Source organism: Stegostoma tigrinum, chromosome 31 (assembly GCF_030684315.1).
Source record: "Stegostoma tigrinum isolate sSteTig4 chromosome 31, sSteTig4.hap1, whole genome shotgun sequence".
NCBI lineage: Eukaryota > Metazoa > Chordata > Chondrichthyes > Orectolobiformes > Stegostomatidae > Stegostoma > Stegostoma tigrinum.
The window spans coordinates 16,408,500-16,480,588 of NC_081384.1; the positions used below are offsets into that span (position 1 = coordinate 16,408,500).

At 39.1% G+C, this 72,089-nt stretch overlaps 1 protein-coding gene across 2 annotated transcripts; it reads left to right on the top strand.

The window, feature by feature from the left end:
- Positions 1–11,373: 11,373 nt before the first annotated feature.
- On the top strand, positions 11,374–54,456 carry dhx8 (DEAH (Asp-Glu-Ala-His) box polypeptide 8). Of its 2 annotated transcripts, XM_048560563.2 has the most exons (24): positions 11,374–11,617; positions 13,499–13,584; positions 14,819–14,894; positions 15,526–15,611; positions 17,253–17,356; positions 22,399–22,722; positions 23,860–23,877; positions 24,036–24,180; positions 25,712–25,915; positions 26,633–26,720; positions 27,733–27,830; positions 28,570–28,717; positions 29,429–29,610; positions 32,640–32,834; positions 34,074–34,259; positions 34,828–35,038; positions 35,752–35,933; positions 38,214–38,354; positions 39,702–39,857; positions 43,113–43,250; positions 44,131–44,259; positions 44,879–45,075; positions 47,346–47,525; positions 53,145–54,456. In XM_048560563.2, the coding sequence occupies exons 1-24, from the start codon at positions 11,509–11,511 to the stop codon at positions 53,362–53,364; spliced, it is 3,603 nt and encodes a 1,200-aa protein (XP_048416520.1). In that variant the 5' UTR covers positions 11,374–11,508; the 3' UTR covers positions 53,365–54,456. The 2 variants fall into 2 exon arrangements, with proteins under 2 accessions (XP_048416520.1, XP_048416521.1); XM_048560564.2 differs by lacking the exon at positions 23,860–23,877.
- Positions 54,457–72,089: the final 17,633 nt, after the last annotated feature.

Consider the following 72,089-nt stretch of genomic DNA (forward strand, 5'->3'; position numbering starts at 1 on the left):
AGAGGAAAGAAAGATTTAAAAATGATCTGGTTCATGTAATGATGCCATCAAAAAAACAACCATAATATTTTCAAATCCTCTCCATTGAGTTAGATATTGATTAACAATGAATTCTGTACAATGTGGGAATTTTAATTTTGTGAATCTCTGCTGATGGAGCTGGCTACAAGATTGGATAATGAGAGAGATATAGGTGTCATATATCTATGGGCTAATCTGAATGAACAAGAGACTGTGGTAAATTAGTTCCTTCAGAACACAGAGGGATAGTAGATTGACAATCCCTAAGGAGAAATGAACTGTAGAGATAAAGTAAACGGCACATTTCCGAAGTTGGGCAAAACATCTGGACGTGGAGAGACCTGAGCACATGCTGACATACTAGTGGAGGACTGAGGGATTTTGCATCTGACTGTTGCCAATGTATATGCATAGTCAGCATCATCACAATGAGGGACAGCTATCCTTTTCTTCATTCATTGTGGGATGTGAGCGTCGCTGGCTGGCCAGCATTTCTTACCCGTCCCTAGTTGCTCTTGAGAAGGTGGTATTGTGTTGCTTTCTTGAGCCGCAGCAGTCCACCAGCTGTATGTTGACCCACAATGCCATTAGGGAGGGAATTCCAGGATTTTGACCCAGCGGCAGTGAAGGAACAGCGATAATTTTCCAAGTCAGGATGGTGAGTAGCTTGGAGGGGAACTTGGAGGTGGTGGTGTTCCAGTATGCCTACTGCCCTTGTCCTTCTGGATGGAAGTAGTTGTATGTTTGGAAGGTGCTGTCCGAGGATCTTTGGTGAATTTCTGCAGTGCATCTTGTAGATAGTACACATTGCTGCTACTGAGCTTCGGTGGTGGAGGTAGTCGATGTTTGTGGAAGTGGTGCTAAGCAAGCAGGCTGCTTTGTCCTGGATGGGTGTCAAGCTTCTTGAGTGTTGTTGGGGCTCCTCCCATCCAGGCAAGTGGGGAGCATTCCATCACGCTCCTGACTTGTGCCCTGTAGATGGCTGACAGGCTTTGGGGAATCAGGACGTGAGTTCTCACCACAGTTTTCTGACCTGCTCTTATGGCCACTGTGTTTGTATGGTGAATCCAGTTGAATGATAGCCGCCGTGATGTTGATAGTGGGGGATTCGGTGATGGTAACACTGTAGAAATCCAAAGGATGGTGGTTAGATTGTCTCTTATTTGTGATAGTCTTGGCCTGGCATATGTGTGGTGTGAATGTCACTTGCCACTTGTCTGCCCAAGCCCAGATATTATCCAGATCTTGTTGCATTTGAACACGGACTGCTTCAGTGTCTGAGGAATCACAGATGGTGCTGACCATTGTGCAAATGGCAATAAACATCCCCATTTATGACCTTATGATGGAGGGAAGGTCATTGATGAAGCAGCTAAAGATGGTTGGGCCTAGGTCACTACCCCTAAGGAACTCCTGCAGAGATATCTTGGAGCTGAGATGATTGACTTCCAACAGCCATGATCATCTTTCTATGTGGCAGGTATGACTCCAACCACTGGAGAGTTTTCCCCCTGAAACTCATTGATTCCAGTTTTTGCTAGGGGTCCTTGATGCTACACTTGGTCTAATGCAGCCCTGATGTAAAGGTCTGTCATTTTCACCTCACCTCTGGTATTTAGCTCTTTTGTCCAGGTTTGAACCAAGGCTGTAATGTGATCAGAAGTTGAGTGGCCCTGGCAAACCCAAACTGGGCATCACTGAGCAGGTTATGGCTGAGCACGTGCTGCTTGATATCACTGTTGATGACACCTTCCATCACTTTACTGATGATTGAGAGTAGACTGATGGGGAAATCACTGGCTGGGTTGGATTTGTCCTGCTTTCTATATACAGGGCCTACTTGGGGAATTTTCCACGTTGCTGTGTAGATACCAGTGTTGTAACTGTACTGGAACAACTTGGCTAGTGGAGTGGCAAGTTCTGGAGCACAAGTCTTCAGTGCTGTTGTCGGAATGTTGTCAGGGCCCATAGTCTTTGCAGTATCCAGTATCTCCAACCATTTCTTGATATCACGTGCAGTGAATCAAAGTGGCTAAAGAGTGGTATCTGTAATTCTGTGGACCACTGGAGGAGGCCGAGATGGATCATCCACTGGCACTTCTGGCTGAAGATTGCTGCAAATGCTTCATCCATGTTCACTAATACTTTCAGGAGGCTTCCTTCCTTACAGAGGATCAGGTAAAGTGAAGATCCTGTGACAGCCAATCAGCAGACAATAGTGGGCAAGCTGCTTTTAAATGCCGAGATGAACACAAGCAGGAAGGAAAGGCTTATGAAAGGGAAATCATATATGACAGGCTTGCCAGAGTTTCTTGAGATTTTAGATGAGTGGGATTTTGTGGATTTGGGCTTTCAGAAAGCTTTTGATAAAGCCCCATATAAGATATTAAGTGTGCAAAATCAAAGCAGGTGACATTTGTGGCTATGTGCTAGCATAGACTGAGAATTGATTTGCTGTCAGGAAATAGAGAATAGTTTTTGTTTCAGATCTCCAGCATCCGCAGTTTTGTTTTGTTGTATAAAAGAAGGAAAGTTTTGCAAAGTCTATACAAGGCACTAATCAGTCCATAGCTGGAATACTGTGAACAATTTTGGACCTCTTGTCAATGGAAACATATATTAACATTGGAGGTGGTCCAGAGAAGACTCACTAGGATGATCCCAGGTATGGAGGGATTGTCTCATGAGGAGAGGTCCAGTTGATTAGATTGATACTTGCTTAAACTTAGAAGAATAAGAGATAACCTTACTGAAACATTAAAGATTCTTAGGGGCCTTGACAAGAAAGAAGGGGACGTTGTTTCTCCTAGTGGGAGAGTCTGAGACCAGATGGCATAATCTCAGAGTAGGAGCTCGCACATTTAAGGTAGATGTGAGGAAACAGACTTTCTGACCATTGTGGATTTGTGGAATTATTTACTGTAAAGGGCTGTTGAAATGGAATCATTGAATATTTTCAACCTATTTCCCTAATCAACCTGTTCAGAGATGTTACTACACACCTCTGGAGGACATCAGACTTGAATCCAAGTTTCTCTGCTCAGGAGTAGGGACACTACCTCTGCACTACAGGAGGGCCCATTAGGTATTTTTAAGGCTAAGGTAGGCAGGTTTCTAACTGTTAAGGAAATAAAGGGTTATAAAGAGAGGGCAGGAAAATAGAGTTGCGAATGATCAAATTAGCCACGATCTAAATGAATAATAAAGTGGCCTTCTTCTGTTTCTGCATCTTTATGATCATAACTCCTCTCAAACGCATAATACTTCCTCACTATAGTACAGCACTTAACCCCGTTCATGTATACAACTGTAATTGAACTCACTCTCCTAAAAGGCTATTACAACATCAGTCAAACCTGTGTAATATCTGACCTCACCTGCTCTCTAGCATAGCCTTGATTAACCTGACCCTCAGTTTCGAAGAGACTTTAAATGTAAAACTGCTATTTTATATAAAATGCAAAATTGCAGGCAAGCTGTCCTCGATTTTGTTCAAGATTAACCCTTAAGATTTAAAAGTCTCACCTCTCTTCTCACCAATTCTCAGTCTTTACCCTCTGCACCAAATCACCAAGGACAGTTCACTTAACCTCTCTTGTTTGTACCACTGGGATTTTGGTCAGTCTTCTAACAGGCAATTAGAAAAATAGAAGCCAGCCAAACATAGAACATAGAACAGTTCAGCACAGTACAGGTCCTTCGACCCACAATGTTGTGCTGAATTTTTACCCTAATCCTAAGGTCTATCTAACCTCCACCCCTACCTTATACTATAATACATAAGCCCATCTAATAGCTGCTTAAATGCCCCTAAAGAGACCGACTCCACTACCCTCTCTGGCAATGCATTCCATGCCCCAACTACTCTCTAAAGACCCTACCTATGATGTCTCCCCAATATCTACCGCCACTCACTTTAAAACTATGCCCTCTTGTAATTGCTACCTCCACCCTAGGAAAATGTCTCTGGCTGTCTACTTTATCTATACCTCTGATCATTTTGTACACCTCTATCAAGTCACCTCTCATCCTTCGTTGTTCTAAAGAATAAAGCCCTGGCTCTCTCAACGTTTCCTTGTAAGACCTTCCCTCTATCCAGGCAACATCCTGGTAAATCTCCTCTGCACCTTTTCCAACGCTTCTACATCTTTCCTGTGATGAGATGACCAGAACTGGACTCAATACTCTAGATGTGGCCGAACCAGGCTTTTGTACAGCTGGAGCATAACTTCATGGCTCTTGACCTCAATCCCTCTATTAATGAAAGCTAACACACCCCAGGCCTTCTTAACAACTCTATCCACCTGGGTGGCAGCTTTCAGGGAACTGTAAACATGAACCCCAAGATGCTTCTGCTCCTGTACACAGCCAAGAATCTTTTCGTAAATCCTGTATTCTGCTTTCAAGTTTTTCCTTTCAAAATGAGTCACCTCACACTTTTCAGGGTGAAGCACCATCTGCCACTTCTCAGCCCAGGTCTGCATCCTATCAATGTACTTTTGTAACCTTGAACAGTCCTCCGCACTATCTGCAATGTGACCCACCTTCAGATCGTCCGTGAAATTACTAATCCACTCCTTCAGCCAAATTATTTACAAAAGTCACAAATAGAAGAGGAAATAGAACAGATCCTTGTGGTACACCACTCGTGACTGAGCATCATGTTGAATATTTTCCATCCACTAGCACTCTTTGTCTTCTAAGGGTCAACCAATTCTGAGTCCAATCTGCCACATTTCCCCCTATCCCATGCCACCTGACTTTCTGCATGAGCCTACCATGGGGAACCTTATCAAATGTCTTACTCAAATCCACATTGTATACCACATCCACTGCTCTACCTTCATCCGCGTGTTTGGTTACATCTTCAAAGAATTCAGTAAGGTTTTTGAGGCATGATCTACCCCTCACAAATCCATGCTGACTATCACAAATCAAACTGTGCCTTTCCAAGTGATCATAAATGCTACCTCTTAGAGCCCATTCCAATAATTTGCCCACCAATGATGTAAGACTAGCTGGCCTGTAATTTCCAGGGTTAACCTTATTCCCTTTTATGAACAACGGAATGACGTTTGCCTCTTTCCAATCTTCCAGCATTATACCCATGGACAGTGAGGATGAAAAGATCATCGCCAAAGACCCTGTGATCTCTTCCCTCACTTCCCATAGAATCCTTGGATAAATCCCATCAGGCCCAGGGGGCTTATCTATCTTCAACTTCCTCAAAATTCCTAGCACATGTTCCTTACTAATAGCGACCTCCTCTAGCCTTCCAGCCTGTTTCACACTGTCAACCAGACAGAGTAACCATAGAAACAGAAGACAGGAGCAGGAGAAGGCCATTCAGCCCTTCGAGCCTGCTCCTCCAATCTTCATGATCATGGCTGATTGTCCAACTCAATAGTCTAATCCTGCTTTCTCCCCATAACCTTTGTTTACATTTACCCCAAGTGCTATATCTAACCACCTCTTGAATATATTCAATGTTTTGGCATCAACTGGTCACCAGTCCTGGGGTGAAGAAATGTCGACTCATCTCTGACCTAAATGGTCTACCCCAAATTCTCATACTGTGCCCCCTGGTTCTGGACACCAGAAACATCCACCCTGCATTACCCTGTCCAATCCTGTTAGAATTTTATAAGCCTCTATGAGATTCCCTCCTCATTTGTCTGAACTCCATGAAAACAATCCCAACCTAGTCAATCTCTCCTCATACATCAGTCCCGCTATCCCAGGAGTCAGCCTGGTAAACCTTTGCTGTATTCCCTCCAGAGCAGGAATATCTTCCCTCAGAAAAGGAGATCAAAACTGCACATAATATTCCAGGATAACCAAGTGTGAAGCTGGATGAACACAGCAGGCCAAGCAGCATCTCAGGAGCACAAAAGCTGACGTTTCGGGCCTAGACCCTTCATCAGACAGACTAGGCCTGAAACGTCAGCTTTTGTGCTCGTGAGATGCTGCTTGGCCTACTGTGTTCATCCAGCTTCACACTTGGTTATCTTGGATTCTCCAGCATTTGCAGTTCCCATTATCTCTGAACATAATATTCCAGGTATGGTCTCATCAAGGCCCTGTACAACTGCAACAACACTGCCCTGGTCCTGTACTTGAAACCTCGCGCAATGAAGGCCAACATACCATTTGCCTTTTTTAACACCTGCATGCTTACGTTCAGCAACTGGTGCACAAGGACACCCAGGCCCAGCTGCATACTCCCCTCTCCCAATTTACAGCCATTCAGGTAGTCATCTGCCTTCTCGTTTTTGCTTCCATAGTGAACAACCTCGCATTTATCCAAATTATACTGCATCTACCATTAATTTACTCACTCACCCAACCTGTCCAGATCATGCTGAAAGATCTCCGCATCCTTGTCACAGTTCACTCTCCCACCCAACTTGGTATCATTTGCAAACTTCGAGATGTTACATTTTGTTCTCTCATCCAAATCATTGTAGCTGTGGCTCCAGCACCAATCCTTGTGGTACCCCACTTATTACTGCCTGCCAGTTTGAAAAGGACCAATTAATTCCTACTCTTTCTTTCCTCTCTGCCAACCAGTTTTCCACCCATCTCAATACACTTTCCCAATCCCATGTGCTTTAATCTTGCACAGTAATGTCTTATGTGGGTATGCAAGCAGCTATTGTCACTGCAGTCCTGTACTGTAGGGACACCCAAACTATACATCAGTGACATATGAGAACGTTAGAGAAATTCTACTTGCAATGCCTTCGCTGCATTCTGCAGGTTCAATGACAGAAATACTCTCCTCCTTCTTACATCCACTGCCACAAGCATTCAGGCAAAACTCCTGCAAAATCACTGTGTCTGGCTGACTAAAAGATGCTGCCTTACTAACTTCTGCTTTCTCAACTCAAATGGCCAGTGTTCCAGAGCAGAAAACACCACCGAGACATTCTGAAATGCATTGGAATTGACAGAAAGGAGGGCATTCAAAACATAGATAACTTGTCCAATGAGTTGCATCACACTTTAACAAGGAGGTACAACAGTGGCAAGAGAAAGAAAGAAAAGGAAGCAAGCGCTGCACCCTAGTTCCCAGTTCATTGTGCAACTTCCTGCATCATACTTTTGAAGCCTGAGAGCTGAGAATCAAGCTGTTCATTCACATGAAGGCAGAAACTCATGGTTCCATGTTGACATCTTCCTCAAATTGAGGGACAGCTGACAATTAATTGCACTGTATCTATTGTTTTGTGTGTACATGTAATAATACTTTTTGATTAACTACCAAAATTCAGTTGCCACATTTTTTTGTATGCTCCAATGCATTTGTGTGCAACATCATGGAAAATCTGCCAGTATTTTTAAACAATGCCACTGAACCAACCTAACAATGTCTAGGGCTCAGCTGTTCTCTTTGGCTGGAGATTGGGTAGTGGGTGATAACCAGCTGAGCTTCTCAGCTTTGCATTGGTTTAACTCAAAACCTCTTCAGCATCCAAGCAGCATCAACCACAGGCTGTTTGAGTATTAATGTGATTACGTTGGATGTGACTGTAAAATGTCTATCTCTACTTTCCAACTGAATTTTACTCCTCCTCATTATGTGCAGCCCTAGATGCTATTTTATATTTCAGTTCTCAGATTGATAAAGAGTCTCTGCCTAAGCTTTAACTTGGCTTTTCCACTTAACGACTGAAAAGTGCCAACACTTTTAATTCTGACCTAAGATTTCCAACCCTCAAATTTTTGGTCAGGTTGTTGAAAGAATACATTCATAGACATCTTCAAATAGTCTTTGTGTTGTTCTGTTGATAAAAGCTTTTCCTCTCAGATCACTTCAATCTACAAAGTTCTCCCCCCAAGTACATTTGGAATTTTTGACTATTATTCCTTCCAGAACTTCCAAACTAAATCCTAAATCCTTCAGAGAAAGGTTTCGACTTTTTTTCAGCTATGTGAATCTGTGAATGGTTTATCCATTGAACTCATGGAAGAATCAGTTGGAAGTGATACCTTATGCTTCAAGACTTCAGGACTGGTTGTATGAAGGAGGGTAATCAAGAGCAAGAGGGCCTATTTAATGTGATGTAATGGGAAAACAACCCCCAATGGATTTGTCAAGGTGGACATTAAGAAAATGGTTTGGAGAGAGTCCCAAACGAGGAGCCTTTTATATTAACCAGTCACTAATAATTGCAACAGGGAATCCAGAAAGAATTTGTTTACCGAGAATGTTTGGAATTGGGCTCTCGCTATCACAAACAGCAGTTGAGGTGGATAGCAAAGATACACTTTAGGCGAAGTGAAAAGGTGCTCGAGGAAAGAAAAAGCAAAGATTACGTTCATAAGGCAAGATGTGGAGGGCGGAGAAGAAGCTTGTCTGGAGTAAGGACACTATCACAGGTCATTTGGGCCATAAGTATGTTTCTGAGCTGTAAATGCTATTGGCAGAAAATTGAGTCAGATTCATGAGTGCTGCAATCTGAGCATGAGTGCAAAACTGATGTGTGGCATTGACTCTGCTCTTGATCTTGAGAGCCTGTGGGTTTGTCGTTTAGTTTCTTTACAATTTTTGAGAATATATTTGAACGCTGTTAATAGTTAATCTGAAATTTAGACAGCACTGAAAATGCTGAGAAAACCCGAATCTGCTGGAAATCTGTGTCAGAATATGTAATTATCCTGACAGAAGATTCTCCAGCTGTAATTTGATACAGCCCAGAGGGAAAAGCTGGATGCACTGGACCAGAACATAACCCAAGTACTCAGTATTTGGAACTGATCCCAAGATCTCTGGTCATCGCACCGGAGATACTGACCCTAGCACCAGGTGCGCTGGTTATGGTGCAGTTACAGTTCATGGAAATAAGGAAAACAAGTTTGTCATGTATTTGTGAATAAATAACATCATCTTCCATGCAACAAAATAATAAATTTGAAACAATCTGAGAAAGGTACACTGCCACTGAAAAGAAAAACTTGTATTTATATTGCACTTTACTAGGACGCTATATATCTCAAAACCCTTCAATGAAATAGAGATAGTAGGAACTGCCGAAGCTGGAAAATCTGAGCTAACATGGTGTGAAGCTGGATCAACACAGCAGGCCAAACTGCACATTAGGAGCAGGAAAGTTTGATGTTTTGGGTTGAGACCCTTCATTTTCATGCCCCTCATGATTTTATAAACCTCTATCAGATCCACCTCAGTCTCCAACACTCCAAGTCTCTCCCTATAGCTTAAACCCTTCAACCCTGGCAACAACCTTGTAGATCTTTTCTGAACTCTTCCAAGTTTTACACATTATCCCTGTAGCAGGGTGACCAGAACTGATTGCAGCCTAACCAGTATCCTGTACTGCCGCAGCATGACCTCCCAACTCCTATACTCAAAGCACTGACCAATAAAAGCAAGCATACCAAATGCTTTCTTCACTATCCTGTCTACCTTGCATTGCATTTCAAGGAACTGTGAACCTGCACTCCAAGGTCTATTTGTCCTGCAACACTCCCTATGACCCTACAATTAACTGTATAAAACCTGCCCTGATTTGCCTTTCCAAAATGCAGCGTCTCACATCTATCTAAATTAAACTCCATTTGACACTCCCTGGCCCATTGGCCCATCTGATCAAGGTCCCATTGTAATCTGTGGTAACTTTATTCACTGTCCACTACACTTCCAAATTTGGTGTCATCGCAAACTTACTAACCATACCTCCTATGTTACATCCAAATCATGTATATAAATGATGAAAATCAGTGATCCTTGTGGCACACCGCTGATCACAGGCCTCCAGTCTGAAAAGCAACCCTCCACCATTATCCTCTGTCTTCTAGCTTCAAGCCAGGTCTGTGTACTAACAGCAGCCAAAATGTGTCTGAAGAAGCAGCTGTTGACTTTGGTTACACATTTCATCCAAAAGATAATACCCCTGACAATGTAGCATTCCTCAGTACAACAGTGGAATGCCAGCCTTGATTTCTTTTGTACACAAATGGTGGATTGGGGCTCGACCTGGAACTTTGTGATTCACAGTAGGAGTGCTGTCCATTTGCTTGCCGATTATTATTGTTTAAAGTGCCAATGAACTTGCACATCAATCATGCTGAAGAAGTTGTATTTGACTTGAAGTATCACATACTTCACACTCCAAAGATGCATTTTGAGAGGACTAACAAGGCAAGGAAGTACACATGGAAAGTCAGGTGTGAGGAAATACAGAGGATCAGAGGGACCTTGGTTTGCATGTCAAAAGATCCTTCAAAGCAACAGGACATGTGGATCGGGCAGTTAAGAAATAAATTGAATAATTGGAATATTTAGTTAAATACAGTTGAGGACAGTTTTGATGAAGCTTTAAAAGACATTATTTAGGCCACAGTGGAGTACTGCATGGAGTTATGCTTTTTACACAATAGGAAGGATATGACTGTGGTACAAGGGATGCAAAGGAATTCATCAAGATGTTCCTGGGCTGAAGTGTTTCATCTTTGAAGAGAGACTAGGTATGCTGGGGTTAGTTTCCTCAGAGCAGTGTCGGCTGCAGGAGCACCTGACTGAGGTGTACAAAATATAGATAGGGTCATAGATAGGGTAGATAGACAGAAACTTTTTCCCTCAGTAGAAAGATCAATAACTGGGAGCATAGATTTAAGATAATAGGGCAGGATGTTTAAAGGAGGTTTAAGGAAGAATTTTTTTCATCCAGCAAGGGTGTACTTCTGGAGGATATCTGGAATTCACTACCTGAAAGAATGGTAGATGTGGAAAACATCACAATATTTAAGACGTATTTGGATACTCACTGAAGTGCCATATCGTACTGGGCAATGGGCCAAGTGCTAGAAAAGGGGACTAGAATAGATTAGGTGCGTGATTACCAGCATAGTCATGATGGACTGAATGGCCTCTTTTCGGTATTGTAAAACTCTCACTCTATGCTCCCAGACGTGCTGAATGTTTCTAACCTTTTAAAACATTTTATTTCAGATTCTCAATAATTTTGAAGAAGTTGTATTTGAATTGAAGCAACAGATATTAGTCTCACTCAAAAGACACATTTTAAGAGGACTAACAGGGCAAAGGATTACACGATCAATGCACCTTTTTTTTTGCATTGCATTTCAACAGGTCCCGACTTCTCTGTTTCAGATTTCTCTGCATTTGTGGTTTCGCACTGGCTGTCACGCTTTGGAAGCCCGGTTTGCAGGAACTTCACTGTTGTTCGGTTCCTAAACTGCCGAACTTGGTCTACGGACTTGTCTCAGGTTCTGGTCCAGAGCGGCCCCTGGTGGTCGGGTGGCGGACGTTCGCGCAGGGTTGTCTTCGTAAATTGTCGAGGAAGGTTCGGCGAGACGCGCTGACATCGACAATGGGGTGGGCTGTGTCAAAGGTCAAGTGGCGTGCGTGAAGATGGCGCCGATAGTGATGGTGTTGTAGTGGTTGTTTTGACAAGGGTTTCCTGAGAGTGTTGTGAGGGTCTTCTGATCATAACGATACCCGGGATGGCGGAGGTGGCGTTAGACGAGCTCAGTAAGCTCGAGTATCTATCCCTGGTGTCCAAGGTTTGTACTGAGCTGGACAACCATCTGGGCATCAACGACAAGGATCTAGGTAAGAAATCGGGCAGGCCAGGTCACTGCTTCTACTTCCTCAACGTTGTTTATTTCTAACCCAGTCAGTCGAAGAATAAAATAAACATCTATGTCCATGCCTTAAAGATCGCAACTGACTCCTTCACCCCAACCCTAAACACAATAGGTTCCGAGTGCACCAGGACCATAACCCCCTCGCCCCATTGTAACCACCGCCTAGAAGGACAAGGACAGCAGATCCATGCAAACATCGCCGCCTGCAAGTTCCCCTCCAATCTGTACACCATCGTGTCTGGGAACAGTGTCGATGAGTCATTATGGTGGAACTTCCTCCCTGATAGCACTGTGGGTGTTCTTCTCCCTTCTTTCAACTTTTCCCTACTCCCAATGGATTTCGGTGGTTGGAAATAGTGACTGTCCACCATGACCTTTTTGGTGTAGTTATGAAGAGGCAAAAGCAGTTGGCTTTGCCAGTGGTACTTGTCTACTTACAGACGAATACCTTAGGTGGTTGTTCTTTTGACAGAACAGTTTGTTACCTCTTGTTCTGTCCTGATCAAAAAGCTTGTACCTCTCCCTTTGCAGTTTTAGTTATGTAATTGGTACTTCTGTTCAGAGAAAAGCAGGAAAGAATGCAAATAACTCAACTGATTCCTGAATAGCTTCTGAGGATAAAGACATTTTAGAAGTGTCAAATGGAAAAGACTCTTGAAGATTTTCTGTTCCAACTTTGTGTTGATGGTGCTAGAGAGAAATGTAGTAAAAGCAATGACTTAGCATAGAAAAGAAACAGTTACTACCTGTGTTGTTGTTGTGAGCAGTGAATACTGAATGGTAAAGTGAAAGAACTAAAAGTAGATTGCTGTTTTGCCTGGAAAGTGTGTTTTAGGTCCCTGGTTGATGGAAATGGTGGGGGTAGGGATTGGTGGGGTGGAGGGATGAGAGAGTAAGTGTGAACATTTAATACCTAGTTCAGTCATTATTTATACATGTGTTGGATAGCTTCATTATTTGAATTATTTGTATTGACTTTTATAATTTGCCATAAATGACAAATAGTGAGAGTTCTGGAAATTTAGAAATTGCAATCAATCTTTAAACTAGTTAGGTAGCATGAAGGCTATAGGGAGTGCACCTATTTTGTAGAATATCGTTTAACTTCATAACAATTGAGCTCTATCAATTTTTGTTTGGAACTTTCCTTCAGGCTAGCATGACAGTGCTTGATGAATTAGTGCTATGCACAAATTTGATCCACAGATTTGAATATCAATAAGCTTCATTTCTTAAACAGCTCTTTGTGGAAGTATACTAGCCTTTGCGCCAAAACATTGTGGTTCAAGTTCCATCAACAGACTAAAGCATACAATTTTGACTGGCATTTCAATGTAGCACCAAGCAAGTGCTCCACTGTCATTTTTTGGGTGAGACATCAAATGAAAGACGTGTCTGTCTTCTCAGATGGATGTAAAAGAGCCTATTAAGCTGTTTTGAAGAGCAAGGTATGTCCTTGCCGACGCTTATTACTCTGATGGCATTGCTTAAAACAGATTAACCGGACATCATCTCATTTCTGGTTGTTGGACTTCATGTTAATTATTTGTGTCACATTTCCTACGTTACAGTAGTGACTACTCTTAAAGAAAGGGGCTTAATTGAATGCAGTGTGCTTTGGCGCATCAGAAAGCCCTGAAATTTGCTCACGAAATGTATATTTTCTTTTTCATTCTGGATGTCCTTTGATTGCATCATTACAAAACAAATATAAATGATTTTCAATTAATTTAGTTAGCGCTTTCTGACAAAATAATGTTTTTGATATTTTGCACTGAGCGATGTACAGAATTAAAATGCTGCCTTCCTTCCACCCGATGATGTACCACTGTTTTTCAATTTACAGCTGAATTTATCATTGATCTGGCTGAAAAGAATATTACTTTTGAGACTTTCAAAGGAGCATTGGTGAAAAATGGAGCTGAGTTTACGGTAAGGTCCCATAGAGGGACATTCCAAATCATCCAATAACAGAGTACTCAGTAAGTATTCGGATCGAGCAGCATCCATAGCGAGAAAAACAACATCCGTGTCTCGGGTTTGTATTCTTCCATCAGAATTATGCACTGTTTTTCACCAAAGTGATCAGAGGTATTGCTTAAAATTACCCTGAATAATTTTCCATTTGAAGAATTTGCTGGTTGTCCTGTAACAACATTATCCTTCCCTAATTAAACTGCTGAACATAAAAGCAGTATCGAAACAGAACACTTTTATAGAGTTGAATGGAAGATGTCTTTCTGAAATGGTTTCACTTTAGTCTTTATACGCTATTTTATCAAGTGCCATTTCTATTATTAAATGTCTTCACTGCTGTAGACGTTTTGATCCAAGTTGTTCTTTGTTCATGTGTGTAATTTCTGCTCTACCTTTCCAGGTGCTGGTTATCATGACTAGAAAGTGGACTGCTTGAGTATTTCACTACTTTGCTCAGATTATCACCTTCTAATATGCATTACAGGATAGATTTACAACATAGTACTGCTTTGCAGAGTTATGTGCAATGGAGGTAGATGCTTGGGGTGGAGAGCAGATTACAAGATTTGCAATGCTTGCCATTTTCCATTGGTGCTTGGCAAATCAGGGAAGTTTGAACTCTTGTCCAAATACCTGATGCACATTCTCATTGCACAAGGTTCTGCAGCAAGACTGCTGAAAGGTCATAGGCCTAGATGCTTGGCTGTGCAGCATCTTTTTTGGGCACTAAGTGATTTCCTAAACCTCTAATCTGATGGGCAGGCAGTGCATGCCAATTGTTCAGAAAATTGGTATACAGATCTTATGCCTGAAATGGGTGTTAATTTTTTTACATAGGCAAATCAATGGCTTACTGTCTACTTGAGCCCTTCCGTGTGAGAATTTGCAGTGTTTGCACATACCACTTGTCAATGTTTTTGTTAAAAAAAGTTGGTATTCAAATCAGAGTCATTTAATTCAATTTATTGAATTAATCACTTCCTGCTTTGAAAACAAATTCCATGTGATCAGAAGTGGACCATAACACACTTTTTCCCCATCTCCACAGCTTCACATACGCTTATAACATTGTTATGCACATTACAGGAGTAAATGTTGTAGATTTGTTGCCATGAATGATTCCTTTGAGTACTTTATTTTGTTCTCTACACTGTTTGCCCTGCTTTAAAATGTGTTTATCCACTTGTAGGATTCGCTCATCAGCAATTTGTTACGTCTTATACAGACTATGCGACCTCCAGCCAAGCCATCGTCTTCCAGCAAAGGTGAGAAATACAACTTTTTCTATTCACGGAAGTGATTGCAGTTTTATTGCATCGTAGAATTTCGGAGCATGTTAAGTGATCCAGTCCATCCAAGCTGCACCACCATTTTTACTAAAGCCTCACTGTTAAGAAAAACACCTTTCCAAAATTCAGCGCATTTGATAAAAACCAGGCAGTGGGCAGTCAGTTTCTCCATCTGGTTGCTGGTGGCCCCTCTCAGTGTTGAGCGTTTTAAGTTTTTAGAGGAATTGTACTGGTCTACAATAAAATGCCCATAGCAGTTACACCAATATGTGTTAAAAATGTCTCCAGCATAACCCAGTTAGTACTTTTGGAAGACAGAGTTGTATTAACAGTTTTAAAGATTCATTAATCAGTGAGGGACCTGTACCTCATTGTACAGTTTTATGCAGCTTAAAATGCTTTGTACAGTAACAGTTGACGTTTGGAAAGATGAAATCTGTAGCTGGGGTTAGGTATTGTTGCAGCTCATGTGGCTTTAGATGTTCAATGTTTGTTTACTGTTAAGTGAATGAGGTTTCTGAAAGAACTTCATGATATTGGTTCCATCTTCTTCTTATTTATGGACTGATATGAATTGTCATTGCTTTCTCTAAATATTTTTGTTCAGCTGAAACGGTCAAACCAAAATCAGAAAAGGAGAAAATGAAGGAGCTGTTCCCTGCTCTCTGCCTGCCTGATAACCTGCCTACAAAAGTATGTTCTGCATTTACTTCACTTTCAGTTTATTTAATACGAAATATGATTGTTCTTGTAGCTAACCTTTCCAGTTCTGTCGTTCTGTCATTTGACTCTCAGTTGAGGATAACTTTGCTCGCTTTCATTCTTACATTGATGGTAGAACAAAAAAATGGATGTAGACAAATCATAATCTGAAAGCAAAATGAACTTTTCAGGTGGGCCTTTTATTGGACCCCAAGTTAGATTTGGGGTATTCAGTATTCTTGCCTCTCCCCCTTTCATGGTCCTGATACCACCTTGCAGTAACCACTCAATGTGGATGCCTCTGTATCTTGTAGTTCATGTGTTGTAGGTGCCACTGTCTGGCACTGTACTTCTTGCCCATCCTAGTTGCCCTTGAGAAGGTGGTATTGAGCTGCACCTTGAACTGTTGCTGTCCATTTACTGTTGGTAAACCTATTAGGAGGGGGTTCCATGATTTTGACCCAGCAGTGCTGAAAGAACAGAAGTATATTTCAATGTCAGGATGGTGAGCAACTTGGAAAGAAACCTGCAGGTGATGGTGTTTCCATGTATCTGCTGCACTGGTCTTTCTCGATGGCAGTGGTCATGTTGTTTGGAAGGTGCTGTCTAAGGAGTCTCGCTGAGTTTCTGCAGTGCATTTTGTAGGCGCTACTGAGTGTCAGTGGTAGAGGGAGTGAGTGTTTTTAAATCTGGTGCCAACCCAGTAGTGTGCTTTGTCCTGGATGGTATCAAGCTTTTTGGGTACTGCTGGAGCTGCACTCAACTGGGGAAGTGAGGAGCATTATATCACACTTGATGGTGGACAGACTTTGAGGAGACAGGAGGCAAATTACTGACTGACGGATTCTGAGTCTTTGGCCTTTTCTTGTTGTCGCAATACTTTTATGGCTAGTCCAGTTGAGTTTCCAGTCAATTGTAATCTCCTGGACATTGAATATTAAGGGGTGATGATTAGATTTTCTCCTGGAAATAATCATTGTCTGGTACTTATATGGCATGAACGTTGCTTACCATTTGTTTGTCTAAACTCCAATATTGTCTAGATGTTGCTGCTTTTGGACATAGACTGGTTAAGTATCTGAGGAGTCGCAAATAGCAGTGAAATTTGTGCAATAATCAGCAAATATCCTTGCTTCTGGACTTTAAGGTGGAAGGAAGTCATTGCTGAAGTTGACTAGACTAATGACATTACCCTGAGAAACTCTTGCAGTGTTTTCTTGGTACTAACGCCCCTGAATGCCCTCTACAAATATCTCCAAAATATTTGTTACTTCTCCCTGTTTTTATTTTCAAACAAAATAAGTTTTCATTATCTTAAGCTAGACTCATTCAGTTTTTCTGGAGAGACAGTGGAACTGTCTTACTGGATGCATGAAGCTTTTGAGTACCATATGTCGCCTTTATGATAATCAGAGTTATCTATTATTTAACCTGTGACAGTGCACTAATAACATAGGGGCAGCAAACCATTCTGTCATCAATTTGAACAGACTTGATTCCATGTTGAAATCTATCATTTTGCATGAAATCATTTGAGTTATCTTGTGAATGCACTCTCATAGTGCCTGTTACTACTACTAGTAGTTTTTATTCTGTTGTTCTGATTGTCCCAACCTGCTGAATACTTTGCAGAATCTTTTGGATGAAGATGATATGAAAGTAGCTGCAGATGCATTGAAGGAGCTTGAAGCCTTGATGCCTTCAAAGGCGGATCACAAAAAGAGCAGCAAACGCAGGTATTCAATTGGCAGTTTTCTTTCTAGAATGTGTTAGTATCTCTCCTTTAGTACCTGAGTGGGAAAAATCCACCACCTGACTTGGTTATGAACTAAATCGTATGTGCTGTCTCACTATCTATAATCAATATGTGTTGTGTTGAAAGAGCTGGGACATTTTGTCTTCTGTAGTGTGTATTCACATTAAATAATGCAGCAAATTTTCATGTTAAAGTCATATCAGGTTAGTTCTTTAAGAGGAAGTTATTTATTCTTGCAAGCTTACCCTGAACTCAGTCATGTATGCACACATATACAAAGATAAGACGCAGTTAAAAATGTTACAGATTATGGTTAATTCAGTCTTTGATTTACAATTTGTATTTCCATGTGGCAGGCCTGTGGATTCTGGAATGGATTTGATGTTTGAAAGTTTGAGCGAGGGTCTTGTAAACAGAATGGGTGGCTACAGATATTGTTGTAGTCAAACATCAGGAGATTGGTGAACTTTAAAACTGGACCGGTTTCAATATTTTGGCCTCTTGATGACTTACAGCTATGGTGACTGATGGATTTTCTGGGTTCTGGGATAATCACGTGGCCACTGGGTTATCACTTCTGAGACCAAGTCAGTCCGCTTTGAATGGGGTTATCATCGGGAAGTTGACAATGGCATTTGAGTTTAAATCTTCCCGTCAGATGAAACATGTAGACAGGCCACCCAGAAACTACATAGCCTTTAATTGTTGGCCCATCTTGAAACAGTGAATTGTGACTTTCACAGATGGCTGTGAATTATTCTCACCTAGTTCATATTCTGTTAAATTGACTAATTGGGGAGGTAGAGGCTTTGAAGTACTGTCACTGGGCTAGTAATCCACAAGTCCAGGCTAATGTTCTGAGGATGGTTTAAAATTCAACCTAGACAAATGATTGAATTTAACTTCAGTGAATAAATCTGGAATATAAACTAGTTTCATTAATTATGACCATGGCAACCATGTTGTAAAAACTCACCTACTTCACTAAACACACTTCAGGTAAGGCATTCAGCCATCCTTGCCATGTCAGGCGTACAGGACTCCAGAGCAATGTGGTTGAGCCTTCTGCCCTTTGCAATGGCCTAGCACGCCACTTAGTTTAAGGACAATGGCGGATGAGCAACAAATGTTAGTATGGCCAGTGATGGGCACATCTCATGAAAGAATAGAGAAGGCATTTGCCAGAGGTGTGACATGCAATCTAACTGTCAAATATTGCATGATTGGTAGCCAATTTTTAGAAGTATTAACTGAAAATTCATAATGTGACATGCATCGTACATATACAGACCACAAAGTCCTAGGTTTGTTTCCTAGTGAGATGCCTGCTCTCACCTGGGCAGCATTATAACATTGATCTTTGAATCACCCAGGATTCCCACTTTCGATTCCTGTCAGTGACTACAACTGAAAAGTGTTCCTTAAGTGAAAGACAGACTGGTCCTTAATGTTAGAATAACAACAGAGCTACACCTCAATCAAGTCAACTGCATAATATCTATAAAGCTGAATGTCATCCAGTGAGAACAATGTAAGCGTAGGTTTAATTTGTGACTGGGAGTTATAATTGTATTGAATTTTATATTTTTATTTCAGCCGTAAGGTTGGAATTCAGATCTCAGGCAGCTTTTGATCCCCAGTAAGGTCAGGGAAAGCTGACTGGAAAGGATCCTGTTATCCAAGTGGGTCTCTTCTGCCAGTAAATGCTGTTTTTTTTCTGGCAATTCAGGAACTGCATCTTTAAAAAATCCTCTGACCCTTTCTTGTCTTCATCTTCCCAACAAGATTTATCTCTTTATTAACACAGTATTTTGTTGAGGGAGTTCTGAAATCTAAATACGAGAATAGCTTAAAAGATGTCACAAAATCTGGAACCCCGGTCTAAGCCAGTGAATATTTGCTATGTAAATGACGCAGGATAGAATTGGAGAGTTAAAAACGAACTTGCTGGAAAAGCTCAGTAGGACTGGCCGCATCTGTGAAGGAAAAAAAGAGTTAACATTTTGGGTCAGGTGACCCTTCCTCAGAACTTCCTCCGTTCTGAGAAGGGTCACCATACCTGAAATGCTAACTCCATTTTTATTTCTTCATAGATGCTGAGCTTTTCCAGCAACTTTGTTTTTGTTCCTGATTTACAGTATCCGCAGTTCTCTTGATTTTTATTTAGAATTGGAGCATATTCTTTGCAAGTAATATCTCAATCTCAACTTCAAACATGCTGTCTTAATGCAGCATAGTTTTATTTTAAATTTCAAACATTTGTTTAATATCTTGTAGAATTGGAAAATATCAGGCTTTTTTCAGAGTTGCTATTATAGTGGGATGATAACCTTTTATAAACTGTTACTAAATTGTGCAGTTAGAGTCATAATTTCACAAAGGATAACTGACTCAATTATTTGCAAAAGCTGCATAAACTCACAACTTAAATTATTCTTGTAGTTAGTTTGAAAACAAAAACTACCATGTAATGTTTTTGATATAATGTAAAAAATGGTGTCGTTAAAGGTTCTGGCTTTGAATAGAATTGGACTGTATCAGGTTTCTAACCATACTCGTTAATGGACAAAGTCTTGTATTGAACTGATTAACATTATACATTTTAAAGGAGGACTTTCTTTTGAATAAGTTTTTTTTATCTGCTGTTTTGAGGGGAGAGATTTTATAAGAGAAAAATGTTCTGCGAAGTTGTCGTGCCATGCTGTCATCCTCAAATGACCAGAAGAGGGCATATTTAAGAGATTGTTTTCATTTTCTTCTTCAAAAGCTTATGACAGATTCTGTATCTTTGAATTGATAATATGTGAGCCTGAATTATGTACCCACCTTTATCACAAGTTGTTGAAAATTCAGTAGTTCAAAAGGATTGTATCAGAAAGATTCCTGTGGTTTTGTCTTTTTACCAAATTTGTGAATGTATATCAAAGAACTCAATTGCCATCTTGATAAATGTTTTCTCGTGTGGGAACTGAAGCCAACTCTCAATTGGAGTAGGAGCATCATACAGGGAGTAACAGATTTAATGCTGATGTTACTTCACAACTAATAGTGTTTCATGAAAAATAGGTAAAGTTGGATGACTTTTTAATCTGATAGCAATTTCAGTGTTAACTGAAACTTATACTGTGTACTGTTATAGAGCCATAGAATAATACAGCATGGAAACAGACCCTTCAGTCCAACCAGTCTATGCCGGACATAATTCCAATTTAAACTAATCCCACCTGCCTGCTCCCTGTCCATTTCCCTCTAAATCTTTCCTATTCATGTACTTCTCCAAATGTCTTTTAAATGTTGTACTTGTACCTGTATCCACCACTTCCTCAGGAAGTTCATTCTACACATAAACCACCCTCTGTGTAAAAAAAATTTGCCTCATGTCTTTTTTCTAAATCTCCCTCCTCTCACTTTAAAAATATGCCCTTCATTGTTAGTGTTTTGATTACTGTCTTTCTCCTTTCTGCCCTTTGGAAGTAATAAGACCTTGCATATTAATGCAAATATTACCCTGCCTGGACTCTTTATGGTATAGAGAATATTGTATTAAAGGAAGAATTATGTTTATACAATGCAAACCAAGCCTCAAATAATCATTGCAAAGTGATATACATACAATTAATTACTTTGAATGTAGTCACTGTTTTTAGGTGAACCCAGGAACCATTCCTTACTTAATAACATCTTACTGAATTGGTTGTGCCTCATGAATGCCAAATTAAAATAAACCATCTGATCTTGTCAAAAAATATTCTTAATTAGACCCTGTGCCCTTAGTATTTGTCGAGATGAAAGCCCGTGTCTTGAATCTTTGTTTCCACTTTCCTGAAATTGAAATTGATACCTGAGTTATATTTGTTTAAATTATAAATAAATTGTTGCTTGTTTCCCACAAATGTCATTCTTCTGACCATACACTCTGGTCATACAACTTTAATGCAAGTAAAGCATTTTCGCCGGAAGGAGATTGGCTTGTGTCACCTTTTCTTTTCAAACATTCCATCAATTTCTTTGCTATTATCTGGAATTCCATATCTCTATACCTTTCCTAACAGAAGTTCATGAAAAGCTGCCTCTGGTCAGTCTCTTGCTTTAAAAAAGACTGGCATCTAAATTCGCTGCTTTATTTGGGCGTCTTCAACTTTAGCTGAGTCTTTGAATCTTGTGCTTGACAGGAAAATTATGTTGGATTGAAATTCTTGATATTGTGAAAATCTTACAGACTTATCAATTTCTCTCGTTTCCCTTCTGCATTCTTCCAAAGAGTAAACTTGTGAGTTAAACAGCCTAGTGTCATAACTCAGCTGTCAAAATTCAGAAGTTACTATTAATATCATATTCTTAACTCCATGGTTCTGGACTATGCCTTGCCTGTAATCTGAACACATCTTGATCAACTGAAGCAAAAGCGAATTTTCACATACTCAACACTTGGGGAGAGAAACCAAATTAATGTTTCAGGTTAATGATCTTTCACCAGTATTCTCCAAGTTATCTCACCAGGGTCAGATACCATTTTGATATTATTTTCTTCTACTTGTGCTTCATCTTTAGCTCTTTGGCCTCGTATTATTATTAATCGCCTGTGAATAAACCCAGGTCTCTTTGCTTTTCTGTTGGTCTCGAACCTGCTGTTATTTTAATCAGTTGTGCCTTTTGAAAGTCCATGTATGCCTTATCAATGCTCTGCTACATCATAAAAATCCTGCTGCAGATTAGTAATACTTGATTTACCCTTAACTGTTCCATGCTGGTTTTCTTAAATAACTCACGTTTTTCAAATTGTCAATTAATTTTGTCCTGCATTATCATTTTCAAAAGCTTTTATATCACAGAGATTAAGCTGACTGGTCTGAAGTTGCTGATAGTGGACACAAATAAGCTGCAATCTTTTAGGATGCTGGGAGAGTGTTCTTTATTTTTGAGATGTGTCATCTGTATCTCTTGTGACATTGTGCCATGTCAACATTATGATGTTTTATTTGTTCCATGGCATTTATAAGAGCAATTTTTTTTTTTGTAAAGCTCTAACGAAAAGGGGAAGAGAAAGAGAAGGAGTCGTAGTCGCAGCAGAGACGGAGACCGGAAACGGCATCGCAGGTCAAGGTCCAGATCACGCTCCAGAGATCGATACAAAAGTAAATCCAACAGGCGATCCAGAAGCAGGAGTCTGAGCCCCAGCAAGGACCATAAGGATCGAGGCAGAGCAAATGAGAAGAATTGTGAGAAGAGAAAAGATAGACACATAGACAGGCCCCCACCAGAAGAACCATCTGTGGGCGAGATCTACAACGGCAAGGTCACCAGCATCATGCAGTTTGGATGCTTTGTACAGCTGGAAGGTTTGAGGTACGTATAGTACAGCACAAAAGAAAAACTACACAATATAGGAAATGATGGGGGCACTATGAATAAATCCAACAGGTTGAGAAATATATTAACAAATAAACTCCCAAAAATAGCATTGTGTTACTAAATCAGTTCTCAGATGTGCTTTTTTTTTCATTGATTGCCTGCATTTGAGCAAAGTTTCCAAATCTTAAGTGCTTTTAGTCCTGATTTTTGTCTAAATAATTTGTACCAGTCACTTAGTATCTGATGGTGTGTTTTCCCTACCTTATGTAGTGTACAATCGATACATTCAAATATTCTGCTGAAGGTTTGGCGATATTGGATGTGCTGAAAACAAAAAGCTTAACCGGTTCAAAATTAAGGTGCCTTTAGCTGAAAATCCACTTGGGTTGTAAAGAATTTTTTAAAACCAGTGCAAAAACAGTTCAGATTAAATGGATGAATGTAAAATGCTAGGAATGATGCAGGTCTGAAACAACAATAAGCTGAAGAAACTCAGCAGGTCGGGAAGCACCTGTGAGGCGAGAAACAATATTAGTGTGTGAGTCCAATATGATTTCTTCTAAAGAGGTGTAAGAGAAACATTGGACTTGAAACCTAAACTCTGTTTCTCTCTCCACAGTTGGGTTTTGCAAACACTTCCAGTTCAGATTACATCGATATGATATAAAATGAATAAGACTATAGAAATTATCTCTGTAAAGCTAACTTTATTTCAAAAGTGTCTGATCACTTGAATTCTAAATCAACAGTTTTAGAATTGATGTCATTAGCTTGTGACTGGGCAGTTTTTTCAGATGTTTGAGTGATGATGATACTTTAGTGTTGGGATGAAATGGTCTGTAGCAGATGTTTGGCACAGGAAACCAGAAGTACAGCCCAGATTTGTGAAAATGCTATGCATCTTCCTTGTCTTTTTTTAAAATAGAGCTTGTAATCATTCCCTGGGAACAGTGCCCATGATTCTGACATGTTTTGAAGCTAGATTTTAGAATTTTACAGAACCTTTCAATAGAGCCAACTTAATATTTTGTCTTAAATATGAGTTATGTCTTATAAAAATATGTAACTGCAAAGCAAAAACCTATTTATTGATTTTTTTTATCTCTGTTGTGTTTTTCTTGGATGTTTCAGATATCAACCATTTCCCAGGTGTGTTTCCGAAAGCGTTTAAAAGTAACTGACTTAAAAAAGATTTAACATAGATTTTCCATTTCTATTTAAAAATGCTTCATTCGCTGTATAAATGGAATTGTATGTTTTCACTGTCCATTTGCCAATGCTTTTTCTTTTCATGCGTCTTTTTTTAGAAAACGATGGGAGGGCTTGGTACACATCTCTGAGCTCAGGCGAGAGGGACGTGTAGCCAATGTTGCTGATGTTGTTAGCAAAGGTCAAAGAGTTAAAATCAAGGTGTTGTCATTTACTGGATCCAAAACAAGCTTGAGTATGAAGGTAATTATACATTCTGTAAATTTGTATTAAATTTTGAATTACAATTGATACTAGAATGAGCACGTTTTCTTACGATTTGTTTTGGTTTATTACTGTTACGTATTGAGATACAGTGAAAAGTATTGTTTTGCGTGCTAATCAGATGAATCATACCTTAAATAAGTACGTAAGGGTAATAGGACAGAATGTAGAATATAGTGTGACAGAGAAGGCGCAGGGAAAGATCAACTCTAATATATGAGAGGTCTGTTCCAAAACCAGATAACTGGGAAGACGCTGTTCTTAAATCTGCTGGTACTTCTTTCAAACTTTTTTATCTGCTGCCTGGTGGAAGAGGTTGGAAGACAGTATAACCGGGTGGGAGAGGACTTTATGTTGGCTGCTTTCCTGAGACATTGGGAAATGTAGACAGTGTCAGTGGAAGGAGGGGTGGTTTTCTCGGAGGTCTGGGCTGCATTGACAGCTCTTTGTAATTTCATGTCTTGGACAGAGCAGTTGTCATGCCAAGCTATAATGCATCTGGATAGGATGCTTTCTATGGTGCATCTGTAGAAATTGGTAAGAGTCATTGTCGATATGCTGAATTTCCAGTTGCAGAAGGGGAAGCAGAGTCCTGGGTCTTGGAGTTTGGAGATGAGTTTGATTAGAATTATGGAGTTGAAGGTGGGACTGAAGTCAATAAATAGCACTGTAACATAGGTGTCCATGTTATTCACATGTTTCAGGGATGAGGGCAGGGCCAGGGAGTTGGTGTCTGCCGTGGAAGTATTGTGACAGTAAGTGAATTGTAGTGGACCAAGGCAATCTGGGAGGCTGGAGTTGATGCATCGCCATTACTAACCTCTCAAAGTACATAATGATGGATGCTAACACCAGCAGGCAGTAGTCATTAAGGTACGTTGCCTGATTTTAATTTGTCTCTGGGATGATAATGGTCATCTTGAAGCATGTGGGAACCTCACATGAAGTTAGGTTGGACAGCCTTGGCTTGATTCCACTGGAACTTAGTGTGAGGAGTGACTCGATGAAAGTGTGAAAGATCTTGAATGGTCTTGACAAGATGGGTGTAGAAACGATGTTTATTCTTCAGGGTAAGTCCAGAACTTGAGGGCAATGATTTTAAAATAGGGACTGCCCTTTCAGGACCAAGTTTGTTTTCTCTAACGGCTTTGAGACTTTGGAACTCTGTTCCTCAGAACATGGTGGAGGTAGTGTCATTTTTCAAGGTAACGTGAGTAGATTCTTGTTAGAGAAGGGATCAGAAGTTATGGGGTGAATAGGAATGTGGCTCAAGATACTGATTGGACTACTTCTGCTCCTAGTTTGTATCTTCCTACACAGTTGTTGAATGTGAAATTTAAACCTCATGACCTGAACTGGTAAAGACTTGGTCAAGGTCTCAGAGTAGGTAAAGGTCTCAGATTGAAAGAAATAGTATGGCCTTGTGTTTTAAGCTTGGAGTCAGTTTGATTAGTTTCCATGTGGTAAGGCCTGAGTTAAAACGGTTCCTCCTCTGATTCTTTCTCATTAGGACGTAGATCAAGACACTGGAGAGGATCTAAACCCAAACCGACGCCGCAATGTTGGTGGAGAAACTAATGAGGAAACTACCATGAGGAATCCTGACAGACCTAGTAATCTCTCATTGGTGAACACCCCTGAGGTTGAAGATGATGTGCTAGAACGCAAACGTCTTACAAAAATCTCCGATCCTGAGAAGTGGGAAATCAAGCAGGTGGGGGGGGTGCAGTTAATACAGACTAACCTACCAAAGTAAAAACTGAAAATGCTGAACAACACAAAATGCATCAGTTGCCGTCTGAGAAGAGACAGGTTGATGTTCCATATTGACCTGTTTCAGAAGCGCGGATCGCCTGTTATTACTGAGTTGCTAACTGGTCTGTGCATTAAAGATAACAAGGTGTAGAGCTGGATGAACCCAGCGGGCCAAGGAGCAGGAAGGCAGACGTTTCGGGCCTAGACCCTTCAGAAAAGAAGGTCCAGAAGGTCTTAACTCTTTTCGGTCTCGGCCCGAAACATCAGCCTCCCTGCTCCTCTGATGCTGCTTGGCCTGCTGTGTTTATCCAGCTCTACACCTTGTTATCTCAGATTCTCCAGCATCTGCAGTTCCCACTATCTTTGCTTTGTGCATTGTTTTGTATGCCTCCCTGATCTCCATAGTTCTCTATTCTGCCTCTCAGCTGCCAATGTTAAGCATGATATGAGCTAAAGATTCATTAATATAATTTTCCAAAACTTGTACTTGAGTGTTATTTCAAAGATTGTGTTACAGTAACAAAGAAGTGGTGAAATTCCTGTAGTAGTGATTTATTTATGCCACTTGGTGGCACTGATTCACCGCATGCATTAGAATCAGAGTTGGTTATGCTTTTGAGAACATTTGGAAAGTAAATACAGTTACCTCTCTATGTATGTATGATTAAAATTTCAGATGATTGCAGCTAATGTTATTTCAAAAGAAGAGTATCCTGACTTTGATGAAGAAACGGGCATCCTTCCTAAAGTTGATGATGAAGAAGGTATGGCTCATCTCTTGCATGTTGTGTTTCTACTGACTCCTTGCACAAAAACATTACGCTGACGTCTAAACCATGTTTGCTTGCTTCATGCTGAGGTTTACGGCGTTTCTGCACTGGCAGCTGTACATAGGGCTGCCAGCCTGTGTGCTCTGGAATTCCTGCTCTGATCCTTTCTGTTTCTTTATCTCTCTTCTATAAGATGTTTCAAATAAACCAAATCCTGTAGTCAACCTGTCTTGATGATTCCAGATGATCCATGTCAGATTTTGTTTGGTAACGTTTCTGTGAATGGTCTTGGGATGTTTCATTATGTTCTGGGTACTATATAAGTTCATGTTGATTATGTTAATAATTTTTCATTTGTATGAAAACTGCCAGTAATATTTGTGCTTTCCCTTAAGTTCTTGGAGAGAAAAAATCGTTTTTAAATCGTTCAATGCCATTGAACATTTCAATATACATAAAGCTGTCCATGTTGTATTACAATAAGCCTAAATAGATCCATTTGACTCTTATAAAATGGTTTATTGCATCTTCCCACATCTCAAATAACCTATGTGAAAGTGGATAATGAAACAAGTGAAGGGAGAAAGCAAATCACATGTTTGATTCCAATGGCAGTAAGATGCTGTATTGCCTTAGGAAAAAGGCTGTGATTTTTACTACACGTTCATGTACAGGTGCTTCTTATTGTAGGAGCAATTCAGTTAGCCCCTTGCTCCTGTGTTTACTCCATAGCTTACTTTTTTTTCCTCTTCAGACAATTACTAGTTCCTGTTTGGAAGCCACAATTGAACCATCCTGTCTGTCTGTGCAATTCAGAATCTAGGCATTTGCTGAATTACCGAAAAAATCTTTTTGCATTCTTGTGTATTTTTCTATATTGCACTATTGTGGATTGTTTCAGGATAGACAATTTATAAAGTTTAGCAGTAAAAAGTCAAATATGGAAAATTCAGTGATATTTTGCATAGATTTATAAGAGTTGATTGATTTGTCAACTATCCCACAGATGAGGACCTTGAGATAGAGCTAGTGGAAGAAGAGCCTCCGTTCCTCAGGGGACATACAAAGCAGAGCATGGACATGAGTCCTGTTAAAATAGTAAAGGTATGAGAATCAGTTAATGAATTTAGATGGCTTGCTGCTTTGGCATCTTTCTATGCTGAATTGGTGAGTTATACTTTATATTTGCATTCTATGTGGTGTGTTTGCTACTTGTTTTTAATAGGAATGTTAATTTACAAAATTAAAAATTAATCCTTAGTTTAACTTTGATATACATTACTCATTCTGACTATTTGCTAGGGGCAGTATCTTGTTTGCTTGTTGTGGAATGTGTAATGGAACCTGAAACTTTGAGCTGCTTTGAATTTTGAAGACGTGCATTACATCAAAATCTTGTGTATTGCTGACAGAAGGCATCTTGTTGAAACTTTTCATCTTGCACTTATCAGGACAGTTGCCATAATACCAGTTCAAAGAAAAAAGCCAACATTTTTACTGCATGAAAGGAGAGTGCTGATTGGTTGGGAAGTGGAATGTGATTTGTAGAGGTGTTGTTATGTAGATTGTACCCATTAATACTGGTTGACTGTTAACGGTCAGGCTTTATATAAATTTTAAACCAGGCAGATGGACTTTGTTTCGCCGACCAAATAACTATTTATCTCAAAATTTAGTGAGACAGTTAGAGAGTGAGACCATTCCTGCTTTCTGAGACTTACGTGCTGGATTAGTTGTTGTTCTAAATGAAGATCTTAAAAAGTCACAATATCTAGTTATTTGATGCTGTGCTTTCAAAAGGTTCTCTCAGACTTTTAATATATTGGTTTATGCTTAATTTTAGAACCCTGATGGCTCACTATCCCAGGCTGCCATGATGCAAAGCGCTTTGGCTAAAGAAAGGCGGGAGATGAAGCAAGCACAGCGAGAGGCAGAAATGGACTCAATCCCAATGGGACTCAATAAACACTGGGTTGATCCACTACCTGATGGTACGTTAATGGCATAAAGTATTTTCTTTGTGCTGAGGATGGAAAAGGAAAGGTATTGATTATAAATAGTTTGTTTCTGCTGATTGTGTTTTTCAGCAACTGGTAATGTAATATTTTAAAGCTTTTCTGATTTAAAGTTGGTAATGACCTGAATTGTTTAAAGTATTGTCTTCTTGTTTTCACTTTTTTTCTGTGAACTCGTTGCTTTTCAGTGTTATTGGCAAAGGATTACATGCTTTTTCTATTTTGGCATCCAGTCAACCCTAAGCATTCTAATCTGATATAACAGTGATAGACACACAGTAAAGCTCTAATGCTTGATCCTAATAATGTGCTTAAGGTCTGAACACTCCTTGCCATTACTTAAATGCCATGCTTTTCACACTTGCCACCAATTTCCAAACAAGGTGATCAGTTTTCTCAAAATAATGGCAGTTTTGTGCAGTGGCCCAAATAAAACTAGCTGAACTTTTTTCATATTACACCACCACAGCCTTCAAACTGAGACGAGTTCCAGCACATTAGCGTGGCTGGATCTAAATTCTGATCTTTAATGTGGAAGGAAGGGTTACAATCACCGTACCTTTTAGTTCACCCCTCCTAACCTAAAGTCAGGTATTACTGAGAGTAATGCATTTTCATATTTATTGCACCAATTGCAGAAAGCACCGAAAAGATGCAGTCCAAAACCCATGTGGCTTTCTTTTCTAGTTGACGGCCGACAGATTGCAGCAAACATGAGGGGCATAGGAATGATGCCCCAAGACATACCTGAGTGGAAGAAGCATGCTTTTGGTGGAAACAAGGCATCTTATGGCCGTAAAACCCAAATGTCTATTCTTGAGCAGAGAGAGAGCCTACCCATCTACCGACTTAAGGAGCAGCTGGTACAGGTATGAGAAACTGTATTAAATTAATACAACAGTGTGCTAACCTCTAAGGTTTTGGAGTAGATTTGTAGCTCAGGTTGTGGGTATTGAGGTTGTTGAGGTTAGTTGGCTCGCCGAGCTGGTTTCTTGTTTCGCAGACGTTTCATTACCATGCTGGGTAACATCCTCAGGCAGCCTCTGATGGCATCAGTGTGTTTTCCCAACTGTTTTTTAAATTGGGATCCATTGAGATGGATTGTCTCACTTCCGGTTTTCCTTCGTCGTGAAATGTATATGGGGTCGAGTTCAATGTGTTTGTTAATAGCATGCTTCGTGGAGTGCCATGCTTTTAGGAATTCTCATGCCTGTCTCGGCCTAGCCTGTCCCAGGATCTTGATGTTGTCCCAGTCAAAGTGGTGGTTCTCCTTGGTCATATGGATTGAGATGAGTGAGTATTAGTTGTGACCTTTTGTAGCCAGTTGGTGCTCATTATTCTTGTTGCTAATTTCCTTCCTGTTTGTCCGATGTAGTGTTTCTTGCAGTCTCTGCAGGGGACCTTGTAGATGACACTGGTCCTGTCCATGGCGGGGAGTGGGTCTGTCACAGCTGCTCACCCGAACTAAAGACCCATTCCCCGCCATGGACAGAACCAGTGTCATCTACAAGGTCCCCTGCAGAGACTGCAAGAAACACTACATCGGACAGACAGGAAGGAAACTAACAACAAGAATAATGAGCACCAACTGGCTACAAAAGGTCACAACTAATACTCACTCATCTCAATCCATATGGCCAAGGAGACCCGCCACTTTGACTGGGACAACACCAAGATCCTGGGACAGGGTAGGCCGAGACAGGCATGAGAATTCCTAAAAGCATGGCACTCCACGAAGCATGCTATTAATAAACACATTGAACTCAACCCTATATACATTCCACGAAGAAGGAAAACCGCAAGTGAGGCAATCCATCTCAATGGACCCCAATTTAAAAACCAGTTGGGAGAACACACTGATGCCATCAGAGTCTGCACTGAGAATGTTACCCAGTATGGTAATGAAACGTCTTCGAAACAAGAAACCAGCTCGGCGAGCTCAACAGCTTCAAATGTGCTAATCTTTTTGACCATATTCTGAAGATTTGTTTTTGCACAAGTTTCTCCTTCATTATATTTTCTAACATTTATAGTTGACCTCGGGGATTACCAAGGAAATTCTGCATGTGAGCCATTCCACAGTTGCCGTTATTACAGGCTATGATCATTATGTAATGGTATATCTCCTCTCTACCCTGTACTATGTAAAGCTTTGAGATGCAGTGAGCACCACTGTCTTAAATCCATTAAAATACGTATCATGTATTTTTTAAATCCTTAACCCATTTAAAGTATGACAGTTAGTGGACCATACTGTCAATATCTGAAAGAAGGTCGGAAATGTCAGTGCATCTGAGCTAGATCACTTTAATTTTGCCAATTCAATGTATTTTAACAATTGGTCTCTCTGTGTTTCTTTTTTATCTATCTCACTTCTTATTTTTGAAGTATTTAAATACGGTCTAGATACAATTGCTTGGCTGAGAAGACAGGAGACATTCTGTTGCTACTCAGCTACTTACTCTGCTGCTTGGCGCAACTGTGAGTGTAACTATCCTCTCCTGATGCTAGGGAGTGCCATGTGAATTATCCTGGTTGTGAACTTGTAATTGGTGTTCTCTTGCTGCACTGTCTTAATTATAGAATCATGCAGTATAGGTGTGGTCCTTCAGCCCACCGAGTCTGCACTGACAAAAAGTTATTTTAAATTATAGCAGTACGTTGTAGGGCCTGGCAGCCAAGAACATTTTATTCGCTATTTTGTGGCATATTGAGATCTGATCAATTATATCATTGATAACCTGTTATGCACAGATGAATATTAAGAAGTAGAAGAGCCTTAGTACATGATGAGGGCCAAGCAGCTCTGATACACAGTATATGCAGGCATCTACAGTCTGCAATAAACAAAAGTGCTATCTCTATGTGTGTGTAACAGTTATAGGCTTAAAGCACAAGATAAAGCAGCTTTAGTCTCTCAGTGCTTTTTGACTTGAGCAATAATAGATAGTGTTGCTATTGATAATGGCTTTTGACATACTTAGTACTTGATATTGATAATAAGTTGCAAATGTGCAGTTTGAGCACTAGTTAATGTTCCTTTGTTCAAATATGGTTCAGAATTTTGTGGATTTCATCAGAAATTTTTGAGTACAGCGATCAAATTTATTGTGGAACCTGACATTTGCATTCAGTAACACCTGCAAAAGTTCTCTTCTGAAAATGTTTCACTTGTGAAGTCGAACTCCTGAACTATTCAAGTTCTTGGTGCTTTATAAACTTGATACCTTGGAAACTAAGTTTAAAATTCTGTTGCCAACAATTGAAATCCAGGGAAACTTGATTGAAATATTTCAAAGAAATGTTTATCATTTAGACTATGTAATCAGTTTTGTTCTTCAGCTGTTGTAAGAATATGTCCGCATGAAGATGTATCAATCAGTTATATATTTAGTCTGACTTGGAGATAGAGGTGGCCCTGATCATACTAGTTCCTGATATGATTTTAAAACTATTGCATTTAATTCTTATGATAAAAACAGAAAACACTGAAAATGCCTAACAGTCCAGGCAGAAATCAACATAATCAGCATTTCAAGCCAATGACCTTTCATTGGAACTGGTTAAATCCTTGCAGGAGAAATACCACAGAATATTAGTGTTGTTGATTGTAATTTTCTCTTAGCAGTCAATATACTAGTTTTAAGTGGACACTGTCTATTTCAGACTTACATAGTAATTAGCAGGGATCCTATATCAAACGAATTCCCTACGGGTATATTATGCAACACGGTTTCTGGTAATGTTCCACATGTTTTTCTTAAATAGATTTATTTGTTTTGATTCTAGTGTACATTTTACAAAAGTGAAATTAAGTTACTAGAAATTGAACAAAACCTGAGTGTTCCTTCCATTTTGTAAGTTATTTTTCAGTAATGAAATGATTTCCTTTCTTTAGGCTGTTCATGACAACCAAGTCCTGATTGTCATCGGGGAAACTGGTTCTGGTAAAACTACGCAAATCACCCAGTACTTGGCAGAGGCAGGGTACACAACCCGGGGAAAAATTGGGTGCACACAACCAAGACGTGTAGCTGCAATGTCAGTTGCTAAGAGAGTGTCAGAAGAGTATGGATGCTGTTTAGGTCAAGAGGTAAGCTGAAATAGCTGCCTGCTTTGTACTGAATTTCCACTGTATATGTTTTTTGACAATTGACTCGTGAGGCTGGTTCAACAGTGAGTCGCTGAAATTGAATGATCATACTTCAGATTAAATAGTGGAGTAGTATTCGTGCACATTCTTTTGTTCATGGTAATGCTAGCGACACGTTTAAGAACCATTTTTAAAGTTTTCATATGGTTCTGTTCATGTTGACAGCTTTGTTTTGTGAGGTTAAGTAACAGCATATCATAATAAATTATTTTTAAGATCTAGTTTGATCTTTGAAGGGTCCTGACCAGAAACATTGACTCTCCTGCTCCACTGATGCTGCCTGACCTGCTGTGTTCCTCCACCTTCACCCTGTATTGACTCTGAAGTCTGAGGATCTGGCTCAAATGCAAGTGCCTCACTGACTGAGCCATAAGACCTTCTCTTACCCCTGAAGACCATGTATTGTCTATCTAGTCATGGACTTTATGGCTATCATTTTTTTTCTTGATATAAAATTCAAACTCACGTTTGAAATCCTTTCTCAATAATAGGATTGTGCTGTGGAAAACCCAGCCCACGATACCCAAATGAATCTTTTTGTTTCCCTTTATAGCTAGCCTCTCCAGGTTTGAACTTGGGTGGCCTGGAAATTAGGGATGACCCATTTCATTAGCATTGTTAGATGATTGGATGATGCATTGTAAATCTGACTGTTTTAGAATCTACAGCTTAAGATTCGTATAAATCTATGGGAAAGTATTAGATACACTAGCCCCTGCTGGCCAATGATGTGCACAGCTCACGAAGACTAAACCGTTCAAAAGCTTTCCGATGATAACGTCACAGAGTAATTATGTCCGTTACCATTTATCTACAATACATTGTAAAGTTATAGCAGAATAGGGAGGTTCAGTTGACAATAAAGTACCACTTACCAGTCATGTGTTTCCCCAAATGGTTGGCCAACTACCCAACACAATGCATTGTGACATTTTTGAGTTTATGAACAGTGTGCTGCATTAATGGTATAGATCAGATTGCTAAGAGACTTCTCCTTGCAATCGTTTTCAACCCAACATTTTTCTGTTTTGTTCTTCAGTTTATATGTGTTTGACTGTGGTGTGTTTTGTAACTTTATATATGACTTTAAACTCAGTGAAAGGACTAATTGGTGATAGCAGGTTTGAAACTAGAATTGTGCGAGAGTCATCTTTTTCACTTTTTTATTGCATAATGTAGGTTGGTTACACCATTCGATTTGAGGATTGCACAAGTCCAGAGACTGTGATAAAGTATATGACTGATGGTATGTTGCTGAGAGAGTGCCTCATAGATCCTGACCTGTCTCCGTATGCAATCATCATGTTGGATGAGGCCCATGAGAGGACCATTCACACTGATGTTCTGTTTGGACTTCTGAAAAAGGTAAGCTGTCTTTTGAGTATTTTCTCGGTTGCAATGACACTAAAATGTTGAGCATGGCATATTAAAAATCTCAGTTTGAACTGACCGCGTGTTGAATCAATTTACTAGCTTATGGTATTTTATTCTGAATACGGGACACGAAGGACGATATTTAGAATGTGACTTGTAGAACAATAACAAGCAGAAGTGACTTACTTGACTAATCTGATCAAGAGATTCAGGTGACATTATAAATTCTGAGAATGAAGTTTGATTTTATGATCCTCCTCTCAGCCTTGGTTAGATTACAATCTTGAATTCAGTCAGTTGTCAATTTCTAATGTAGAGGGATTTAATAGTTCAGCATTTTCTCAATTCAACTATGCATTACTAAAAAAATGCATTGGATCAGTATTACTTGTACTGTAAAAAGAAACATTTTAATGTTTTACCCAGTAGAAGCACTGCTTTTTATTGTTAGCAGAGTTGGCCCCTGTCTCTGCTATCTGTTAAATGTATTTACTTAGAGCAGTGCAGTGGAGAAAGACTTTCACCATGTTAACTCATTTGTTTACTTTTTTCTGCATAGACTGTTAAAAAACGTCCTGATATGAAATTGATTGTAACATCAGCCACACTGGATGCAGTTAAATTCTCTCAGTATTTCTATGAGGCACCTATCTTCACCATTCCTGGCCGAACATACCCTGTGGAAGTGCTTTATACCAAAGAACCTGAGACTGATTATCTGGATGCTAGTTTGATTACAGTGATGCAGATTCATTTAACAGAACCACCAGGTATTTCTCATTGAAGTACTCCAAAGACTATCATGCTTTAGACTTATCATTCTCATAAGAGAATTTTATTTTTTATACAGAAACAGTGTTTTTGATCTGTATTGTCATTAACCTTCCAGTAGTTTGAGTAAAGGTGTTGTGTTACAAATATCCTGATTAAATTTACTTATTTATAATCACAAGACAAAACTACTTGATACTTGTTCGCGTTTAATGGCAAAAATTAACAGTGATGGTTTTAGGCACTCAGTTTTTATATAGAGCAAATTAGACAGCAACTTACAGCAACATCTGTAATAAAGCAGTGAAGTCAGGAGTTTGCTACAGAAATGTTGTTACACCAGTATCTCACTGGGAGATGTGCCATTCAGAAACATGGAAGGGTGTGATGTTGGTTTATTTGACAGATAGATATCTATGAAACACACCAGGTAAACATAGGGCTTATTTTCAAGCGTGAGAAAATTATTAACAGTGAGTTGTCTGAATTATTTCCAAACAATATGCCCAACACCACAAGTAACTTTTACATGGGTAAAATTTTCATTCCTCACTTTTAAAATCTCATTTCTTCATTTATTTAATATTGAAGCTTTATACTTAATTCATTTATCCTGTGGTTTGTAAACATTTTTTTTCCTCCAAGACTTAGACTTGCTATGCCTATGAAAATTTCAATGTAGTTTTAAAACTTAAAATTATTTTCAATTTAGGTGACATCCTGGTTTTCCTAACTGGTCAGGAAGAAATTGACACTGCATGCGAGATTCTGTATGAACGAATGAAATCCATGGGACCAGATGTACCAGAATTGATTATTCTGCCTGTGTATTCTGCTTTGCCAAGTGAGATGCAAACCAGAATTTTTGATCCAGCCCCTCCTGGTAGCAGAAAGGTAAAACGACATGCTCACTACTGTTAGGCAGGAAATTTTGTTTCATTTAATGTCTTCTGGTAGCATTATGAATATATTTTAAACTATAACTAAAGCAAAGTGATCTGAATTTGGGTGGTCAATTCCTTCAGTAAAATGTGAGCTAAATCATTGGCCACTGTCTTGTCTTTGACACTTTTACATGTTCTCTAGTCAAAAAATTCAGTGTATGTGGAACTTCAGTTGATTTCTTGCTGCATGATATAAAGCTGTCATCACTCTTTCAAATAAAAATCCTTTCCTAACTTAACTCTATTGATAGCGAAATTTAAACATACTACTGAATATTTTTAATAATACACAAGGATCATGCAACTATATGCTAATCAGTGTTGCCTTTAACATTCATTAACATATTTAGGATTGAATATATAGTAAGCGTTTAACTTGTATAGCCTAATGCATTTTCGACTGTTTGTTTCATTTAACTTGAAGCTATTTGGGTGGGTTTAAGAATATATTTATACTAGAACTAAAAACAAAGTCTGAATCATTGTCTTTGTTGTTGTTTAGGGTGGGGGTGCAAGGGTTACAATTTCACAGGTATTAATTGCCCTTCGTTATTTTGTTCAAGTGGCTGTTTGTTATGTGACCTGAGACTGGGAGGGCATGGTGAGCTGTGGATTGGATGGGGTTTGAAATTCCCCTGCACTTTGAGATCGTGTTATGGGATCTTGTACACTCACGGAATAGCCAAATGGAACTTTGGTTTACCATTTCATTTGTGAAATAATATGCCCAGTGCAAACTTATTTAAATTGCCTCAGGGTTCTAGTCAGAGCTTATCTCTGAAGCAGCATAACATAAACAGAATATTTGATTTTTCACTACCTTGCTGGGCTTAAATTGACTGCTGCAATTGCTTATGCTACAACAGTGACATTAAGCATTTTGTACTACTAAGGATAGCAAGAGAAATACAAATGCATGTTTTTCTAAATAATTTCCTTCTTTACTGATTTACCAATGAATGTTCCAGTATTGGTAAACAAGTACAGTATTAATCACAACTTGTTACTGCATAAGTTACAAAATAACTGAAACCAATGCATCATAGAATTAAAACGTGTTTGTGGGAAGGTTATCTAGAACTATCCTTGCATGGGAGACAAGTAATGGCCAAGAAATATCTCCATGTTCTGGGATTTGCAGAATAGGAAGTAGTGTAAATCAGAGTTCCTGATCATTAACCAGTAACTTTAGCGAGTAACTTCAGCATGTTGGAATTTTTGGACATACAGGGTCAGGTGCCGGAGAGTTGAATTGTCAGCTATGATAAGAGTTGAAGTCTTGGATGTGGTGCAGGGATCCACAGCTTTCTGAGACAAGCATGCTGCCACTGTACTGGGGTTGTTTTCTATATCATTATCCTCTCTTCCCTCACTCCCACCAGCCAATTAAGTTTCCTCTAATTATTAATGTATTTATTTGTTAATTTTGCATTAGCAGAAGCAAGCAAATACATTTTCATTATGTCTATTGTTTGAATGAGTCTAAACAGTGAGCACTGACAGACTAGATCATTATAGCCAGATCCTTCCATCTCTTCAAATTTGCAATCGTCAGGCTTTCCAGTAGTGGGTGAATCGTAATCAGGATTACAAATCTAGCAATTTCTATTTTTTTCATGTCCAATCCATGTATTCCTTCGACCATCATTTTACAGAAGTAAAGCTAACTTTGCATAGGTGCAATGGGTTCTCCTCGTCTGCATTATTCAATAGTGCAATTACTCACAGAGGGAATATTTACTCTGTTAGCTATTGAGCAAAATTACTAGAACATCGGCCTATTTCTTCACCTCAAGACTTTGTCTCTGTCATGCAGTGCTTGCTTAGCATCTTTTTACCTGTTTCCTTTTACTTCGACATGTGTGCCTGATTCGATGTACAACTGCTACTCCCTTGACTCCCCCCTCCTCACCATTTCCCTTTCTGTTTTCACAGTTTTTCTTAAAAGCTTCTTGTCAATAATGCCATCAACAGTGACCGCCCCAACTCCCTTTCTATTGCTAATTCCACTCTGCTGCCCATTCAGTATCTGCGCTGTTTATCTTTTCAATGTAAAGTGCTTTGAGATGCTTTCTTGCCCTTTAGGAGCCCCTTATTACACGTGCATGGAGCAGGTTGAACTTGAACCTAGTCCTCTCAGTCTATTAACACTACCATTGAACCATTAGGACCATTTATTCAATGTGTTCGATTAAACTTTTTTCACCTACATTTTGTTTTAAATGTGTAGGTTGTAATTGCTACCAATATTGCTGAAACATCACTGACTATTGATGGCATCTACTATGTTGTGGATCCTGGGTTTGTTAAGCAGAAGGTCTATAACTCAAAGACTGGCATTGACCAACTAGTGGTGACTCCAATTTCACAGGTAATTTTTTTTATTGTTATGTTTTAAGAGTACAGGTAGAGTACTTCAAATCTGGCTGTTCAAAATCTGGATGCTTTTTGGTTCAGAGTTGAGTACAAGTTTAAGGGTACAATTCGTCCGAATAATTTGGCTTCTTGGGGTGGCTGCAGACTAGTTACTAGCCTTTCGTCCTTTGGACAACACTCTATCCTGCATGCCAGGTGCTTTTGTACCAAAAGACCCAGAAATGTTCAGAATCTGATATGGCATCCATTCCAAGTGTGCTGGATATGTGGTAGTGTATTTTCAATTTATTGTTAGTTGTTTTCATTCATTGCATGTTATAAATAAAGCCAACGTCATGCATATGCTTAACAGATATAGGCTGGATGTCATTTAGCCCTCTCCATGGACTGTGCTATCCATCTACTGTAGCCCAGATTTAAAAAGCCAACTTTTATTCCACCAGTACTATAGTTTTCTTACGTTTCTCCCTGGTCTGTTTCTCTTTTGTTCACTCCTGTTAGTGATGCTTTGCTGTGATGTATTCTTATGTCAGCCACTGTTTGGAACAAATCCCAAATAGTAATTATTCTGTGTCAGCCTTGAAAGAAGCTGTTTGATTACAGGGGTATTTTAATTGAACTCCATTCTATCCTTGCTACACTTCATCTGGTATGACCATGGCATTAATGGCATTCAAAATCCCATTTGGATGCTATCTTATAAAATTCCAGAGCGATGAACTTTTGGCTGAATAAATTTTTCTTTTCATCAAATGTTCTTTTACTTTTTGCCATCTTATTCATATTCAGTCAACAGAGAAAGTCGGAAACATAGAATCATAGCCTCCATCTGCACTGTAGGGATTCTATCAAGTCTGCACTGACCCTCTGTAGAGAATGCCACGCAGATTCCCCATAACTCTCATTTTCTATAAGTAACCCAACTAGCCTGCCCATCCCTGGATACTACAGGGCAATTTAGCGTGGCCAATTCACCTAAACTGCACATCTCCTCTGAACCGTGGAAGAAAACTGGAGCACCCGACAGAAGCCCATGCAAACATGGAGAGAATGTGCAAACTCCCCACACAGTCACCCAAGGCTGGAATCTAACTTGAGTCCCTGGTGCTGTGAGGCAGCAGCACATGCTGCTGTGCCACCGTGCTGTCCTAACAATTTTGATTTTAATAATTATTGTTCAAAACTGATAATTTTTCATGACATGGGAAGAGTAACAGGGAAAAGGAGGAAAAATATCTTAAATTGTAATGCTCTCACCTAGTGCTAAGTACTGTTTGCAATTTTAACATTTAATTTTAAATACTCCCTCTTCTAAGGTTTCAATTCTGTCTGTTGCCCACAGGCTCAAGCTAAGCAGCGTGCTGGTCGCGCAGGAAGGACGGGACCTGGGAAATGTTATCGACTCTACACTGAACGTGCCTATAGGGATGAAATGTTGACCACAAATGTTCCTGAAATTCAGAGAACTAATCTTGCTAGTACAGTACTGTCACTCAAGGTAAATTGAAAATATCGATTGCAGTTACATCTTCCCCTGTTGTTAAATACTGTGGATGTAATGAGGTTCAAGTGTGAGGAGACAATACAAAGCTGAAGTCCCAGCTCCCTTAAAATAATGATTCCTGAGCTTTGCGGCTTAAAACCATAGAAGTGTTTATCACAGCATTAGCCCTCCTTGCCTGCGCTGGCTTTCTACTGCAATAATCTCAATAACGGGGCCCAAATCTGACAGTCTTTTTCTTTGTTAGGAATATTTTCCCACTTGAAGTCATGGCCTCTGCTCCAACTACTGCATCTGTAACTTTTCTTATCTCAGTTTCATAGCTCTTTGCTTAAAATTTTGTTAACATTGCTCACTTACAACATTAAATTTTTGACCCATTATTGCTGAGCCTTCACTGTTATTCCCAAAGCATTTTATAATTTTGAAAACCTCTAAAAAATGTCTTCATTACATTTACTGGAGGAAGTAAAGCTATCTCAGTGTCCCATATCTCTTATCTAGAGTTTCCCATCCTTGATATTGTCCAAATACCTCTACACGTTCAGTATCTTTCAAGTCTTTTTGGTAATGATATTCTGAAAATTGCACACTGTTGTATCATTAGCATAACAATGCCCTTACATAAACTTATTACCTCCATACTGTTACTTTATGCTCCTAATTCTAAAATCCAAAATGCTGTTGGTATCTTTGTTGTATTGGGCAGTTGTGTGTTTAATATAAAAACTGAAAGAATTGCGGATGCTGTAAATCAGGAGCAAAAACAAAGTTGCTGGAAAAGCCCAGCAGGTCTGGCAGTATCTGTAAAGGCAAAAACAGAGTTAAAGTTTTGGGTCCAATAACCCTTCCTCAGAACTTCTAAAGTTCTGAGGAACGGTCACCGGGCCTGAAACGTTAACTCTGTTTGCTCCTTCGCGTGTGTGTGTTTAATATATTTGTAATCTAATAACTGATATACCCAGGACAGTGACAATGACCAAATAATTAATTTAGTTTCAGGTATATTTGAATTTAAAAAGGATGATAAAACATCATCTCTGAGTAGACGCTGCCACAAAAGTTATTGAATGCACCAGATCAGACCAGATGCACCTCCAAGACCAGTACATGTGCTACTTTTGTATGTGACACCACAGAGTTGCTCATTTTATGCCCTTTGAAATTAATGATGTTGCTTAGCTGAAATTGAAGTGGGATTTTAGAGTCTTAGGTCATTTTAGCATTTCCTATCCAGCCAATGGTTTCCCTAAATTTGAAACATCACTTCTGTAAAACCTTGTCTGGAAAAACTGTCACAATTAATCTCTCTTTTGGCTCAATATTGTCTTCCCGAATTGCCAAAATGCAGGTGCTTCTAATTTTTTTCTGTTTAAAGTTGTGAAATTGCTAAATGAATGAAATCCATTTGGCATTTAATCCTTGCTGTCTAAATGGTTAATTGCTGAGTTCCAAGTTACCATTGACCTGCTGTTTGCTTTTGCATTCTTGTCTTTTTGTAGCCATTTTAACAATTTAGCCACCTCTTCTAAATTAAACCCAAAAACTTGGCTTCTGTTTCTTTATTTGTTTCTTCTTTCCTGTAAAGTGCTTTTGGGTACTTCCTACATTAAAGGTGTTATCTGATTGTTGCTGTTGTTAGATAACTGCTATTTGTGCTTGGTTTAGTTACAGCAAGCTACAGAGTGCTGGAGCGTTTATCATTCCAAGGTTTTTGTGGAGGATAAAGTTTCCCACATAAATTCTGTGATGTCAAATGCATATGTGACAGATTTTACAAATCCCTATTTCAGATGTGGGGTTATAACTCACTCAGAGACAGCAGGAACTGCCAATGCTGGAGTCTGAGATAACAAGGTGTGAAGCTGGAGGAACACAGCAGACCAGGCAGCATCAGCCGAGCAGGAAAGCTGATGTTTCGGGTCTGGAGCCTTCTTCAGAAATGGGGGAGGGGAAGGGATCTCTGAAATAAATGGATAGGAGGGGGTGGTGATAGAAGGTGCATAGTGGAGCAGATAGGTGGGAGAGAAGACGGAGAGGTCAAAGAAGTGGGGATGAAGTTAGTAAAGGTGGTGTGTAGGTAGGAAGTTGAGATGGGCGTTGGTCAGTGATAAGGGAGGGTGGATAGGTGGGAGGGAAGACAGACAGGTCAAGGAGGCGGGGGTGAAGCTAGTAAAGGTGAGTGTAGGTAAGAAGTGGGAAGGGCGTTTGGTTAGTGAGGTGGGAGAGAAGATGGACAGGTCAAGGAGGCAGGGATGAGAGGGGGTCCTGGTCTTGAGATAAGGTCAGGGGTGGGGACATTTTGAAGTTAGTAAAATCCACGTTGAGACCATTAGGTTGTAGGCTTCCAAGGTGGAATATGAGGTGCCGTTCTTCCAGTTTTCAGGTGGCATCATTGTGACACTGGAGAAGGCTCAGGATGGATGTGTCCAGGGAGTTGGGGGTGGGGGTGGGGGGGGGGGGGGGATGCTGGTGTGGGGGGAGCGGTGTTGAAGTGATTCGCAACTGGGTGGTGTTGTCATTTGTCATGAACTGAGTGTGGGCGCTCCACAAAGTGGATGCCATACCTCCACTTGGTCTCCCCAATGTAGAGGAGGCCACATTGGGAACAGTGGATGTGGAGCTTTGTATGCTGGGGCACAATTTAGGAATTTAGATGCAAGGATCTGCTTACCCTGCAGGATAGTCTATTCTGCTTAGTGAATTGACCTTTGTACCCAAATATTGATTTTGCAGTATCCACAGCTGTAGGCCTGGAGTTTTCTTCCTGTGTTCTTGGGTCCTCCGAATTGTTTGCCAAATTATGACTTAAGTGCCATGCTTTTTTTTTTGTTATTATTGTGGATAGGGTGTAGATATAATCCCAAGTCTACCTCGGCCAGAACCGAGATTGACCCCTGAGCCATTATTAATCTGATTTTTGTACAAGCCATGCCACCAACTGATCTAACTGGCCTCCACACCGCGATTCTGTGTCTTAAAAATCTATCATGTGGTTAATTTTCATTTGTGGAATTGGAAGTGTGTCACTTTGTACAGTAAATATCAGAAATTTACTGTGGTACTATAATATTGCGTGTGATGGCATTCATATTACTTTTTATAGTTCAGAAGCAAAGTCTGAAGGGCCTGTGCAATCAAGGTATGACTTGAATAAAAGCAGGCATCATATTTTGGGTTATTTGTTTTAATATCTGTAGACTGGCTTTCAAAATGCATGTACTTTTACAGTGAAACCTTTCTTTGTCTTAGGCTATGGGGATCAATGACCTACTTTCATTTGATTTCATGGACGCTCCTCCTATGGAGACCCTTATCACAGCCATGGAACAATTATACACACTGGGAGCACTAGATGATGAAGGTTTGCTGACGAGACTTGGACGCAGGGTAAGACGAACCTCACAGATGTTTGGTTTGCCAAATGCTAAAACATTTCTTCACTTGCAAACTTGACAGTGTGATTGCTCATTTATAGTTACTGATGTGTTAAATAAGTTGGGGATCAGGCAAGATTGTTATATATCATTGTATAGACTGGCTACTTTGTAATAGAAAATTTGCTAACTTATTGGGTTAAGTGAATATTAATTGCTGAAGTTTGTTCATTTCAAAATCAGTACTCTTAAGTACTAAGCAGGAAATGAGCCTCTTCACTTCTCATTTAGGTCCATTTATTACTGTATGCATAGGTCAGTCTTACAGCTATTATCCTTGCTGTGTTTGCTGATGTCGTTGTGATCATAAAACTGTCTTCCATAGAACAGGATGAGATGTGTCTGCATTATTTTGCAATGGCCAAATTGGCTGGCTGGACAAGGTGATTAGGCTTATTAAATTTTCCGTTGATTTAAGTTTCTCTATTGATTTTATTTTGATTGATTGACAGAGCTGAGCTCTGAGCTCATCCTGATCGGATACTTAAGTCTTTCAGAAAAAGGATCTATAACCCACTGTATTTTGTCTATAACTCACTTTGTCACATGGAGTCTGAAACCTGGTTTTGGTCCAATGGACATGTACTACATCAGTCATTGCTGAGCTTGAACCAGTCTACTCCTAATTCAGAGTTGCTCGATTTGAATTGTATGTTAAGTTAATTAAATTGATACTATGTAAAGAATGATAATTCAGAGTGCTTTTTTAAGCAAAATAAGTGTCAGGAGACTACTGTATCCTGCCTGCCTTTTCATGTTAACAAATGATGCTGAAATTTGAATTCTGATTCCCTTTGGTATTAAAGTGTTATATTTTTACACATCTTTCTTAGATGGCAGAGTTTCCTCTGGAGCCCATGCTATGTAAAATGCTGATCATGTCTGTACATCTTGGATGCAGTGAAGAGATGTTAACAATTGTGTCCATGCTATCAGTCCAAAATGTCTTTTACCGACCAAAGGTGAGCACACTTATCTGGATTAATGATGGAAAGTGCTGGATTTTTGACCTCCTGTGAATGACTAATGAGTCAATATTGTAAAATACTCCGTGTAAATCCAGAACATATTCATGGATTTAGATTGTGAACCTATTTCTACCAGTAACTTTTCTTTAAACACTGACTTTCCAGCGAAATACGTTTTAGAAGTAAGGGACTTTATTGTAAGATACCTGGGTTTCTACAATGTACTTGAGAAACCAAACAATCTTTTTTTTTTCAAAAAGCAGAAGCCTTAAATGGAAGACTCTGTTGTTGATCCACCAAAGCATAGACCCAAAGATTGAAAATGTTAGTTAAAATCAAAAATATAAGTTGGCGATACATAAAACTTCTGTCAGCTTAGGACAGCCTAACCACAGCCTAACCATTGTAGGAACCACACTAGAACAGTTCTAATTAAAGACCAAAATTGTTAATTTATCTTTCCTTTTACAGATTTAACTGACATTGCATTTCAGTATTCTCAATATTTATGCCAGACTTCCAATATTTTTATCTTTCTGTTTAAAGGCACAGTTAGCTATTCAGTCTGCTTTCACTCATCAACTGTTCATATGTGCTATTAAATCAAAACTAGGATAAGCAAGCTCTTGCAGATCAGAAGAAAGCAAAGTTCCACCAAGCAGAAGGGGATCATCTCACCTTGCTTGCTGTCTACAATTCGTGGAAAAACAATAAATTTTCCAACCCTTGGTGCTATGAAAACTTCATCCAAGCGCGTTCCCTTCGGAGAGCACAGGATATCCGTAAACAGATGCTGGGTATCATGGACAGGTAGAGGGAATGCCTTGTCACTCTCGGGAGAACAATTCTAAGTGAATGAAGTTAAACGAAATACATAATTTTGAATCTATCAATTATCGGTCTTAACAAACAAAACCTGTAATGAGTGCACTTGTATATATAATGACGTATTCTCACTACATGGGCAGATTAAATAGTACATAGTTTTAATTGATAGCGTCACCAGATATTTTTCACTTGTTTCTCTCTCTATAGCCTCTATAAGATGTGCAGATTTCCCAACTAGGAGGATGAATGGAAAAATAATACCCCAGACTTAGGTGTCCGGCTGTGTGGTGGTGTTATCAGCTGCTGGAAAATGCACAAAAGCAATCTGAGACTCATCTGTTTCAGTGCAGTGCTTACTTTGAATGGGTGGAATTGAGTGGCCTCAATACCTTTCAGGACTTGACTATTCATTAATGCTAAGGCATTCTGTGGAACAGTGTTCCCACCATTCCCTGCTAAGTATGCAGTGTGGGCATAATATAAATGGAGTTAGTAGTGTTTCAGCAGAAAAACAAGACCAACCTGTTGATGAGGGAAGCAAGAGAAAATAGTAAATACACAAACAAAAATCTGCCCATTTCTTTATTCAGTGCACCAATGATTAGGTTTCTTGGCATTCATTCTGTGTACACCTCTTTCCTAAGGTTTTTTACAAAGTATATTTGTAACCCTGCCAGAAATTGTCATGCTATTGAAGTTACTCTGTGCCATATTTAAAATAATAAACACATTTGATTATAACCTTGTACTGGTTATACTGTGAATATGATACAGTAAATTCCAAATAAATTCATGTCCATATTTACAGCAATTGCTTCTTATGAATGTCCTAGCACACATCATTAGTTTTAATAAGGTATAAGCTTGAGCAAAATTTGATATTGCAGTAAAAATAGCATTAAAAACATTTCAATTTTCATAGAATCCTACAAATCCATTGCTTCAGTCTTCTTTGCATCTCCTCTATAATCTTTATTCCCAAATGATTATGTTTTTTTAAACTTGGTCAAATGCTGGAGGGTAATGTTTTGAATATAAATTGATGTGATAGGCATGCCTGAAAAATACCTTGTGGATAATGATGTCAATACAGGTTCTTAGATTATGATCTTGTGGTGCAATGTTTTATATATGTGTCGCTTTTAGTTTGGAAAACTGAAATGGACACCTTGTTAAAGTACTGGTACACTATTTAGTTGCAGTTGTGCCATTTTTGACCTACTCAATGTGGACATGCATTTCTTTATGCATTATATTTAAACTCTTGTTGAGTACATCGGCAGCTTAGATGATTTGGCCATTCCATCACTGTCATTGATGGGGAAGCACCTTGTCAGGAGAGTTGAACAGGATTCCATGTCCTGATATGTTGTTCTGCTCCGAACCCAAAAAGAAAGAACTTTATACTGCAGTGCTTTTCACAACCTCTGGCCTCTCCCGCCTTATCTTGTTCAAGTACATGACGATACTGTATATTCAGGCCCTATCTGCAAGGTAAATTCCTGCAGGAGATGAGATCTGTTTACATAAGTGTTAGAGATCTGCAGATGTTTTTTGGACCCAGCTTTGATCTAACACAAGTAAAGAAATTACATTGGATGTTATATTTCCATTATTGCTTCTCTTGTTCACATGTCCACTTGTTAATGAGCAGGCATATGCTGTCTACCACCTGCTCAGATAAATTATGCTGATATGTTAGCCATGGCTAGATCTGTAGTTCGCTTGCCTGAGTCACAGGGTTCTCGGCCCAAAGTTTGAGGACAAAAATCACACAAAGGCAAATGTTTCAATGCAGTATTAAGGGAGTACTATACTGTTGAGTTCTGCCATCTTGGTGAGATGTTAAGCTGTATGTTTCCTTGCCTAGCTGTATATAAAAGGCCATGTGACTGCATTTTGAAGAAGAGCAGAAAGATATTTCCTAGTCTCTGGGCCCAGATTTATCCTCCAGTCGTCATCTCAGAAAGGAGCAGATTATCTGGTTATTATTAATTGCTGTTGATGGGAGTTTACCAAGTACAGATTAGATCCTTTGTTTCCAATATGATAACAGTGACAGCACTTCAGATATATTTCAATGATGGTCAAGTGTTTTGGGATGGTGGTATTTGTGAAAGGTGCTTACATAAATGCAGATCTTTTTAAAAATGGCAGGTAGATTTTTAAAAAAAAGTCTGGGCTGGATGTTTTTAGGTAAATACGTGCCTTTAAATCAATGTTTTCTCATAATTTTTACTATTTCCTTACAGACACAAGCTGGATGTTGTTTCGTGTGGAAAAGCCACAGTGCGAGTTCAGAAAGCAATCTGCAGTGGTTTCTTCCGCAATGCAGCTAAGAAGGACCCTCAGGAGGGATACCGTACACTGATTGACCAGCAGGTGGTGTACATTCACCCCTCCAGCGCTCTCTTCAACAGACAGCCTGAATGGTATGTAATTTTAATGAAGTAATCACTGTGCCAAAACTAACCATCGTGCGCAATGTTTCTGCAGATTGGTAGGTCTGGCTCACTTAGTATTGCTGAGATCTGTTTACCTGCAAACAATGACAAAATACTGCTGATTAAATTTCTGATAAACATTAAGTTCTTCAAATTACAAACAAAGCCTAACTTGTCTGACTCTCGAAACTTGTTCTGCTTGAAGGAAGAGCAGCCGTACAAGATTTGGGCATGTTTCTGACTGCCCACATGTTCTAGTAGATCTACATGCTAGTCTTTTAACCAACGTATGACTCTATCTGTTTTAAATGATGCCATATTCTCTTTCTCAATAGCTACTCATTTTAGACTCCTATTTTGTTTTGGAAGCGAATTCTTCTATTTTGCACCTTTTTTCCTTTGCCTTGAGCTAATATCTATCGTATCTACCTTGCTGACAATTTCAAAATATCTCAAAGTACTGTTAATGCTGTCAGTCCATAATTTCAGGATTCTACGGTCTCTCTAAAGTTCTCAAAGTTCTCATTTCAGAGTTGTTCATTCATTTGTGGTTTTTGTGGTTCTGTTGCATCTTTATTGATCTCCTTTGATAAGTGTTGTCCTTCCAATAATGCATTACCCAAACTATGCTCTGGTTATTTTGTACTTGGAGTACAATGTCATTTACAAATTCGAAACTGGTTGCATATTTTTATTTACTAATATCCCAAATAACACTACTTAATGTTTTTCTTCATCCGTCACATCATCCCACTCCATTCAACTTTTTGTTCTATCCACAAACTTTGATATCTTTTCGCTTTGTGTTTGTCTGAATCATGCACTTTATTAGATTAATTTTGCCTGTTTACTGCTGAAACAAGATATTTAAATGTTACTGCCATTCCTTCATTCTCTCTTATAAGATAGTTTCTCTGTCTCCACATGCTCCCACTCCAACCTTGACTATTTTTTTGTTCCTTAGATATCTGTAGAATCTTTTAGCTTTTACCCCCTTGTGCTTATCTGAAATTCACTTTTATCTGCCTAGATTGCTGTTTTCTTTCCGGCCATTTTTATTTCTTAATATTATTTTCAGCTGTTTTTACAACTTGAATCTTAAATATTATTTGCCACAATTTCTCTTCACTCGTGAATCCCTTTCTTTCACACAGAGTAGAAAAGTATTTCATTACTTATCTCTGGTTAAATATTTCCCACTGTATGATCTGCCATATTTTTAAAACAAACAATTAATTCATGGCTAGGTCTTTCGCAAATCATACACTTATCCTTCATGTTGAATGACAAGCTGAACCTTGCTATTTATTTAATGGCACCAGTGAGATGCCATTATCTGTTATCATGTTATTGCTGAAATATTCTGCAAATATTCCAGAAAGTTACATTTCCCAAGTGGGACATTGAGGTAATTTCTCTTACAGAATGTCCTTTTTCACAGCTTAAATTCTGATGTTTTTTCTCTGCCATGATATTTTCCAAAGTGAGTGTGACAGTAAAATTTTACTACGGTGTCTGTAGTACACGTAAACAGTTTACATGATGCGTATTTGTGGTATTTCTAAGGATGACCGCGTTCCCTTGATGGCTTACTGAATGAAAGCATTGTGTATGATGCTGTACCATACAGACCAGTAAGATCTTGGAGTTCAGCAGTAGCTGGTTATGTTAGATGGGGCACAATTGGGTTCCATATGTGATGGCTTCAAGAGGAAAGACTGCTCACCATTGACCCACCATGTACTCCCCCAGAATAAAAGCTTGATATTCAATGCCAATAAATAAATCTGGTTTGGCTGTTCAACGTATAGTTTAAATAATTTGCTAACATTCACTGCAGCTCACTCATGAAAAGCCTAAGGCAAGACATTAAGATGTTTTATTTAAAACGGCACTGTACTTCAGTTTGTATTTGCATCTTTTGTAGAAGATACAACATTTGGAGTCGCAAGGGAAGGCAGTAGAACTACGAATATGTTGTTGATGTTAGTGGATAGTGAGATGAACGAATTAATGCCTCCGTTAATATAGTTGTGCTGAGAATTGTATGCACATATGACCAGGAATTTATAACCTTGGTTCTTTTAATAGTTGATAATGAGAGGCACATCCAGGATATAAAAAGCAATTATCTGCTCAATTCTGAGTTTTGCACCTTTAACCAGAGCTTTCTTGGTAAATTAGCATGAGACTGACTCATCTGTACTTTGCTAAACTACAGAAGCTGTCAACTTATTAGCCAGGATTAATTTTAAAACTCGATGCCAAATGTGAAAGGTCATGCTTTAATCTTTGTTTTAATTGAAGAAATAACTATATTTCTTCTTGTGCTATCCTATGTTTAATCCTATGTTTGTACCCATTTTGTTTTTAAAATGAATATTTACATTTCATAGATCTGAGATAGGGTCAGCACTGAGACAGTTTGAGTGTAAATGCCTGTTATTATGAATCAAGCACATGTTTTGACTCTTACGAGCTGGAAAGCTGATGTTTCGGGCCTAGACCTTACATCAGATGAAGGGTCTAGGCCCGAAACGTCAGCTTTCCTGCTCCTAACATGCTGCTTGGCCTGCTGTGTTCATCCAGCTCTACACTTTGTTATCTCAGATTCTGCAACATCTGTAGCTCTTATTATCTCTGATACATGTTTTGACTCTGATGTGATTCTCCTTCAGAGGACAATTCTTCAGTTCTGAAGAAGTCATACTGCACTCAAAATTTTAATTGTTTCTCTCCCAAAGATACTGCCAGACTTACTGAGCTTCTTCAGTATTCCCTGTGTTTATTTCCGATTTCTAGCATCCAAAGTATTATACTTTTATTATAAGGAGTTATTGAATGTTTCCGCAGGCGTCAGTGGAACACTGTCGATGAAGTTGATGAAGAGAGTAAATCATAATTTTTTTTTTAAAACAATGGTAAAGAGTAGCTTTAAGTTTTAGGATTGGCCTTTTGTGAGATTGGAAAACGAATAAAGTGCTTAAAACTGTCTCACAGGACTCCCCCTGTTTCTGTGGATGAAAGTGATAGAAACTCCATGATGGATTACTTCAGTATAGGAATTGTCTTCTGATTGGCCTGTGAATACTGTCAGCCCATATTACACAGTGAATTGTGGTATGGTAAGCCCTTTGGGCTAAGTGAGTCACTTCCCCGTTTATTTAATTGATTTTCTACATTTGGCAGCCTGAATTGACATTCTGTCTGCGTAGCATGAATAGCCTTTTGCAGATGTCAGTTTGCACGTCTTTGTTTTAATTGAAGAAATAACTATATTTCTTCTTGTGCTATAAATCCGTTTATTTCTTATTTTTGCCTCTGTTCTGTGTGTGTGATGTTTATGTATAAAGTCTAATTTAGTTGCTCATTTACTAATAGTGTTTTTGCTCCCTCTTCTCATGTTTTAATTGAGCATCACAAAGCTTCTTTGGGAACTGCATATATTTTTCATCTTGTCCTTCGGGTTTAACCTTGCTAATTCCAAGCTTTGTGTCAAGTGAGCGGCTCTACGCTTTACACTAGTTAGTTCTTGTTAAGGCCTCTGCCACTGGGCTTATTCTGCCTGGAGTGGAGTTGGGAAATGAGACAGATCATCTCATCTGTTGAGATGGAGTTTTTTTTTTCCTGATGTTTTCTTCTGCAGAGCTGCATTGAAGCCAATATAACACTCTGCTTACAGTTTTCTCTTAAACTTTTTTGACCAAATCTTCAAATCACATTTCTGGCAGCTTTTTTTTTAAAAAGCGTGTGATAAATGAAATAGTATTGTTGTCAGCTTGTAACTCCCCTTTCAATTCTTGAAAGATGTCTTCAAAAATTGGGGGTGACATATATGATGAGTATATTTGTGAACCACCATTGAGATATTGGTTGTTGCCACCTTTGTTGCATGGGCCTGTCTTGAGTCTCTAGTGCATGGCCACAACATGGCCCAAAATGCCTGCTTGAACCCCATGCAGCCTAAATGCTGCTTAATAAGGAATCTGTTTGTGGGATGAAAGATTTTTACCTCATACTATTGACATCAAGGCTGCGCACTCAGTCAAATGCAGTCAAGGAGTCCAACCAAATCTAGGGTCAATAGGAATGGGGGTGGGGGAGGGGTAGGACTCTTGGTTGATTTCAGAGCTCATGGAAAGGAGGATGATTGTGGTTGTTAGCGGTCATTCATCTCAGTTGCAGGACATTTCTGCAAGATTTCCTTTGGGGAGGGTCTTAGACCCCACCGTTTTCAGATGCTTCATCAATGACCTTCCATCCATCGTGAAGTCAGAAGTTCAATGATGATGGTACAAATTTCTGGCTCCATTTGGGACTCCTCAATTATTGAATCAATCTACATCTGTACACAGCAAAATTCAGGTTCTGGCTGATGGGTGGCAAATGGTATTGCCTGGCACTTCTGCTACGCCAGTGACCAACTGCAAAAAGAGAGAATTTATTCATCTCCCATTTACACTCAAGGGCATTGTCATTGCTGAACCCCTTGCTGTCAATACCCTAAGTGTTGCAAGCTCTGCAGACTGAACTAAACCAGTGGTAAATTCAGTGGTAACAAGACGATGTCAAAAGCTGAGAATTTTGCAGTGAGTAACTGACTTCTGAAAGCATGTCCACCAACTACAAGGTATAAGTCAGGAATATGATGGAATACTGTCTGCTAGTCTGCTCATAAGCCATTCATATCAAAGCAACCCACTTAGCACCCTGTCTATCTTCAATATTCATTCCCTTCACAGTTTGTGCTGAGTTAAGTCCCATCTTTTGCTCAGTTGATGCCACTCATGTCTCGGAGTTAGAAAGTTGAGGATTCAAGCCCCATGCCAAAAAGTACCAGTTTATGGATAAGCTGTTTATTGGAAGCCCTGCCTACTTTCTTAGTTGGTGTACCTCAAGGGAGAGCCCAGGCTTATATTTATTCCTCAATAACACTAGAAAACAAAAACAGATCTAGTCATTACTGTTTGTTGGACCTTGCTACGTGCAAATTAGTTACTCTGTGTTCTACATTTAAACAATGACTACAATTCAAAAGGAATCTGTTGTTGGTAAAGTATTCGAGGTATCCAGTGGCCATGAAAAGCTCGATATAAATGTAGACCTTTTGAATTTTATTAAGGTTTTGTCAGACTATAGATGATTTGCAGCCAACAAAGAAGAAACTTTCAGCTCATTGATATGTATTGATTCAAACTAAGGTTCTGAAGAAGTTTCACAGTTCTTTCCATATTTTTTTTCCGTCCCCTGAATGCATTGTTGCATCCATTGTTAATAACTAGCCAGAAGATTTTCTTTTAAAATCAGCTTGTTTTAATGGAGGTTGTGTATGCGGCTGTATTTATGTTTGTTATTTTGAACCACGTGTGATAAAGCTCAAGCTGTTTCCCAAATATGAGAAGCTACAATTCACAGCTCTGAACAAGTCATACCAGATTTGACCATATACTGTTTCTGTCTACATGAATGCTGCCAGACCTTTTGAGTTTCTTTAGCACTTTGTGTCGGTTTCAGATTTCCAGCATCTGCAGTCTTTTGCTTTTAATTATAATTCACAAAACAAAACTTGCTTGACAAGTATATATAATATGTATATTTTTCTTTCAGGGTTGTATATCATGAACTTGTCTTGACTACAAAGGAATACATGCGAGAAGTGACTACCATTGACCCACGCTGGCTAGTAGAGTTTGCACCGGCCTTCTTCAAAGTGTCTGACCCTACTAAACTCAGTAAGCAAAAGAAACAACAGAGGCTGGAGCCCCTGTACAACCGCTACGAAGAGCCCAATGCCTGGAGAATCTCGCGTGCATTCAGACGACGTTAAATTGCTGGTTGTCAAAATTGTTTGGTGAAGGAAGTGGTACTGGAAGCAAGACAGAATGCTAAAGGGATTAAGACTGAAAAGTAGAGCTGTATGTTGGAAGCACCTCCTGTATTTAAGATGACTTATTTTTATGTGTTGCTCTGTACGATGTATTTTTAGCATTTAAAAGTTTCCCGTGTAGGGAAACACTTTGTGTCCTAATTTATTCTTGAATTACACCATTGTGCAAATCAGCTGTATACATACCTGGTTAGGAGCTGCAGTTTTATCCGTCTGTGCAGAATTTACTAATGTACAATTACAATTGAACCCAAAAAAAACTTTTCTATTGCATCAAAAAGAATGTGGCAGAAATTCCTTACTTTAAAAAGGCTGCATCCCTTTTTCAATTTTCATTTTGAACCACAGCTATTGTTTTGAAATAGGCACAAAGTGAAATCGAGAATGTGTTCGAATATTATGAAATATTACGCATTTGAAACCTCTGGAGTCAAGAAATGCACAACTGCAACATAAATGTGGAAGTCTGCATTTCAGTATGACAAACCAGATTCATTTTATATTTGGATTTTTTTTCCATCCCTTGACATGCTGAACAATCTGTTCTGAATAATCGTCTTCAGTCCCTTCTGGATACACTTTACGCAGAACATTCGAGTAACTTCCTAATATGTCAGTTTTTTTATGACTGTCGAGAGGTGTAATTGTTGTTGGAAAATGGATTAAACATTGTAGTGTAAAACATGCCTTTTGGCCATTGCCACCTTCAAGACTTTAAAAATTCTTTCAGTGCATTATAAGGTATAAACAGTTAATGCAGATTTTTTTCAGAGAGTCACGCTTAATTTCAAAGGAATTGGCAGATACCATTCTTTCAAAAAAACTATCAATTTTTGATGTACAGTTTCATTTCTAACTGGTGGTTTTACAGGCAGGTGTTGCAGCAGCTGACAATGAGCAATCAAGGGAATTTTTTCTTTTGGAAGACTTGAGTCAGTTTCATTTGTGATTGAAATATATTTATATTAGGATTTAATGTACATACTGTAAAAACATTCTTTAAATATGTAGCCGCTCAAGGATCTAAATAAATCTGGGCTGTATATTTTATATGTAATGTGCACCTATGGTTTTTATTCCTCTCCTTTAGCACCAACCCAGCAATTCCTTTCACGAACAATTTACGATGTAATAATTTCCTCCGTGGGTTCACATGTTGCCAGGAACCACACAACTAGTTTGTTATTGGTGTGTGTGCCAATATATGATTACTGCCAGGAAATGCTCCTACGCATCAACACTTTAAGAAAGGCAGTCAATGAAAAGGGTCACAGAAATAAATAATGTTTTAATTTTGTTTTACTCTGACTTTACCCAATTCCCTGATTCCAAAATGTATGACCCCAAGTGATGCAGATCATCCCAGCTATGAATTGAGTGTGGAACGTGTGACCTTTTCCATATCCTTTACTGGCTATTCCGAGAGCTAAACTGTTCTCTTAACCAATGACAACTTGACCGTTCTCATCTAGGATTCTTGGGACCTTTTACGTAGATTCAACTTCAGATGATTGCACTTTGTTGTCCTCAAATTATGAGGTGATCTTGCTATAATGCTGTTTTTGTTCATAGTTTGCAGTCTGTCTTTCAATGATGGCATAGGTCCTGATCCATGACACAAAACAGCCACCAGGGGAGGAATATCTTGAATGGCAATCAGTTCTGGAATATCATCTCTTTCTACAGTTGCTGGGCACTTTGTTACGACATGGAGACAGTCAACCTTCCTACCTCTATTTACAACACAGTAAAATTAAAACCTTCAAAGACCCTCAAAATTGACTCCAATGATTCCTAACCAGACTGCTGAAAAACCGATGTTAGACTCTGCAATAATCAATTCCAGACACTTGTTTGTATCTTAAACAAAAGATCTAGCTGCTTATTAACTTCAGTAGTCAAAAATTAAACAACCAAGTAATCTAACTGTTGTATGCTTTAAACCTCACAGACTTTGTTTTCAGCCCAATTCATACAAAAGACACAGAAGTACACTGTTTAATGGATGAATAAAATGACAAAACTAGCTAGATTACTTAAGTAGTTTTCACAATGCGTTGTTCCACAGGCATAGCTGGTGGTTTCTTGGTTCATTTTCTGAAGATGTTGATCAGGATCACGTTTAGAGTTCACTCAGATAAAGGAAATAATACTTACAACTTTGTTTTCTATTCTCTAAGCTTCCAAGAGCTGCTCTTGAGAGGTTAGGCAGGAAGCGTTCAAATCTCAATGATGTAGCATCAACAGCCAGATTATTTTTCCCGAGAAAACACAGTCCAAAACCCATTTAAACTTTGACCACTCCTGGACAGAATGTCTCTTCCTTGTTTAGAATTCAACATTTGCCATTTGCTTAAGCATAAGGTCTTGTCCACAATTGCTGGAGCTGATTCCCACATACTGACCTCATTAAAGCCAACTTCTGCTGTCTGTTCAAACATAATGCTCTTCCCCAGTAATGAAGCATCTGCAGAGCATTTTGATCAAGAACCAACTTGCAATTAACTTCCAATCCTGGCCTCACAAATAAACACAAAAGCTTGTTTGATCTGTTTCCCTTTAACAATAAGCTCTTATCCACAGTCCAAAAGTCACAATTCCCAATTCACAGCTTCAAATCAAAATTGATTAAAGAATAAAATAAACATAATGGAAAATCAGCGAGTGTTTTAACAACATGTAGTCACTAATCAGAATACAAGACATAAAGTCATGAACAGGAAATACGCATGTGGCTCTTCAAATTCATTCCATTAAGAGCTTCTGGAACACCAATTTGTGCATTGGGAATTAGGTGGCGGAACAGAAGTCTTATCACAAGTGGGAGAGTGGGATTTAAGAAAACTCTTAACAAATGGATCAGAGAAGGATTTTGGGGAGGAAATTTTAGGGGACGGTGCTTAGGTGGCAGAAGTTGCTAGCTGCAATGAAGCAGCAGAGTAATGGAGAAGTACTGAAATGAGCTTCGGCAGGAGATCCATTAGGCTTGGTGAATTTTGCAGTGGTATGGTTGAGACCCTGAAAGGAATTAAATGGATGAGAATTTTAAATTGAGAGACTTCCAAGAATAGGGAGCTAGATCAGCAATTCAGGCCACTACCTTTCTATCTTCAGTTATTAGAAGTAGAATAATTAAGACACTGTCACAAAGCATTTTCAGCACAAAAGCAGACCATTCAGCCTAATAGATTAATGGTAGTCCTCCACCCACCCTCCCTCCCTCTTTTAAGCCCATCAAAGTATCTTTACATTTCTTTCTCCCTTGTGTTTTTCTAGCTAGATAGCAGTAGGTCGTTTAGCCCATTAACCCAATGGTACCGTTCATCGAGATTGTGACTGATTTGCAATCCAAACTCCAGATATTTGCTTTGTCCCATATTATGTGCAATTTTAAAAAAAATCAGTTTTAAATTTTAAAATTAACAATTGATCTGACATTAATTGTCATTTGTGGAAGAGAGTTCCAAATTTCTCGCACCCATTGTGCGCAAAAGATTTTCCTGATTTGATGCTTGGAAGGTCTAACTCTGACATTTAGGCCTTGCCTCCTCATCCTAGACTCCTTAAGCTTCCCCTGCCTGTATCAATGCTAGTTTCATTAACAGTTTCATGTTTTAACCAGTCTCTGAATAAAGACATGTCTCCTCAATACCTTATTGGGTTAATGAGTGACAATCTGATATTTATGACCCCTTGTTCTGGTGAAACCAGAAGTGGAAATAACTTCTCTTTAATCTTACCAAGTGTTTTTATAAATTACAACCTCAATTATATGTCTGCCAACATGTACTCAGTCAGTAGCACACTTGCCTCTGAGTCTGAAGACTCTGGGTTCAGGTTCCACTCTGAAACATGAACACAAAATTGAGGTGACATCGTAATGTAAAATAGAGGGGATGCAGCACTGTCAGCAGTGACAATCTTTGAATAAAATGTTAAATTGAGGCCACTTCTAGCATTGGTTGGAAGTAAAGGATCACATCTCACAAATTTGAAGACAAGGGACTAATTTTCTGATCATTGTCATGTTGCTTCTTGAGGAAGTTTGATGTTCACAAATGGGCTGCCATATTTCTACATTGCAACATCGACTATATGTGATTGTCTATTTCTTCGGTCTTAATGTGCTTTGCGCTGAAGTCTTGAAAGGCACCACGCAAATGCAAGTCTATTTTTCTCATAGACCATTTGCATTTTTCTTCCCACCACACCTGCACCTATTATCGTGCAAAAGTAATTTTTAAATATCACCGGAGGCTGGAATGTAATTTGAAATGTAATGATTGGTCCTGGTGAATATTTTAAAATAAGAAAAAGGCACAAGTCCAAACTTGATTACTGAAAACATAAGAGCACTCTCTCTTAACTCCATCAACATCTTGTTGTCCTGTAATGATGAAGTAATTTGGCTTAGATCCATCGCCATCAAATGAATATTATAAACTGCAATAGTAAGCTTTTACTTCAGGATATGAAGTAATGGTTTAAAGAACGCCTGGGTTCTTTGATACTGATTGGTTCATCTGCATCACACCATATATTTATTTGAGAAATTATGAAGTTTATGAGCTAAAATTTTTCATAAGGTCCAAAACCTGTGACTGTACTTGGATTGTCAAAGGATGTAGAATAGAAATGTGGAATTCCTCACATAAAGGCCCATTATCGTTGCATTAAAAGTCTTCAAAACAGCCAATTTCATGTACCTTGTAAAAATAATTTCTCCTTCAATGTCAGGTGGAGGTCCCTGGGTGCCACCATTTAATTGGGTTTTCTTGTCTTAACGTGTTACGAGTAGCAGAAAAAGTTGAGAGTCTGTGTGATTTTGCTGTGCTAGGCAGAAAAACTTCAAGCTCACTTCCTTATAATAACAGCTATGTTATGACCAAAACAAATGGAGCACCTTGTGACCCACTCCTGAGGTTAAAAGAAAACATTTTCTGCAGGTAAATATTTAATGAAAGGCACCAAAGCTATAAATATGTAGGAAAGTGCTTGATTTTCTACATTTCCCTATTCCTGTTAGGGCTAATTGTTTGAATATGTACCACTTTTATTGGCAAAGTCACTTCAGTCAAGCGCAGTTTATTTATTATTAATCAAATCTATAAAATTAATTGAATAAGCTGGTTTTCTATCCATGTTTCTTTACACGATTTTCTGAAATCATAATATTTGGCAGATCATGTGCTTGTGGGTGGCTAGCTTTTGGCTATTGTTGCTGTTTACCCAATGTGTACACACTTTTGGTTGCTAAATATAGGATTTCCTCTATTTAGCCTTGTTTTGGACACTCCACCCAAATTAATTTGGTTACTACAAAATATCTTTAACTCTTTACTGCTGGAGTTGGAGAGCTTTCCCATTTCTAAAGTTTCAGTTTCAAATTCAGCTATTTGAAATTTTGGCCAAAAACAAATCTTGGTGTTTATTACAATTATTTAGAAATCTAAGCTTGGTTTGAAATAAACAGAATTTTGTCAAGTACAAAGAGGTCCAGACATGAATAATATAAATGTGGCAAATGATTTCTAAATCCAGCGTTTCATTTTGCCTTCTGACATATAAGCTTTGTTTTGAACTCAGTATAACTCGAACTGTGTATGCATGTTTATCGCAATTTACTGGTAACCTAGAATCTCGTAGAGTTCAGGTAAAATCATAAAATGAATGCATAATTTTTTAATCACATGATTTATGTGGTGTCATAGAACTGTGCAAAATTTGTTACGTTGGACGATTTCTGCAGTTGAATTAAATATCCTTGAGGAGCTGATTTTTCTCCAATCTGATTTTAAAGCTTAATGGATCACTGAAAATATGCAATTCACAGTATTGCTGCCATGCAGCAGGAAGCCAATTGGCTCATTTGTCTGCACCAGTGCTCCAGTTTATAGCTATTTGAATGCTACCACTGAATTCCTCCATCACTCTCTATCAATGCATTCCAGGCCCCAAAGACTCATGAAGATGTTTTCCTTGTAACATTTTTACTTATTTTACCAATTACTTTAAATCTCTCCCCTGTCATCCTTGAGTCTTTCACAGTTGTGAACATTTTCTCTCACTCTGTCCAGATTGTTCAAGATTTTGAACACTTCGATCAGATCCCTTCTCAGCTTTCTCTTCTCCAAGGAAAAACAGTCTCCAATTTATCTCCACAGCTGATGTTCCTTAGCCTTGGAGTATTGATAGACCTCTTCTGCACTCTCTCCAATGTCTTCTTAAACTGGGGGTCCAGAACTGGATGCAATACACTAGCTGATGCCAAATGAGTGTCTGTTATAGCGAGGTATTAAAAAATTATTTGTGGCACTGTTAATGCCAAATTATTCAAAGCAAACTCAATATTTATTTTAAGACCTCAAGCTTTCCTGCTCCTCTGATGCTGCTTGGCCTGCTATGTTCATCCAGCTTCACACCGTGTTATCTCAGATTCTCCAGCATCGGTAGTTCCTACGATCTCATTATTTATTTTTATTTTTCAAACTTCTCCATGTGTCATTGATGATGTGGTTACACAGCACAAGCACCTTTCAGCTTGATGAATAAATGGCTTTTGTAGCCAATGTGTGATGGCAGCTTGTTTGATTTTTGTGAAATCACTGATGAGCTCACATTTGTTTATAAGTACATTTTTCCTGAAGGAATTATGGATATCGAAGCACAAACACTTTCTCTCTATCATTGGCCACAGCTGAAGAGATTGTTTGTAGAGCCCAACTTGCCGGTTCACATGGAGATTAACTAATTTAGCAAAAACTTCTGATTTTGTGTGTCTTAATGGCCTGCTGTTATCTGACATTGTCTTTCCTCAGTAAGACATTGAGCTTTTTGGGGACCCTACAGTCCTCTGGACTCAATATTGAGTTCAATAATTTTAGGGCCTAAACTCTTTCATGTCCCAGACCAAACCCCACACAACAGGCCCTGTTACCCCATCTGCCGCTACACACCCCCTGTTGTTAGTCACTAACAGTCCCCATTAACAACTACTCACCCTCCCAGCCTGATCGTTAGCAACTCCTTCGTCTGTCCAACTGTCTTTCTGTCTCTTTGGGCTCTATCTTATCGTTTACTGCCCACCCCATCCACCTTCCCATTTTCAGCATATAAACTGACGTTTTCCCAGCCGCCATCAGTTCTGAGGAACAGTCACCGGACCCGAATTGTTAACTCTGTTTTCTCCTTCACAGATGCTGCCAGACCCGCTGAGCTTTTCCAGCAACTTTGTTTTTGTTCCTGATTGCTCAGAGAATATTGTTTAGATAATTCAGAGAACTTCTGAGGAAGGGTCCTGACCCAAAATATCAGCTTTCCTGCTCCTCTGATGCTGCCTGACCTGCTGTGTTCCTACAGCTCCACACTGTGTTATTTCTTGATCAGAGAATAGTAATTTTAAAAAAAATATATCCAGGGTCTGCCCTGATGCTCCTAGATCATGACTTCCACTACTTCCAGGTCCTGGAAACTCTTTTTGAAATATTGGTTGACCTAGAGATCCCATTGCCAGTGTTGCCACATTAATGTATCACATCAAATGCTGACAGAAGCATGTCTGTGTGCCGTAGTGCTACTTGAGACAACATTTTTATTCCTCTAAAAGCATACACTTACATCGATCAATTTATTTGGAGTTCTTCTTTGGAGATGCCCTCTTCAAATGATTTGGTTGGGGTTAGTTCTGTCGACCTGAGGTAATGAAGGAGTTAATTGTTTTACACAGACAAGCTACAGCAAGGCTCAAAAACAGAAATGCTGATATCAAGCCTAGGGCAAAAGATTCTAACAATATATCCCACTGACTTTATTGAGACGGTGAATGGACCCCTGTAAAACTATAACTTCAGAGAGAGAGGGCTCACATAAACTGAAAAAAATCACATCAAAATTAAATGTTATGTTAGTAATTGGCGTTGTGCTTTAGGTTTAAGTGCATAAATTTGAACCCAGTGTAGCTGTAACAATCAAAATCATCCTGTTCCTCTGCTCTGAATAGTATCTCTCAGCAAGAAAGGCATGATATTTACGGACTATTATTCCATCCCTCCAGCATCCTCATGTAAAGATTTAGATGAGTTTATTGAAAGGAACAGAAGATAACAGGCAACTTTGATTAAAATATGTCTCATGTTGCAGACTACAATGAGATGCAATGAGGCTGCTTTCCTCAAAATGCACAAATAGTTAAGCACCCCTGGAGATAGCAATTTTCAACAGAACATTACCGAGATTCCTACAAAAAGTCATTTTGCTGGCTTACCTGATGATTTATTACTAAGTTGTGATTCCCATTGCCATTTTTCTTGCTGCTTCAGGTCAGGGGCATGCATGGTTCAGATGTAACTTTATGCCTTTTTTGCATATGTTATTTTAGTTAGGGTATGGAGATTTCCCTCTTATACTCTTTAACCCCTCCTCCTCAAACTATGTCAACTTCAATAAGAAATTCAGGAGAAATCTCTTTATCCAGAGAGTTGGTAAAATGCAGACCTTTCTATCTTATGTGGAAGTCTTGAGGCAAATATTAGTGACGGATTCAAGTGGGAAAAATAATAGCTTCTGGTGACCAACCACTGGTGTTTTAGGGTTGTGATAGTTCAATGCTGCCAATCTCATTTCCACAATGAGTCTAAAGGCCTATGTAATATTCCATGGTAGAAGATAAACCATGGAGGAGGCTCAGCAAGAAAAAGCACCTGTCTCAGATAACAAGGTGTGGCAATTGATACAATTAGCTTTACATAGTTAGACATTATTCCATCAGTTAATAGTCAAATACATTATATCCATCCCCATCATGACCTTGTGCAAAACCAACTAGTTCTCTGCTCAAACACAGTATGAATCATAAGGTCGGGTCGAGCAGATACTAAGATTATATTAACTCTTTCAGAAACATTACTTTATACAACATAAGCTAAATATGTACATGTTGGAGAAGGGGTTAGAAGATTTGCCATTAGAGTAAGATAAAATAGGTTGGAAAGAAGCTTGAGTGTATTACAAATGCGGATTATTATTACTGTATATAGGACCAGTTACTGTTTTGGTGGTTGATTCTGGATGATGTTCATGGGGTTTTACTCTGAGATGAAAATATATAGCTAAACTCTTGAAACTTTATTAAAAAACATAAATTTATTTACACTAAACTAATTTTGTACTCGGTCTGAGCCAGATTCTTCTCATCAGCATGTCTATCATCATGCAGACATGACATTATCAATGGCATAGATTCCTATATTTGTTCAGGAGTTAACCCTTTACTCTATACAGTTAGGTCAGGTTATCTCCTTCTGTGGTCTTTGAATAATTATCTTATAACATACAAGTTAACAGTGGGTCAGGTAATGTTCTGTTAATTGTAATAATCCTTTTAAAAATCTATTAATCTCCCAAATACAGATGGTGTGGACATAATTTTATAACATATCACAATAAAAAAATGGTCTTTCATGGGACATATGTGCTGCAATAACTAAATCTAAATAATGAATTGTTTTACCCGGATAAATATTTAACCACATAGCCTGTCACTTCAGAGATGTAAGATCTCCGATAATACAAGGCCTGCAATAACTACAATAATAGGAATAAATGCCAATACAGAGGTAAAACTTTATTGTCCAGAGAAAAGGCTGGGGACAAGGATGTGTGTTATGGACTAATGCAGCAAAGCTTTATTTTTACAGAACTGTAGCTGATGTGTTGCTTCAAGTGCTCGTCAGTACAGTGTCTGTTAATATATTTTTCCTGTGCTGTTAATAAACAATGGCAGCTTTGTCCATCTGTTTGGGGTCAGAGGTTGTCTCCTAGAGGACAGAGTTTAACAATGATTTACTGTGGCCAGCACATATGGTCACAAAACATTACAGCATTTGGTAAACGTTGGGTTGGTGGACAGTTCTAAGCTCTGCTGGAGTAAAATTGCTTATATCCTGGCCTAAATACACATCTTGATTAGGAATGTAGTACACTTAGGTATATGTACTCACACTTTAAATCAATGTAGCATTTGATTCTCACCAATGGAAGCCATGTGTGACCCAAATATATAAAGCCACCTCAAATTGCCAAAAGTAACGCAATCTTTGGAATTTACCACTCTTCCTACATCTTGCATCAACAGTCTTTTTTTACAATGCTCATCTTTAAGAGCTGTAAATGCATAAATCTTTGGATATGTTTGGGCAATTACACATTTTCTTTTCTCTTCTCTCTTTTCTTTCATCCTTTGAAGGGATTGACAAATAGGCCCATTTTGCATCTTCTTCTGTTTGGAAATTAGCCCCAGCCATTGCGATTTTGTAGCGTTTCCTTGGGAAGAATTCACTCTGGGTGTGCCCAAAGCCATTTTCCTCTGGTCCTCTGATAATTCAATGGGTGAACATACCACATGGCCTAATGTGAAGAGGAAGGCGCCTGTTTGGATCTTTAGTCTATGGCATGTTATTTGATCTTCAGCCAAAGTGGACACATGGTACCACTATAATAAGCTAACAATCCTCCTTCTGATCACCAGCCAACAAGAGTTTTTGGAAGAGGAGTGTGAAAATTGCAGAAGTAAAATACTATAATCAACTTGAGTAACACTGCTTTTAGAAGTGTCATGATATCTGGGGCAACATTTGTGCATAATCTGCAGCATGGAAACAGTTTATTTGAACCAACACCTATCCCAAAGAAACCCACTGTCAACATACCGCCAATGTTCCTCTATTCCATTCTCGCTCACATTGACATCAAGACTTGCATTATTGCTCAAAGTCAATACTTTTGTGCCAGCAAACATATATAACGTTATGTAAAGAAATTCCTAAATTCTTTGCATGAATTGTTGGTGGCTAACTTGTATTTGATTTTTCTCCTTGTTCTGAGCTCACCTTCAAGTGGAAACATATTCCTCACATCAGCCTTTTGAACTTCTTCATAACTTTAAGGCATCTATCACATCTCGCCTTAGGCTTTGCTGTTATAAAATACAAGACATATAACAATTTTCTGATCATTATTAATCAAAACAAAAGATATGCATTTCTTTATCCTTATTTTGTTTATTCAGATTTAGACTTAAACCAAAATGGAAAAGATACCCAGCTCCCGCATCTCTCTGAGCTCCAAGCTTAGCAAACAAAACAAACAATGGTGACAAAGGGTAATGTTATGAGAGCACATTCTTCCATAACCGTGCAACAGTCCAGATGTGAGATGTTTATACATACAATTTGAATCTGTTTACTGGGACATAGTGATGGCATATTGGCCATTTGCATGAATGACAGCAGTTCCAACAATATGCAAGGAGCTCACCAAATCAAAGCAGCCTGCTTGGTTTGCACCCCATCCACTGCCTTAAACATTCACTTCTTCCACCGCACAAGCACAGTGGCAGCAGAGTGTACCATTACAAGATGTACTGTAGCAACTCTTGAGGCTTCTTCCACAGTCTACCTCCAAACTCCAACCCTCGAAGAACCATGATAGCAGCCACCTGGGAACACTACCATTGGAAGTCTCTCTCGAAGGCACATACTACCGTACCTTGGAGATATATTACTGTGCCTAAACATGACTGGGTTAAAATCATGGAACTCTCTACTTAACTATATAGATGGAACACCTTGACCATACAATCATTACTATGGCTCACGACAACTTTCTTCAGGGAAACTAGGGGTTAGCAATAACTGGCCTTACTCTTATTGCCGACCCAGTGAAGTAATACATTAAAATAAAACCTCATAGAAGAAGAGGTGGGGGAAACAGCAAAAGAAACCTAACACACCAGCACTTTTTTTTATTGAGATGTCAGATACAAATGGTGTCATGGCCTTGTTAAGACATGATGTACTCTAACATGTACTGCTTCATTGAATTGAAAGAACATCTTAACCATTCGATTTGAGCTCTGTAATCGGTGTGGACTGATGCTCTGAAATAGGTAGTGCATAAGTAACTGTTTTGAAACTATGTCACCGTGGTAAAATATAGATCATTGATTTTCAAATTCCATTGTCTGATTTTAATAGTGGGGATCTTCAAGGACTTACAGGGTTTTTAAAACTGAAAAAAAAAACACTAACTCAAAATGCCCGTAGTAATCAGCTGATGACACAGATTAGCCATCTTCGTGAAACCACTGAGGAAGAATCTAACTGCTCTGAGCGTGGTAATTGCATTCTTATCAAAAGATGCTGAATCAAGTCAAGCCAGGTGTGAGGAAACCTTCAAATCTTATTTTGATATGCATCTGCGTGATAAGTTTCGCACACTGGAGATGAAAGACATCACTTACAATTATCCAGTTTGAAAAAAAGGAATTCAAGCATTGGAATGCACAGACAAACTTGTATTTCAGGGACCTGCTTTTGGCTGGGCAGACGGTATGAATTGTGACTGGAACCAACTGGAAAAAGTTCTGTTTCTCTCAGTCGTTCACTAAGGGAAAGAGCCCAGCAACACAGCTGATTAAAAGAAACACCAGACCATCAATAACTCAAAGGACAACTGAGATATTTGCTCCTGTTGAAGATGCAAAATATTATTTCAACAAGCTAAGAAACTTTATGCTTCATGTACACTCTAAGGACTTTAAACTGTACATTCCTGTCGTTCTCCTTTTGAACTGGACACTATCCTCTTTCAGCATTGTAGCTGCATGCGTGTCTGTTTGACACAAATTTTTGTTATTTTTCTCAGGGTTAGCAGATTGAAACAAACAATATCCTTAGGGGACTTGACAGGGAAGGTGGGGATTAGTAATTTCCTCATCAGGGAGAGTCTAAGACCAGAGGGTATAAACTCAGGGTAAGAAGTCAAGAATTAAGACAGAGATGAGGAGGTATTTCTTCGCTCAGAGGGAAGTGAGTCTGTGGAATTATTTACAAGAGTGGGCAGTTGAGGTGGGTCGTTAAAGGCTGAGATGGACATTTTTAATCAGTAAGTGATTCTAGAGTTGTATGGGAAAGGCATGGAGATGGAGCTGAGAATTAGCAGATCAGCAAAAATTGCTTTGAAAGACAGAACAAACTCAATGGGCTGAATGGCCTTCTTCTTTTCCTCCATCATATGGTCTAATAACAAAACAAAACCTTGCAATGGCTCTGTATTGCTTCTGGTGAACTATATAATGGCATTTTACATGGTCAGGGGTATAGCCTTGTGCTAAAAAGGCAATAATCCTTGTTACCTCCAGTTAGGGACGTTGAGGAGTAGGAGGCTTATTCGCCCCTCCACACCCAGGCGCAACAAATATGATTAGGTATTACAGACATACTACTTCACTTTAACAGAAATATGAAACAACCAATAATTACCAAAATGCTTTCCCCCTGCCTACGTCCAATTTCTCCTGGCTCGATTTAGTTGATGACACTCTCCTGCCTCTGAGTCAGAAGATTTGATCTTCCTGCATGAGCTTGTGTTCATAAACTATGCTGTTTAGTGCTGGAGTAGTGAGGCATTAAACAGAGGCTTCAGCTTTGTGTTCCATTGCTTCAGATGATGTTAACAATCCCTTGGCATCCATGAATAAGAGATGAGGAACCTCCCGGTGAACTGTGTAACACTCTTTCTTCAAACAATACCTTTGAATTAACTTGGCTTTTTTGATTTGTGGGCCTTTGGTATGCATGAAATGCTGCTACATTTGTTACACAACAAAAGTCACTGCATCTCAAATTGACTGTACATGTTCTTAAGACATTGCTGGTGTGTGACAACAAATCCAAGTCTTGCTTTCTTCAGTGGATCCTTACCTGTCTGTCACATATTACCTATTAGATTTTACAATTAGCCTCGTTCCATGACAAAAGAACAAAACTGTTGGCATTGACGCCCATGTTACTGCTGTGATCTGCAAAATCCAGTAGTGTACCAGGGGAATGTACTTTGCTTCCCTGGCGACAACTTGGCATTGATCGAAAGCTTGAAAAATCACAGTCAAAAAACGATAGTAGTCTTCATGAAAGTGGATTCCAGAAAGCTGCGAGTTTGATCCAGTTAGTGTATTTACAAGATACTTATGTTAAATGATTGACTATTCCTTCAATTCATAGTTCCCAACATGAACAAAAAGACAATCAAGATTTACAATAGTTTGACCTGCTACGTAACCTGCCCAAATTTGCAAAAACCTGGCTTCCTTCTGGATAGCAACACCATGTTTTGTATTAGTGAATATAATCCTCCACATCCAGAATTACGACAAAAATAATTGTTCCTTTGAGCTGGTCAAATTTAAAGTGAGTGTAGATTCTCAAAAGCAAATTATTGCAGTGCTGTAATACTGAAATAAAAACATAAAGTACCGGTAAAATTTGGGAGATCTGGCTGCAGCTATGGAGAGAAAAACAGAGTTAATATTTTGAATCTGATGCAACTCTTTTTTGAAACTGGCCTTATCAAACACAAGAAGGGAAATAAAAAACAATGCAAGTGAATAAGCCAAAAGATTAAAACAGAAATGCTTTTAGATAGAGGAGCAAACCTTCTTCAAAGTGGGCATTCCTGGAAAAGAAGTGGCAGTGAATTAAACACACAAATAGAAGCAATATATTGTGAATGCTGCAGATCTGAAGTAAAAACAAAAAGTGCTGGAGGAATTTGGCAGGTCAAGCAGGATCTGTGGAGAGGGAAACATAGTTAACATTTTGAGCCTGAGATGGCATTTCTTTGCAATCTCTTGGCAATGCCAAAGAGGATTTCCAGCAAGAGGAAGGCGACAGCAAATGATTTTCTGGTTGTGGTTTCCAAAATCCTCTCCCTGTTGGTGAGACTTTGAACAGCTAAACCCTCTTCCTGAAAGCCTAGACTTCACAGGACCCCAGATCTTGGCTGAACCTGTCTATATGTGCCTGCAGCTGCCCATCTTGCCCCCATCCAGCTCCTGGCATAGGAAGAAACTATTCATTAAGGTCGCCTCCTTGATGGAAGGGCGCCCCTGACCATAGATAAAACCTTTCATTCATTACCCCATTCCCAACCATGATTCACTGTATCCCCCCCACCCCATTATGAATACAGTTGTCCGCTTTAACAATTTATCCCCCATTTCCCCTAGCTGGTAGTTCTCAATTCCCACAAATAGTTTTTCCATGGTAACTGCCTCTACCGCACTCCTTGCACCCTTGCCCATTTTCCCTTTAGCTTCTCTGGGTAGACCTGATGAACTGACCATGGCCCAGTCACTTGAGTGACCTGATTGGACGATCAAGAAGTGTCCAGTCCCCCGACTAATTCCCAGTCCCCTCATTGATTCCCAGTCCTCTGACTAATTCCCAGTCCCCTCATTGATTCCCAGTCCTCTGACTAATTTCCAGTCCCCTGACTGATGCCTGTATATGTGCTTGACTGCGTTATCCTTGTTGTGTTTGCAATGTACGCTGCTGGCACACGGTGGAGGTGTGAGATTGATGTTACACATTGCCGTACAACAGGATAGATGCCCCTTTGACTGAGGACTACTGAGCAGCAAGACAAACTGCCTGGCTGTTTGGCTGCACCAATAGGGAGGGCAAGGAAAGTCATGGATGCTTTTACTATGTAGGTAGCTGCTAGGTGAGTGAGAGAGCAGCCCCAAGATGCCAGTCTGGCCCAACCTGTGAGCTGGATGCCTGTTCATGTCACAAAGTGCCTGTGCAGCAGCCTTTCAATGCTAGTAGCTAGTGTGCCCTGAAATGCAGATCTCGGCTTCCCGAGTGTCCTGTAAGTGAATCGGGGACGTGCCAGGATTTCAAGGGACTGACTAATTTCAGATACCAATATCTATAGGTGAGGGGTGCATGTGGCTAATGCCCATGGATTAGGCCCAAGATGCCATCTCCTTCGAGTTCCTTTTGAGCCAATGGTGAGCTGAAGTCCCTATGTACCCGCTCTGACTTCCAAGTTGAGAATTAGCTTTAAACTATCAAGGCAAAATGTACAGCTCATAAGGTTGTTAACAAGTACTAATCTCCCTTAATAGACAACTCACCACTACCTAGTGAGAATCTTTCCTCATTGCCTCATACAACGTTAAAAGATGCAATGAGTTTCTTCCAACATTGAGAAGGTTTTGCCACACTTATTGAGCGATTTTGCCATATTTCTTGCCCTAGCCCATGTCATTCAGGCTCCTATAAGGTTTTGTTCAAGGTATTGAATGTAACTTTGTTGTTTCAAGTGGCAATTCCTGAAAATTAATGACATGATTTTGTAGGTTTGTCTGATTTTTTTCTCAATGAAGGACACTGGCCTGCATTGTGCTCAGAACATGCAGACCTCTCCCAGAGCCTTGAGCTGGTGGCCTGGAGCTGACCTTGATGTGGCTTTTGTAAATTGTACTTTTCAGAATTTAGGCTTGTACTCCAAAAAGTCAAACGTCAATGGGTTACATTTCAGGTCTTTGTTTTATTTTTGATAGACTTGTTATTAATTTGAAGGGCAATGCATCTTTAAATTGTAGCATATACTTTGCTTGGAAAGCTGAATAGAGGAAATGCCATTTGCCAAGAGAATAATGAACTGATGACAGACAGCTTATTTATTCAGTGAGTCCCTTCAGACAAAGACCTGTGCTTTGCTTGAAATTATCCAAACTGATTTATGGGGAAATGTCTGACCACAGCAGCTAGCACACCATAAGTCTGCCATATGTATGATTTACATCTGGCAGACACTTCCGGTCGCCCTTTCATTTCTGAATGCTGCTGGCTGGTGTAAATGGATTCCCGCAGGTTATGATAATGATATTATAGCAAAGAATTAATTATGATGAAGTAAATTGTTGAGTTTAATCATTTTAGCACCCGAAGCAAAGGCCAAACTATCTGGTACTGCAGTGCTAGATCTACATGCTTTTAAATATGTATACATATGGTTTTTGTCAGAGCGTGTATACAAGCAGACAGTAATGCTTACAACAATTGAAGGCATTTACAGATTGATCTCATTAACACAGAATATCTGACTTGAAACTGCCATTGTTTTCTGTAAAAAAGAGAGACTGTAATCTGAGCAATTGGAAACCAGAAGAAGAGTTTACCAATGTGGAACAGCAAGGAATTTCTCCCGAACTGTCCTGATTAATTGGCGGATGCTTCTTGGAATTATTATTCCTCTAGGACAGGACTGAACTCCTGATTTTATTTCATGCATTATTGGGAAATACATATAGCAATAAGTCACGCCACAGCTAGTTCTCATTGTGAGATTTATTTTGAGAATGAAGAGTTAAAAATATGTCTCATTGGCACTTTGCACATTGTTTTTTAGAAGAAGACAATCCCAATTAGAGAAAATTGTTTCATTTTCAACTCAATTTCTCCACCTCCTTATTCAGGACATTCTGATCAGTGTGTAAGCTATAAGCAGACAGCAAACTTCAGCCAAGAACTCTTCCTTTCATTTTCATCTCTCCTGTCTCTACTTACAGAGTTCAGCTGATCAACTCAGGGTAATGGTAGATAGCAGGCACTTTGCATCATTGCTCATTCGACGAGAACTTTGATTTTGTTTGATTAACATCGTGTGATATTCTTTATACAAACATTAAACTTGTTGATGCTTTTCATATCCAAGTGAAAGGCCCGTCACAAAAATAAGCTGTTTCCATTTAACCCCCTGGACATTTAATAGCCAGTTTCTGGTATTGTTACTTGATTAGTTTTTCACTAATAACTAGCATGATATTATCAGAAGCAAACTACTGCTGACTCAGTTCCGTGAAGCTTCAAGAAGTTTTGATGTTTTAAAATCCAATGGTGTATGTTGCCCAAACATGACTGAATAATTTTGAAAATGTTAAATTCTCCAACATTTTCTTGCCTCATGAAATGCAAAAGGTACAAATCTCCACTTCCAACATTGGAAATAAAATTATCTTGCTTAGAAATTATTTCTCGACTAAGTCTCATGCTCTCTGCCATCTCATACTCATGCAGAGAAATCGAAATCCCAGTTAATGCAAAGGATTACAGTCATTTGTTTCTAAATCAGAAATAAAAATACTTTGTCAAAGCAAAACTCTGACAAAAACCATTGAGGAGCTTTGGGTGAGAAATATAAGACCTCTGGCCTGGTGGTGTCAATGGATCTTTTGGAAGCTGGAGGAGTAATATGCATGAAAGAAAAACAACATAAAGAGCTTGGATCTGTCATTTTTTTCAAAGTGACACTCCACTCAGAATTTGAATTTTTTGAACTCTAAATATTTCCAAATATGCAGATTTGGAGTCGGGCCAAACAACAAATGGAAACCGGGAGGATTAAACAGTATTGCTTAAAATATGCTGGATGGTTTTCTAAAACTCTAGCAATGTTTTTTCACCACTGATTACATGAGGTTTAATATCCTTTAATTTTGGTTGTTGTCTTTAGATATTTGCACTTAGGTAACCCGTCCATATAATTTTTTTTTGAAGGCTACAAATGTTGTTGCTCCTTAAATTTGAGAGTCAAACCAGACACAGAACTGCTCTCTTTTTTCTCAGCTGTTTTCTTTTCTGGTATTTATTTAATTTATAACTTGCTGTTCACTGTTATCTCTGTTCGATCACTTTCTGCCCTGACTTTCTTATCTCTTTCGCTGGATTCGTTCATTCTTGGTCCCTATGTGTAATATTATGTTCCCGTTGTTCCCACAGTTGCTGCTAATCTTTAATATCCTTTTTCTTTTACGCTCT

Bases quoted from the DNA above. Each gene is read 5' to 3' on its own strand.
- dhx8 (XM_048560563.2), top strand. From the start codon at position 11,509: ATGGCGGAGGTGGCGTTAGACGAGCTCAGTAAGCTCGAGTATCTATCC. The intron at 14,895-15,525 runs GTGAGAAATACA...ATTTTTGTTCAG, and splicing joins GCCATCGTCTTCCAGCAAAG to CTGAAACGGTCAAACCAAAA. The intron at 35,934-38,213 runs GTAAAACGACAT...TTAAATGTGTAG, and splicing joins CCCCTCCTGGTAGCAGAAAG to GTTGTAATTGCTACCAATAT.